This window comes from Salvelinus fontinalis, unplaced genomic scaffold (assembly GCF_029448725.1).
Source record: "Salvelinus fontinalis isolate EN_2023a unplaced genomic scaffold, ASM2944872v1 scaffold_1223, whole genome shotgun sequence".
NCBI classification, from domain to species: Eukaryota; Metazoa; Chordata; class Actinopteri; order Salmoniformes; family Salmonidae; genus Salvelinus; species Salvelinus fontinalis.
Window position 1 is genome coordinate 1 of NW_026601432.1, and position 51,894 is coordinate 51,894.

Sequence of the window (51,894 nt, forward strand, 5' to 3'; positions counted from 1 at the left end):
ATCTAAACCAGAATGCATCACCACATCAACATGACATCTAAACCAGAATGCAGCAAGGCCGGCTCGACAGTGAGGGGTCGCACCAGCAAGACCAGCTCGACAGTGAGGAGTCGCACCAGCAAGACCAGCTCGACAGTGAGGAGTCGCACCAGAAAGGCCAGCTCGACAGTGAGGAGTCGCACCAGCAAGGCCAGCTCGACAGTGAGGAGTCGCACCAGCAAGGCCAGCTCGACAGTGAGGAGTCGCACCAGCAAGGCCAGCTCGACAGTGAGGAGTCGCACCAGCAAGGCCAGCTCGACAGTGCGGGGAAAAGACACACGGAACAGTGTGTGCAGAAGGCAATATGATACGCAGGACACCAAGCACTGCAAGTGCAACAAATACACAACACTTTTCTAACAGCAACCTCAAACACCACAGCTCAGACACAACAGCAAATTAACATGGAATGACATCGCAGCAATGGCAGAAATAGCCTGCTGCGTCAGATGTTTCAGGGCATAAACTGTTGATACGCTACAGTACATTGAGTTTTCAGTGTGACTCTAGCCAGTCTGGTGTTATACTGTAGCTATATAGGACATATTACATGACCACATTAAGGTGAAAGGTGAGCAGGTAACTGGTACCCATAGAGTGCTCTGGTTCATCCAATATCCTATGCTTTTTAGGTGCAGGGAAATAACATCCAACAAGGCAAGCAGCTAGAATCATTCAAACATCCTTTAATATTGGGTTTATGTTTATAAATAAACAAAGCTTTGTACCAATTCTTCATAATTTGGAGCAGCGTACATTCCAACACGCGCAAACGGAAGTTCTACAAATGTTGAACAGCACGTTATGTGTTGGTTAACATCTCTTTATTGCAAAAGGATAGCAGGAAGGGGGTACATTCATTTAAGATTTTCATGATTTGTTCTTCGCTATAGTGGATAATGAACCTCTGTAAATGTACCAGCACTCTTTGACCTGTGAACTTGTGACCTCATTAGAGAAAGGTAGTGCACAGGGCTAAGGTAAGTGACAGCAGTGGCAGCCTTTGAAATGTTGTAGGACTGTTCCAGTGACTGATAGGGTAGGGCAGCGGAGGGACGAGGGGACCTAGAGTGCACACGAGGTCCTCAAACAAAGGCTGCTCTTCGATCCCTCGCGCAAACAGCTTGATCAACTGGCAGTGAACTCTGGCAAGGCAGAAGACAAAGAAAACATTGTCAGGGAAAAAAACTAAGGCAGGAATTCAATTCAAATGTTGAAGACAGCACAGTGCAGGAAATAAACTTTTAGAAGTGTGTTATATTTCCATGTAGAGGGGTGCGTACCCGACTTCAATGGCAGCGTGGGGGAGGATCTCGCCGTCACAGTTCCAGCTGCTATAGGCAGGGCTGCAGCTGCAGGCCGGGTGGTCCCGGCAGATCTGGCTGAAGAGCTGCTTGCCGTTCTCCCTCAGGTCCAGCTCCGAGTGGTTTTGGCAGTGGCGCGGCGTGAAGCGAAAGCGCCGCACACGGTGCACCTCTACAAAGGTCATGTCAAACTGAAGGGGGGAGGAACAGAAGTGAAAGTGAAATCCCTGGTACAGGAAAGTGGCGAGTTAAACATCTCATGCAATCACTGCTATGGACCCGGGTTGGAGTACCCACAGAAATCAAGAAACCATTGCAGTAGCCCCATCCAGTGTGGTTACCTGGTCGTCTTTGCTGGTGTGGCGTAGCAGGTGGCGAAGGAAGTTGAATCGGGAGCACTTGCGAACGAGGATGAGGTCGGTGGTGCCGTCAGCGACCTGGGCGGCGGGGGACAGGCCCTTGGGGCTACGGGGACAGGCACAGCTCATACTGGCTGCGTTGACGGCCAGGAACTTCCCTCTGACCACCCCCCACCCCACTTCATATTCTGGGATAGAGCAGAAACAGAGGTTGGGGCTTTGTGGTGAAAACATTGAGCAGGTTTCAGTAGAGACCCATAGCGTGTGGAGTTGAGGCCATATGTTAGTTCAGGCAGAGATACTGTACCTACCTCTGTCTGAGACATCTGGAGCCGTCTTGGATTCCTCTGGGGAATCCCCTGAATACAGCTGCCCGTTGCGCTGGCATATGAAGCACCTGGAAAGCAGGAATGGAGTTGGCTAGCCAAGTGAGCAATCTCCTTTGCACCATCTAGACAAACATGTAATACTAAACTACACAACAGGTTGTACGCGTACAGTATAACATACCCAGCTCTACACCTGGTCTTGTCTCGCGGTGTTCCCAGTGTGTCAGTTTCTGGTAGAAAAGACACAGCCCCTTCATAGTGGTGATGTGTCAGGAACGTCTTAAAACCTGCACAAAACGACATCATGCCATTTCACTGGCAACAGCAACAGACTCCCGCAACAGTATGGTTGTATTTCCTAAAACAGCTAAAGCTACTCCTCTGACCCACCTGAAAAGTCATATCTGGCTGGTCCCATCCAGCGTTTCCTCTCGCTGTCTGCCAGCACGTCGCCGTAGAAACCGTATCCAAGCAGGGAGACGGAATACCTCAAGAATGTGTTGTTGTGATGGACCGAGCACACGTCCATTGGCTGGGAGTCTCCTGTGAAGACACGCACCCCCCAAGTCTAGTATGAGTGATCCTCCACAGATACTGTGTGTGTGGGGTACAGTGTCTTAAAGAGGTGTGATGACACACTATGTCCTTTTACTATAAAAAACACACCTGCACACCCATCCACCCACACTGACCTCCAGCAGTTTCCTCTTATCTCAAAATCTTTGAATAAGTTGGTCACGGCTGTCACTTGTTGGTCAGCGGAGTATGCCATAGCGATAACATAGAAGTGACAAACACGAGACATTTCTTTTCACAATGAATCTCCAGGAATGACCTGGAACAGTGATAAAGAATGCTTATGCTACTAGTCTGTGCTGTATAAAAATGTCAGTTACACTATTTTTAAAGGCAATTTAATTGGAAGTGCTGTTAATATTTCAATATAGATAACTGCACCCACCCACTATGACATGTAAAGCTGAGGTCACAGGGTCATTGATGCCGACAGTGGCATAGCAGATGCAGTCCGTTGAACCTGGATACCACACAAAACAAGACAATGATACATTATGTTCCTGCCTACACAGACAAAAGCTAGACGTGTGTGTGTTTGTAATAATAATGATAATTTGGTGGGTGCTTAAAACTGTCCCCTCTCATACATGTACAAGTGTGTACTAACATGCATGCGTGTATTGGAAATGTTTTTTTTTTTTTTTTTGCATATCCCAACACCCTTGGAGAGTGGGATCACGGCCAGGGTGTGTGTGTGTGTGTGTGTAAGATGGAAAAATGGAACGCGGAAATCAACACAGACAGTGGAGTGTACATGAAATGGACCTCATGGTTGACATTAGTTTGTAAACATACGCAGTCATGTCATAAACTGGGCTATTGATGTGATCATTGCTGTGTAAACATAGTGGTATGTGTGTTTTTACTTTATTAGAATCCCAATAGCTGTTGCACATGCAGGAGCTACTCTTCCACATAAAACAAAATACATGACAGAGTACAGAATAGCTATAGACAAGAACATCGTTACATTAACCTGTTGGGGATGGGGGCGCTGTTTAGACTATTTATGCTAATTTGGTAATTTTTGAAACGGCTTCCCACAAAATCCTTGATCGTACAATATGCATATTATTATTATTATTGGATAGAAAACAGTCTAAAGTTTCTATAGGAGTTGAAATTTTGTCTCTAAGTGGAACAGAGCCCATTCTACAGCAATTTCCCTGACATGGATTCAGATTTCAGAAATGTTGGCCACTGTTCTGAAGTCAGTTAAAAGGGCACTGATTTTGCTATGACTATACGGACACTTCTTACGTCTTCCCCTGGATGCCTTTACGTGATGACGATTCCAATGGGGTCGATTGCGCGTTCACAGGCCCTACAAATGAAAAAACCCTGAGGCTAGTCATTCTTTTGGAGCTGCGTCATGCGCCTAGAGGACATCGGCGCGCACCTGTTCCAAGCGTTAGTTTAGCCTGTTATATTTCTCCGGTCATCTTTTCACTCGTTATAGGAGTTAAAAACATCATAAGGTAGTTAATTTAAAGCGTTTTATAGCAATTTATATCCGTTTAGTGCGATTTTGGGACATTTCTTTTTGAAACGATGTGAATAGTTGGGCACGCTTTTCAGTTCATCCCGAACGCAGTTGGCATTTCGACATGGCAAGAGGACAGCTTTCCACCAAAAGACGATTTCTCCCAAGAAAGGATCCTTTGCCCAAGATACTGATGGAAGAACAGCTCAAGGTAGGACATTTTTATTATGATAAATCGTGTTTCTGTCGAAACATTTTAGTGGCTTAGGACGCCATGTTTTATGACGTAGCTTCGCTAGGCGCAAACTGTATTGAAAAGTAAGGATAAATTAAAAAATGTTATTCCGCAATTGTATTAAGAATTAAATTGTCTATCAATCCCTGTCCACCCTATATTTTTTAGTCACGTTTATGAGTATTTATGTATAAGAGTAGATCACTGTCTAAGTGGCGCAAGGACATATTATGACCAGCTGAGTTACATTTCACATTGTCTAACCATGATTTTGGTGGCTAAATATAAACATTTTCGATCAAACTCTATATGGATTGTGTAATATGATGTTACAGGAGTGTCATCTGAAGAATTCTGAGAAGGTTAGTGAAAAAATTAATATATTTTGGCGATGTTGACATTATCGCTCACTTTGGCTAGAATCAATGCTGGGCTGCTATGTGGTATGTGCTATGCTAATATAACGATTTATTGTGTTTTCGCTGTAAGACACTTAGAAAATCTGAAATATTGTCTGTATTCACAGGATCTGTGTCTTTCGATTCGTGTATGCTGTGTATTTTTACGAAATGTTTGATGATTAGTAAGTAGGTAAACACGTTGCTCTAAGTAGTTTTTCTATTCCATTTGTGACGGTGGGTGCAATTGTAACCTATGCCATCTACCTGAAATATGCACTTTTTTCTAACAAAACCTATCCCATACCATAAATATGTTATCAGACTGTCATCTAATGAGTTTTTTTGTTGGTTAGGGGCTATAAATATCTTAGTTTAGCCGAATTGGTGATGGCTCCTGGTGTTGGTGGACAAATAAAAGATGGTGGATTATGCTAATGTATTTTTAGGTAATAGATGTACATCTTTACATATTGTGTCTTCCCTGTAAAACATTTTAAAAATCGGACATGTTGACTGGATTCACAAGATCTGTGTCTTTCATTAGCTGTATTGGACTTTAATGTGTGAAAGTTAAATATTTAAAAAATATATATTTTTTGAATTTCGCAGCACTGGTTTTTCAGTGGGGGGGGGGGGGGGTGCCGCTAGCGCCACGCTGATCCTAGACAGGTTAAATCAAAAATATTAATTATAAATAAGATTCTATATTGTCAAGACACCAAGAGAGGAGAATGCTTGCAGATGGCATGTATAGAATGTGTACGTGCATGTGCTTGTGAATGTCTGCGTGTGGTCTTGACTAACCTGCGGGTATAATGTCGATGTGGAGACTACAGGGTACCAGCTTCTCCTCCGGGCTGTTCTGGTCCACTCCGTTATCCCTGTGTGTTCGAGAGACCAGGCCGTGAACTATCTCGCTGAACATGCTGTCCCCGCCCACACACACTACTCTGCATAGAGGTCAAAGGTCATGTAACACAGAAGTCAGAACAACAAAACTGATCTTTTTGTTTGTCGTTTGAGATTAATATACTTGACCAGGGGTGTTTTTAGTTCAACTGTGATTGGTTGAATATGATTTAGTGACGGTTGAGCTGAAAACCAGACTACAAAGAGGTCTTTAACCCTTTCATACGTACCATCACACGGGTGTGATCGTTCTACAGTGGTCCCTGAAGCGTACGATCACACCCGTGTGATTAGAACACTCATTTAGAACGGCCAGTTTCGAATGACGCAACAATCAGCGTTTGAGCTGGCCACACTTTTTTTGAGAAACTATTTACACAAACACAGTCCTTACAAAGTTATGTCCAGAATGTGAGCAGTTTATTTTTTTGGATTCAATGTTCAGATATTCACAGATGTATATATAGCATAACACAATCATCCTAACCGGGAAAATGTAGGCTACAATAGTCCTAGCGCTAACTGAGGAAAGATTGACAAGCAGTCATATTTTCTAACTCTAGGCTGACATAAACTACAATGATGAATTAGCTAATAGCAATTACTATGTATAATTAATCACATCACGGGTGAGCTCACCATTGATCGAAATAATTAGGTAAAACACTTTATAGAAATCGAAAGTAATCCGATGATTAGTTTCAGCGTGCAGCCATGCATTTTTCCTCACAGAAACCGAAGATAATAAGAGAAGACGAGATGAGTTTGGCCTATTTATAGTATGCATGTTGAAGGGGTGTGTCATCTACCGTCGTTCACATCCCACCATTCATTTCCAGAAGTCCTCAAAGAATTTGTGAACTCTTACTCACCCCATTTTGTTATAACATCTTTGGTCAAACAGACGATTACGTGAAACCCAGAATGCATTGTATGTCAACAAACATGGCTACACAGCTGGAATTAGCTTAGCTCATCATAATCAGTACAACCTTCAAAAAAAGTATTTTACACACATAATATGTGCAAGAATCGGAATGCATGATTTGTCACCTAGAATTGAAAACATGTGAATAAAACCGTAAATACACAAATAATTGCCACACGAAACATTTTCTGATAGTGATTTATTGATACAAGTGGCGCGTGCCGGTAGTCAAACACGTACCCTCTCACTGAGCCATTCAGTGTTGTTGTTTATGTATGTAGCTAGTGAGCTAAGCTGTAGCATTAGCAATGTCTTTCAAAAGGAGACAACTCACAAATGTGAAAATTCTGGAGATTTTTTAAAATTCTGACAATGAGTCTAAAAGTCAGGATTCAGATTCTGACAGTGACAGTGATGAGCTGCCCTCCAACCTTGTAGCCATTGAGAACCCTGAATCTGAATTTCCCTTGTCCACTGACGAAGTACCAGTTCCCTTTGAAGATGCTGGTGGTGATGGAGGCAGACCGACAGTGGATGAAGTACAGGAGTTCTGTGGTAGCTGGAAGGCCACCAGTCATTTCATCCCTCCTGGCCCTGCCCAACTCACGCTGGCGCGACCGTTAAGGATATTTGGAACTCACGCATGAAAGGGTTAATTGAATTGAGAGAGACGGGGGATAAGGGGGAATAGACTCTGGGATTTTTGAAGATTATTAAAACTGGTTGCTCTTATACATTCTTATTGATGAACCAATGAATCAAACTGCTCTTGTTATTACCTTTGCGGGGGGAGGTTGTCTTATTCTGCTGGGCTGGAGGGGGCTGTGCAACCCCCTGTTGGCCCACAGAGAAGATGGAGTAATCTGAGAGAGAGATAGAAAGAAAATGATCCAAAACAAACATCAGCCATGTTTCCTAAAATAGACTTGAGTAAACATCAAACAGTTCTATTCCAATTGAGTACCAGAGCCTATAGTGTGCTTGTGTGCTCTGTCTGTCTGTACGTCTGTACAGTATATCACAAAAGTGAGTACACCCCTCACATTTTTGTATATATTTGAGTATATCTTTTCATGTGACAACACTGAAGAAATGACACGTTGCTACAATGTAAGGTAGTGAGTGTACAGCTTGTATAACAGTGTAAATTTGCTGTCCCCTCAATAACTCAACACACAGCCATTAATGTCTAAACCGCTGGCAACAAAAGTGAGAATACCCCTAAGTGAAAATGTCCAAATTGGGCCCAATTAGCCATTTCCCTCCCGGTGTCGTGTGACTCGCTAGTGTTACAAGGTCTCAGGTGTGAATGGGGAGCAGGTGTGTTAAATTTGGTATCATCGCGCTCACACTCCCTCCTACTGACTGGTCACTGGAAGTTCAACATGGCACCTCATGGCAAAGAACTCTGAGGATCTGAAAAAAGAATTGTTGCTCTAAATAACGATGGCCTGGGCTATAAGAAGATTGCCAAGACCCTGAAATTGAGCTGCAGCACGGTGGCCAAGACCATATAGCGGTTTAACTGGACAGGTTCCACTCAGAACAGGCCTCGCCATGGTCGACCAAAGACGTTGAGTGCATGTGCTCAGCGTCATATCCAGAGGTTGTCTTTGGGAAATCGACGTATGAGTGCTGCCAGCATTGCTGCAGAGGTTGAAGGGGTGGGGGGGTCAGCCTGTCAGTGCTCAGACCATACGCCGTCCACTGCATCAAATTGGTTTGCATGGCTGTCGTCCCAGAAGGAAGCCTCTTCTAAAGATGATGCACAAGAAAGCCCGCAAACAGTTTGCTGAAGACAAGCAGACTAAGGACATGGATTACTGGAACCATGTCCTGTGGTCTGATGAGACCAAGATAAACTTATTTGGTTCAGATGGTGTCAAGCGTTTATGGCGGCAACCAGGTGAGGAGTAGAAAGACAAGTGTGTCTTGCCTACAGTCAAGCATGGTGGTGGGAGTGTCATGGTCTGGGGCTGCATGAGTGCTGCCGGCACTGGGGAGCTACAGTTCATTGAGGGAACCATGAATGCCAACATGTACTGTGACATACTGAAGCAGAGCATGATCCCCTCCCTTCGGAGACTGGGCCGCAGGGCAGTATTCCAACATGATAACGACCCCAAACACACCTCCAAGAAAACCACTGCCTTGCTAAAGAAGCGGAGGGTAAAGGTGATGGACTGGCCAAGCATGTCTCCAGACCTAAACCCTATTGAGCATCTGTGGGACATCCTCAAACGGAAGGTGGAGGCGTGCAAGGTCTCTAACATCCACCAGCTCCGTGATGTCGTCATGGAGGAGTGGAAGAGGACTCCAGTGGCAACCTGTGAAGCTCTGGTGAACTCCATGCCCAAGAGGGTTAAGGCAGTGCTGGAAAATGATGGTGGCCACACAAAATATTGACACTTTGGGCCCAATTTGGACATTTTCACTTAGGGGTGTACTCACTTTTGTTGCCAGCGGTTTAGACATTAATGGCTGTGTGTTGAGTTATTGAGGGGACAGCAATTTTACACTGTTATACAAGCTGTACACTCACTACCTTACATTGTAGCAGTGTCATTTCTTCAGTGTTGTCACATGAAAAGATATGCTTTAATATTTACAAAAATGTGAGAGGTGTACTCACTTTTGTGATATACTGTATGTATGTCTTGCTCTGCCTCTCTATATCTCTCATCCTTTTTACCTATACCTCACTGTGCCATCAAATACTTTGTGAAAAGTCTGTCCCGCTCTATCCCCCTTCATGTTTTACCTTTCCACACCTCCAACGCTTTCATTTTTTGAAGCTTTTCATTCTTCATGTCTTCCAGTTCTCATACTTTCTTTCCTCTTCTCTTCCTCTCCTCCAACTTTTTAATTTTTCCAAACATTTCATTCTTCATGTCTTCTGCTTTCATCCATGCAATTCATCCAAGCTGTAACAACCAATTATGCAAACTTCTCTTTATACTATAGATTATGTGTAAATATTTTCTAAATGTTTATAGTATAGAACACTATGCTGTTAAATGTGTTATAAGACATTACTAATCAATTGAAACTCCTCAGTAATCAAGCGGAGGTTCGGTAATCCAGATTATACAGTTATCAGTTTAGATAAATTAACCCTTTGATGCGTGAGTTCCTAATATCTCTAACGGTCGCCCCAGTGTGAGTTTTTTTATGCACGTGATGCTAGAATGTTCTCTCCATTCCAGAATGTTATTGACACGTGAGGTAACGTTACTCATTTTATAACCTTTATGGTGTTATAGTCAATCGTGCTTATGTAGCTACATTATTCTATTAGCTCTGTAAAACAATGCTAGTTGCGTCAGATAACTATTAGCTTGTGTTGTATTTTGAAGCTACCCTGGCTCTCTCTTCTCCTGTAGCTCCAAGGCATAGCGATTGGTCTCCTCTACTATGTTTCCCACCAGCTCCTCTGTCAGAAACAACTTGAAGCACTCTGCCTCAGTTGGAAATGGCAAGGGGCGTTGCATTCCAGACTGGGACTCGTCAAAGCAAACAGCAGGGCCAGGAGGGATGAAATGACTGGTGGCCTTCCAGCTACCACAAAACTCCTGTACTTCATCCACTGTCGGTCTGCCTCCATCACCACCAGCATCTTCAAAGGGAACTGGTACTTCGTCAGTGGACAAGGGAAATTCAGATTCAGGGTTCTCAATGGCTACAAGGTTGGGGGGCAGCTCCTCACTGTCACTGTCAGAATCTGAATCCTGACTTTCAGACTCATTGTCAGAATTTTAAAAAATCTCCAGAATTTCCACATTTGTGAGTTGTCTCCTTTTGAAAGACATTGCTAATGCTACTGCTTAGCTCACTAGCTACATACATAAACAACAACACTGACTCAGAGTGAGAGGGTAAGTGGTTGACTGCCGGCACGCGCCACTTGTATCAATAAATCAATATCAGAACATGTTTTGTGTGGCAATTATTTGTGTATTTACGGTTTTATTCACATGTTTACAATTCTAGGTGACAAATCATGCATTCCAATTCTTGCACATATTATGTGTGTAAAATACTTTTTTTGAAGGGTGTACTGATTATGATGAGCTAAGCTAATTCCAGCTGTGTAGCCATGTTTGTTGACATACAATGCATTCTGGGTTTCACGTAATCGTCTGTTTGACCAAAGATGTTATAACAAAATGGGGCGAGTAAGAGTTCACACATTTTAGGAGGACTTCCGGAAATTAATGGTGGGATGTGAACGACGGTAGTTGACACACCCCTTCAACATACATACTATAAACAGAACAAACTTCTCGTCTTCTCTTATTATCTTCGGTTTCTGTGAGGAAAAATGCATGGCTGCCTGCTGAAACTAATCATCGGATTACTGTCGATGTCTATAGTGTTTTACCTAATTATTTCGATCAATGGTGAGCTCACCCATAATGTGATTAATTATACATAGTAATTGCTATTAGCTAATTCATCATGTAGTTTATGTCAGCCGAGAGTTAGAAAATATGACTGCTTGTGTTAGGTCAATCTTTCCTCAGTTAGCGCTAGGACAAATGTAGCCTACATTTTTCCGGTTAGGATGATTGTGTTGTGCTATATATACTTCTGTGAATATCTGAACATTGAATCCAAAAATAAACTGCTCACATTCTGTACATCACTTTGTAAGGACTGTATTTGTGTAAATAGTTTCTGAAAAAAGTGTGGCCAGCTCAAACGCTGATTGTCATCATTCGAAACTGGCCGTTCTAAACGAGCGTTCTAAACGAGTGTTCTAATCACACGGGTGTGATCGTACGCTTCAGGGACCACTGTAGAACGATCACACCCGTGTGACGGTACGTATGAAAGGGTTCAAATGGATTTATTGGCATGGGAAACATAAGCAAGTGAAATAGATAATAAACAAAAGTGAAATAAACAATCAAAAATTAACAGTAAACATTACGTTCACAAAAGTTTCAAAGGAATAGAGACATTTAACCTGTCTAGGAATGGGGTGCCCCCCCACCCCCACTGAAAAGGCAGAGCCGCGAAATTCAAATTTTTTTTTTTTTTTTTTTTTTTATATTTTACTTTCACACATTAACCTGTTATGGCTGCACGCTGAATATTGAAAAAACTGGAAAATGTGTGCACATTTTCAAACGGCCTCCTAAGAAACTTTTTATTTTCCAATATGCATATATTTACTACTGTTGGATAGATAACAGTCTGTAGTTTCTAAAAAGGTTTGAATTGTTTCTCTAAGTCGAACAGAAATATTTTTACAGCCATTTTCCCAGCCGAATTGGGTTTTCCAAAATGCGATGTGTCTCTTTAAGACCTTCTCTATAAAAGGCCATTTGACTTGGGACGATAGAGACACGTCACAGGCGTTCTTCAGACTGTAATGCGGAAGTGAGAATTGAAAGGAGTCGAATATCTCGTCCCTGGACTGAATAACACAACTTCTTGTGAGACCTGCGCAGTTAAAAAAAATATCCGGGCGCGAAGGATAATTTGGTCTTCGCTTCTGGAACAAGGTAGATAACGTTGAATATGATGCCTGACTACGATATTATTTGATATATGTCACAAAATCATCCTAAAGTATGTTTTTTCAATATACTTTAATTATATTATTGCAATTTATTCTGGACTTTAGATGTGAAACGACGGAAGAATTTTTTGAAGAAAAGCTTTCTAGCGCAGCAATGCTATCGTGCTAGCTAACCAAAGAGGGAAATAATTCGTTCTGGAACCCAACTAAAGACTCTACTGGACATTGGACCCCGTTACAACATTCTGATGGAGTACCAAGAAAGATAAGACCCAATTTGGGATGCTTTTTCATATATATGTCGAACTGTTGAATGCTAACTCTGCTAACTGTGCTAGGCTAGCGCTTGACTAGAATCAATGCTGCCTTATGCTAGCTTATGATGTTAGCTAATATAACGATATATTGTGTTTTCGCTGTAAAACACTTCAAAAATCGGAAATGTTGGCTTTATTCACACGATATCTGTCTTTCATTAGTTATCCACCATATGTTTTTCTGAAATGTTTTATGAGGTGTAATTAGTAGCCGACGTTGGTGTATGTATTTTCTCTGGCTACTCCCGGCTGGATTCAGACTCAAGCTATGTATTAGCATTTTTGGGTAGCATCAATGTAAAACTGATTTATAGCTAAAATATGCACTTTTTATGAACAAAACATAGATTTATTGTGTAACATGTTATATGACTGTCATCTGAGGTCGTTTTTTCTGGGCTCTTTAGGTTGGTTTTAGTTTATTTCGGTTGGTTGTGCATGCTACTTCAATCATAATTCATACTTCATAATCATAATTCATACGTGTCTGTCCACTTTTGTATTTGGTGGTGAGCTAACATAAATATATGTGGTGTTTTCTCTGTAAAACATTTAAAAAATCGGACATGTTGGCTGGATTGACAAGATGTTTATCTTTCAAATGCTGTATTGGACTTGTTAATGTGTAAAAGTTAAATATTTTTAAAAAATAGATTTTGAATTTCGCGCCCTGCAGGGGTGTCATTTTCGGTCCGAGGTCGGGCTTGCACGCCAAACAGGTTAAAGTCCAATACAGCTAATGAAAGACACAGATCTTGTGAATCCAGCCAACATGTCCGATTTTTAAAATGTTTTACAGGGAAGACACAATATGTAAAGATGTAAATCTATTAGCTAAACACATTAGCATAATCCACCATCTTTTCTTTGTCCACCAACACCAGTAGCTATCACCAATTCGGCTAAACTAAGATATTGATAGCCACTAACCAAGAAAAAAGCTCATCAGATGACAGTCTGATAACATATTTATGGTATAGGATAGGTTTTGTTAGAAAAATGTGCATATTTCAGGTAGATGTCATAGTTTACAATTGCACCCACCGTCACAAATGGACTAGAATAATTACAATGAGCAACGTGTTTACCAAACTACTAATCATCAAACATTTCGTAAAAATACACAGCATACACTAATCGAAAGACACAGATCCTGTGAATACAGACAATATTTCAGATTTTCTAAGTGTCTTACAGCGAAAACACAATAAATCGTTATATTAGCATACCACATATGCAAACGTTACCAGAGCATTGATTCTAGCCAAAGAGAGCGATAACGTAAACGTCGCCAAAATATATTAATTTTTTCACTAACCTTCTCAGAATTCTTCAGATGACACTCCTGTAACATCATATTACACAATCCATATACAGTTTGTTCGAAAATGTGCATATTTAGCCACCAAAATCATGGTTAGACAATGACAAAAGTTGCCCAGCTGGTCAGACAATGTCATGCGCCATATTAGACAGTGATCTAGCCGTATACATAAATACTCATAAACGTGACTAAAAAATATAGGGTGGACAGCGATTGATAGACAATTTAATTCTTAATACAATCGCTGATTTACATTTTTTAAATTATCCTTACTTTTCAATACAGTTTGCGCCAAGCGAAGCTACGTCAAACAAGATGGCGTCCTAAGCGATTAACATTTCTCGACAGAAACACGATTTATCATAATAAATTGTTCCTACCTTGAGCTGTTCTTCCATCAGAATCTTGGGCAAAGAATCCTTTCTTGGGTCTAATCGTCTTTTGGTCGAAAGCTGTCCTCTTGCCATGTCGAAATGCCCATTGCGTTCGGCATGAACTGGAACCGTGCCCAGAGATTCACAGTGTCTCAGAAATAAATGTCCCAAAATCGCACTAAACGGAAATAAATTGCTATAAAACGGTTCAAATTAACTACCTTATGATGTTTTTAACTCCTATAACGAGTAGAAACATGACCTGAGAAATATAACTGGCTTCACTAGTGCTTGGAAAAAGTGCAGGTCGGTGTCCACCGCGCGCATGACGCATCTGGAAAAGAGTTCCTACCTACACGTGTTTTTGTTTTATAGGGGCTGTGATTGCGCAATCGATACCATTCAAATCGTCATCACGTAAAGGCATCCAGGGGAAGACGTAAGCAGTGTCTGTATGCTCATAGCAATAACAGTGGCCTTTAAACTGACTCCAGATCAGGGGCCAAAATGTGTGAAATCTGACTCCATGTCAGGGAAATTGCTGTAGAATGAGTTCTGTTCCACTCAGACAAAATTCCAACGCCTATAGAAACCAGAGACTGTTTTCTATCCAATAATAATAATAATAATATGCATATTGTACGATCAAGAATTTAGTAGGAAGCCGTTTAAAAAATTACACGATTTGCATAAATAATGACAACAGCACCCCCTAGCCTCAACAGGTTAATGTTGTTCTGGAATTGATTTGCACTTTTCGCACACAAGTACATTAATCTCTAGGAGACAGAACGCGTCTCCTTCCTGAGTGGTATGACGGCTGCGTGGGCCCATGGTGTTTAGACTTGCATACTATTGTTTGTACAGATAAACGTGGGTACCTTCAGGCATTTTGAAATTGCTCCCAAGGATGAACCAGACTTGTGGAGATCTACAATTGTTTTTCTGAGGTCTTGGCTGATTTCTTTTCATTTTCCCATGATGTCAAGCAAAGAGGCACTGAGTTTGAAGGTAGGCCTTGAAATACATCCACAGGTACACCTCCAACTAACTCAAATTATGTCAATTAGCCTATCAGAAGCTTCTGAAGCATGACATAATTTTCTGGATTTTCCAAGCTGTTTAAAGGCACAGTCAACTTAATGTATGTAAACTTCTGATCCACTGTAATTGTGATACAGTGAATTATAAGTGAAATAAACAATTGTTGGTAAAATTACTTGTCATGCACAAAATAGATCCCCTAACTGACTTGCCAAAAGTATAGTTTGTTAACAAGAAATTTGTGGAGTGGTTGAAAAACGAGTGTTAATGACTCCAACCTAAGTGTATGTAAACTTCCGACTTCAACTGTATGTGGTGTTGAGGGACAATGGGGGTGTTTGTGCTGGAGAATGCAACTTCATTACACTTGTATTGAGAAAGCTTACTAGACAGAGTTGATCTGTGTCATGCAGTGTTGGGCTTCATTAGGCCTCCTCTGCCATGCTGTGGCTGCGTTTACACTGCACTTCCCACAGTTCTGCATTTGCACCACACATACCAAAGTCCGTAGGGGTGATTGATAGGGCCCCACAGCTCCTAGTGGAGAAATGCACAATTGTGTTCTACATCACCCACTTAGTATGATATGTTATATCCTTTTTGGGGTTTGTCAACAAAATGGGTCACAGGCCAGCATTTGGTGTCACTGAAGGTCCTTTCAGATAAAAAGGGAACACACTGGCTTGGGTGAGTATAGAGTTTCCATTATTGGAAATTGATGAAAAAAATGTATCACTAGCCACTTTAACCTGTCTAGGACACACGTTCCCGCTAATGGTCGGTTTACATTGGTGCCATGTTCAGAAATGCCTCCAAAATATCCGAAGTAATTACAGAGGGCCACGTCATAAAACAGAAATACTCATCATAAACTTTGACGAAAAAAGCATACCATGCAATTATCTGAGACGGCGCTCAGAAGTAACAATATTTCTCCGCCATGTTGGAGTCAACAGAAATACGAAATGACATCATAAATATTCCCTTACCTTTGATGATTTTTCATCAGAATGCAGTGCAAGGAATCCTAGTTCCGCAATAAATCGTTGTTTTGTTCGATAATGTCCATTACTAGTGTCCAATTAGCTACTTTTGCTAGCACGTTTAGTTCACATGTCCAAAAGCTGGCGCTGGTCCAGGCAAACTCGGACGAAAACTTCAACAAGTTATATTCCAGGTTGAATAAACTGGTCAAACTAAGTAGAGAATTAATCTTCAGGATGTTATTATCATATATATCCAATAACGTTCCAACCGGAGCATTCGTTTTTGTGTACAGAGTAATGGAACGCAAGGCGATATCAAGAGTAATGTGCGTAACCAGGAACTGACATTCTGCCAGACCACTGACTCGAATAGCTGCCACCCGGTCCCGCTTCATTCCACGTTCTACTGACTGTTGACATATAGTGGAAGGCGTAGGAAGTGCAAACAGATCCATATCTTACTGGGATGTGAAAAGGCGATGAGTTGAAAATCAACCAGCCCCAGAATTTCCACTTCCTGTTTGGAAGTTTGCCTGCCCTTTGAGTTTTGTTATACTCACAGACATAATTCAAACAGTTTTAGAAACTTCAGAGTGTTTTCTATCCAATAGTAATAATAATATGCATATATTAGCATCTGGGACAGAGTAGGAGGCAGTTCACTCTGGGCACGCTATTCATCCAAAAGGGAAAATGCTGCCCCCTATCCCTAAAAGGTTTTAAACAATGCCACTTAATATAATAATGTTTACATACCCTACATTACTCATCTCATATGTATATATACTGTACTCTATATCATCTACTGCATCTTATGTAATACATGTATCACTAGCCACTTTAAACTATGCCACTTTGTTTATGTTAGAGCCGATTTGGGCATATTTTGTATAAAAGACTGAACATACTGAGCTCCATGTACATTTGTGTAAATATATTAAATATTAATGTATATGATGAAATATTAGGTACGTACCTTTATGATTTATTTACCGGATTGAGATATATTCATTTGTTATTAGTGTAACTCAGTTTTTGGCCCCCCCCTCTTGCCCATTCATTGTACTGTGTTAATTGTGTTAGTATAAAGGCAGGAAGTTGGGCCTTCGGGGGGAGGAGTCCTTGCTAGATGCGGGAGCGGTATAGTTTTTTGACCATACAGACATACAGACATATAGACATACAGAAAGACAGACAATTCATATTATATTATGTATTTGCATTTCAAGTAATCTCTGCTTTAAGTTGATTGGAGAATACCTTTTGTTAGATAAGAATAAAAAAAATTGTTGCACTATATCCCTGGATCTCATTGAATGTTTGGCCGTTTGGAAACGTTAAGTGTGGACTGTATGCGTCCGAAACAACCCCGCTTCAGGCTTGGGCAGTGGCCATGGTAAAGAGGAAAGGAAGCCACTACATTCAAGTCAAGTGAAGGATTACTACCGGAAGGAAATCTCCGGTTCGGACACACGCTGGATTTTGTTCTATTTGTAATTGCATTCGGACCATAAGGACAGCTCGCTTGGAAGGATTTGAACTCCTAGATTTCGCCAGCCGTGAGTAACCACTGCGAATGAATGAGCTGCCCTGTTCAATGCGATCGTTTGATCATGCATATTATGGAAGCGCAAATGTGCTTATAATTGGAATGTTTGATAAACTTGGGAATGGAATTCAAAATACAGCGCTGTGAAAACAATTAAGAAGTTTAAGTTTGGGAAACACAGATCCTATGCACAATGTAGCCTAATCATATATCTAATATTTGGCCTAACGTGGAAATGCAATCCATCAACGCAACGAATGGAACTTAAGGATCTAAAGATACTGCGTGTTAAAACTTCATTAAAGGGACAAAACCTCAACGGGATGAAATGTTTAAAACGCATATAAAATGCCAAACTTGCACATGTGCAATTCAAAATGGGTCAATATGCTGAAATGGATGACTGTGTTTTTAAAGATTAAAGGAGGTCTAAAGGGGCATTACGTTTAACAATCAAACCAACAACCGTGTCATTGTAAATTGAGTGAACTAAAAATGAATGATGGAGGAGGAAATCCCAAATAAGACTCCACTGGAGAGGGCAGAGGAGCATCTAAATTCACTCTATGCAGCCCGGAGAGGCAAACTTGGAGCGTGTACACGCAAAATGAATGAAATAAAAGTCCTTCTTGTTGATGGAGGAAACATTGCAACTGTGAATGAGAGTCTTTAAGCATTTGATGCTGTGCTCAATGACTTTAAGAATGCTCATGAATCTGTGCTAGAGCTGGTCACAGAGGAGGAACAGGAACAGGAGAGCATTAACTATTATCAACCAAGAATGAGAACTTATGAACATTTCCTGAAAGAGGTGGAAATATGGAAAAAGGCTGAAGTTGAGCCACAAACGCTCATTGAACCACATGACAGCATTTCCAATGTGTCAAAAATATCAAGTAAAACTAAGTATTCTAAGACTGCTTCCTCAGTGTCCTCTGAACGCCTTAAAGCCGAGGCAGAACGAGCAGCTCTACTAGCTCGCCAAGCATCATTACAAGACAAGCATGCATTGGAACTGGAGAAAGCTCAACTGAATGTTAGGATGGAAAAAATGGCACTGGAAACAGACATAGCAGCATATAATGCCAAACTGAAGGTCCTGGAGAGTACTGAGTCAACTTCTCAATCCCATTCTGTGGCAGCCCATTTACTAAGCCAAGAAGATGGAATGAACTCTTATTTTGAGAAACAGGAACCAGAGGTCTATGTGGAACCTGAACCATCACCTGTTGAGTTTGCTGCATTAGGTGCAGTTCCAAAGACCCCACTACAAAGAGTTTTACAACAACCGACCACAAAGCCATCAAACCCTATTCCGAAAACAGTCGTAAACCACACTCTTCAGCAGCCAACAGCAAGGTCTAGCAATCGACACAGAATCAACACTGCGGGTATCAGCCATAATACCAGCCATGATAACCTCTCTACTGTCATGCAAAGGCAGAATGAAATTGCTGACCTCCTTGTACTACAGCACAAACAAGCCACACTCCCTGTTAGGGAGATACCTATGTTTGACGGTGATCCTCTAAACTTTAGGCCATTCATGCGTGCATTTGAGCATGGGAGAGAAGACAAGCAGTCACCAGGATAGGCTCTATTACCTGGAACAATACACCTCTGGTCAGCCCAAGGATCTGGTCCGTAGTTGTCTGCATATGGAAGCCAGAAGAGGCTATGCAGTAGCTAAGAGGTTGTTAAAGGAACACTTTGGCAATGAAATCAAAGTCACCACTGCATACATGGAAAAGGCTTGGAACTGGACAAACATCAAACCCGATGATGGAAAGGGACTGGGTGGTTATGCACTCTAAGAGGTTGCTGTAACGCTATGCAAGACCTACAGAACATGGAAGAGCTTAATCTTCCCTCCAACATAAAGCTGATCATGTCAAAACTTCCCTACAAACTAAGGGAAAAATGGAGGTCTATGGCATGTGATATTTTAGAGAGAAGTCACCTGAGGGCCCAGTTCAGTGACCTGGTGACATTCATGGAAAAACAGGCCAAAATACTGCAGGATCCGTTGTATGGAGATATTCAAGATCCCCTGTACAACAAAAGGTTTTTAAAACCCAAAACAGAAGCTGACTTTAAACAGCAGTTCAAGTCCAAGAGTAGGGGAAGCAGCTTTGCCACTACAGTAGCTAAAGGCAGTGCGACTGAAATTCTGCTACGCACAATGGGGCAGGAGAGTCCTACCAAGAGCTTTGAGATATCTGGATTAGAGATTGGCAATGTGGAAGGCGACACATTTCTTGCATTACCAAAGGTCTACACCCAACATAAGATCCCAGTGACAAGAGAGAACATTCCCACTCAGAAAGATCTCAAAAGGTGGCCATACCTGAAAGAGGTTCAGTTGAAGGAGATTGATGCCGACGTCGAACTTCTGATTGGCGTAAATGCTCCAAAGGCAATGGAACCCTGGCAAATCATAAATAGCCAAGGCAACGGACCGTATGCAGTGAAAACCCTCTTTGGATGGGTGATGAATGGTCCTCTCAACAGTTGTACCATGGCAGAAGAATCTGGGCGTCCTACGGTGATGGCCAATCGTATCTCAATGGCCGACCTGGGGGTTCTTCTTGTAAATCAGTACAACCATGACTTCCCTGAGAGAGTATGAAGAGAAAAGTGAGATGTCAGCTGAGGATCGTAGGTTTATGGAGATTGTATCAAGCTCCATAACCCTCAAAGACCATCACTACTACTTACCGTTGCCCTTTCGCAACAAAGATGTAGTCCTGCCAAACAACCGTGACATGGCAAAGCAGCGGGCTCTAAATATTATCAGGAAGTTCAAGAAGGACAAAGGTTATGCTGCAGAGTACAAAGGCTTCATGGAAGAGATGATAACAAAAGGTTACGCCGAGAAGGTACCACAAGAACAGCTCCTCAGAGAGAAAGGCAAGGTATGGTACATACCACACCATGGCGTTCACCATAAGCGCAAAGGAACGATACGAGTGGTGTTTGACTGTTCATCATCCTATAAAGGTACATCTCTTAACAGTGAACTCCTTCAAGGCCCTGACCTGGCAAACACGCTTATAGGAGTCTTGCTAAGATTTCGGCAAGAGCACATTGCCATGATGGCAGACATCGAAGGAATGTTCCATCAAGTACGTGTCCATGAAGATGACTTAGACTTCCTGCGATTCCTATGGTGGCCGGATGGTGATACTAACAAAAGATTGGAGGAGTACAGAATGACAGTACATCTTTTCGGTGCTATATCCTCTCCAAGTTGTGCAAACTTTGCACTGCGAAAGACTGCAGAAGACAACTGTGAGGGGTACGATGAAGAGGTGATTCAAACAGTCAAGTCCAACTTCTATGTTGATGACTGCCTCAAGTCAGTGGCCACAGAAGAACAAGCCATAGCTCTCACAAGAAACCTCAGGGATGTGTGCTCTCAAGGTGGGTTCAAATTGACCAAGTGGGTCAGCAACAGCCGCACTGTACTAGCTTCTATCCCTGATGAACACAAAGCCAAGCAGATAAAAGAACTGGACCTGGACAGAGAAAAGCTGCCTGTTGAAAGAGCACTTGGAATCCGATGGAACATTGAAAGGGATGTGTTACCTTCCAGGTCACTGTCAAGAACAGACCCCTTACAAGAAGAGGTATTCTCTCAACTGTCAGCTCTATTTATGATCCATTAGGTTTCCTCGCCCCATTCGTATTAAAGGCAAAGCAAATTCTTCAAGTGCTCTGCAAGCTAAAGTGTGGATGGGACGAAGTCATCCCTGAAGAACACTCTATTTCATGGAAGAGATGGCTCTCAGAGCTGGACCAGCTCTCCAGATTCCAGATAGACAGGTGTATGATGCCTGAGAACTTTGGTCAAATCAAGGCCGCACAGCTGCATCACTTCGGTGATGCAAGTGAACAAGGTTATGGCACGGCAAGCTACCTTAGGTTCACAAACGTTATGGAAAAGGTCCACATCGCATTCATACTGGGGAAATCAAGGGTGACTCCACTCAAGCAGATGACGATCCCCAGATTGGAACTTGCTGCAGCAACATTGGCAGTGCGAGTGGACAGGATGTTAACCTGTCTAGGATCAGCGTGGCGCTAGCGTGGCGCTAGCGGCACACCCCCCCCCCCCCCCCCCCCCCACTGAAAAACCAGTGCCGCGAAATTCAAAAAATATATTTTTTTAAAATATTTAACTTTCACACATTAAAGTCCAATACAGCTAATGAAAGACACAGATCTTGTGAATCCAGTCAACATGTCCGATTTTTAAAATGTTTTACAGGGAAGACACAATATGTAAAGATGTACATCTATTACCTAAAAATACATTAGCATAATCCACCATCTTTTATTTGTCCACCAACACCAGTAGCCATCACCAATTCTGCTAAACTAAGATATTTATAGCCCCTAACCAACAAAAAAACTCATTAGATGACAGTCTGATAACATATTTATGGTATGGGATAGGTTTTGTTAGAAAAAAGTGCATATTTCAGGTAGATGGCATAGGTTACAATTGCACCCACCGTCACAAATGGAATAGAAAAACTACTTAGAGCAACGTGTTTACCTACTTACTAATCATCAAACATTTCGTAAAAATACACAGCATACACGAATCGAAAGACACAGATCCTGTGAATACAGACAATATTTCAGATTTTCTAAGTGTCTTACAGCGAAAACACAATAAATCGTTATATTAGCATAGCACATACCACATAGCAGCCCAGCATTGATTCTAGCCAAAGTGAGCGATAAAAGTCAACATCGCCAAAAGATATTAATTTTTTCACTAACCTTCTCAGAATTCTTCAGATGACACTCCTGTAACATCATATTACACAATGCATATAGAGTTTGATCGAAAACGTTTATATTTAGCCACCAAAATCATGGTTAGACAATGTGAAATGTAACTCAGCTGGTCATAATATGTCCTTGCGCCACTTAGACAGTGATCTACTCTTATACATAAATACTCATAAACGTGACTAAAAAATATAGGGTGGACAGGGATTGATAGACAATTTAATTCTTAATACAATTGCGGAATAACATTTTTTTAATTATCCTTACTTTTCAATACAGTTTGCGCCAAGCGAAGCTACGTCAAAAAACATGGCGTCCTAAGCCACTAACATTTTGACAGAAACACGATTTATCATAATAAAAATGTCCTACCTTGAGCTGTTCTTCCATCAGTATCTTGGGCAAAGGATCCTTTCTTGGGAGAAATCGTCTTTTGGTGGAAAGCTGTCCTCTTGCCATGTCGAAATGCCAACTGCGTTCGGGATGAACTGAAAAGCGTGCCCAACTATTCACATCGTTTCAAAAAGAAATGTCCCAAAATCGCACTAAACGGATATAAATTGCTATAAAACGCTTTAAATTAACTACCTTATGATGTTTTTAACTCCTATAACGAGTGAAAAGATGACCGGAGAAATATAACAGGCTAAACTAACGCTTGGAACAGGTGCGCGCCGATGTCCTCTAGGCGCATGACGCAGCTCCAAAAGAATGACTAGCTTCAGGGTTTTTTCATTTGTAGGGCCTGTGAACGCGCAATCGACCCCATTGGAATCGTCATCACGTAAAGGCATCCAGGGGAAGACGTAAGAAGTGTCCGTATAGTCATAGCAAAATCAGTGCCCTTTAACTGACTTCAGAACAGTGGCCAACATTTCTGAAATCTGAATCCATGTCAGGGAAATTGCTGTAGAATGGGCTCTGTTCCACTTAGAGACAAAATTTCAACTCCTATAGAAACTATAGACTGTTTTCTATCCAATAATAATAATAATATGCATATTGTACGATCAAGGATTTTGTGGGAAGCCGTTTCAAAAATTACCAAATTAGCATAAATAGTCTAAACAGCGCCCCCATCCCCAACAGGTTAAGGTTGGAGCTCCAGATTGAACTTGAGGAGTCAACTTTCTGGACAGACAGCCAGTCGAAGCTAAAATACATCCGCAACGATACCAAGAGATTCCATACTTTTGTGGCTAATAGGGTTGCTATGATCCGTGACCTATCGAAAGCAAAACAGTGGAGGTATTTGAACTCCAAACACAACCCAGCCGATGATGCCTCAAGAGGATTACATGTTGAAACTTTCCTGAACTCAAAGAGATGGCGCAAAGGACCAGAATTCATGGAGAAAACAGAAACACAATGGCCGAAAGTCCCCGAGGAGCTTGGCTCCATCCCTCCAGATGATCCAGAGGTGAGAAAAGACGTCATCGTAAACAGTACATGTGTGGAAGAAAAGAGTCCGACCAGCAAACTGATTGAGTACTATTCAACATGGAACAGCTTGAAAGCAGTTGCCTGGATGCTGAAACTGAAGAGACTTCTACTACAGTTAAGTCAGAAAAGGAAAGTTCTCACCCAAACTGATCCAGTATCAGATCAGAGTCTGACAAACTCACTGAAGGAACAAATTGACAAGTTCAAACTGACGTTTGGAAAAGAAAGTCTGTAGATGACCTAGATGAAGCAGAAAAGGTCATCATTCGATTTGAGCAACGACAGCACTTTAACCTGTCTAGGATCAGCGTGGCGCTAGCGGCACACCCCCCCCCCCCCCCCCCCCACTGAAAAACCAGTGCCGCGAAATTCAAAAAAAATATATTTTTTAAAATATTTAACTTTCACACATTAAAGTCCAATACAGCTAATGAAAGACACAGATCTTGTGAATCCAGTCAACATTTCCGATTTTTAAAATGTTTTACAGGGAAGACACAATATGTAAAGATGTACATCTATTACCTAAAAACACATTAGCATAATCCACCATCTTTTATTTGTCCACCAACACCAGTAGCCATCACCAATTCGGCTAAACTAAGATATTTATAGCCCCTAACCAACAAAAAAACTCATCAGATGACAGTCTGATAACATATTTATGGTATGGGATAGGTTTTGTTAGAAAAAAGTGCATATTTCAGGTAGATATCATAGTTTACAATTGCACCCACCGTCACAAATGGAATAGAAAAACTACTTAGAGCAACGTGTTTACCTACTTACTAATCATCAAACATTTCGTAAAAATACACAGCATACACGAATCGAAAGACACAGATCCTGTGAATACAGACAATATTTCAGATTTTCTAAGTGTCTTACAGCGAAAACACAATAAATCGTTATATTAGCTTAGCACATAGCAATTAGCAGCCCAGCATTGATTCTAGCCAAAGTGAGCGATAAAAGTCAACATCGCCAAAAGATATTAATTTTTTCACTAACCTTCTCAGAATTCTTCAGATGACACTCCTGTAACATCATATTACACAATGCATATAGAGTTTGATCGAAAACGTTTATATTTAGCCACCAAAATCATGGTTAGACAATGTGAAATGTAACTCAGCTGGTCATAATATGTCCTTGCGCCACTTAGACAGTGATCTACTCTTATACATAAATACTCATAAACGTGACTAAAAAATATAGGGTGGACAGGGATTGATAGACAATTTAATTCTTAATACAATTGCGGAATAACATTTTTTTAATTATCCTTACTTTTCAATACAGTTTGCGCCAAGCGAAGCTACGTCAAAAAACATGGCGTCCTAAGCCACTAACATTTTGACAGAAACACGATTTATCATAATAAAAATGTCCTACCTTGAGCTGTTCTTCCATCAGTATCTTGGGCAAAGGATCCTTTCTTGGGAGAAATCGTCTTTTGGTGGAAAGCTGTCCTCTTGCCATGTCGAAATGCCAACTGCGTTCGGGATGAACTGAAAAGCGTGCCCAACTATTCACATCGTTTCAAAAAGAAATGTCCCAAAATCGCACTAAACGGATATAAATTGCTATAAAACGCTTTAAATTAACTACCTTATGATGTTTTTAACTCCTATAACGAGTGAAAAGATGACCGGAGAAATATAACAGGCTAAACTAACGCTTGGAACAGGTGCGCGCCGATGTCCTCTAGGCGCATGACGCAGCTCCAAAAGAATGACTAGCTTCAGGGTTTTTTCATTTGTAGGGCCTGTGAACGCGCAATCGACCCCATTGGAATCGTCATCACGTAAAGGCATCCAGGGGAAGACGTAAGAAGTGTCCGTATAGTCATAGCAAAATCAGTGCCCTTTAACTGACTTCAGAACAGTGGCCAACATTTCTGAAATCTGAATCCATGTCAGGGAAATTGCTGTAGAATGGGCTCTGTTCCACTTAGAGACAAAATTTCAACTCCTATAGAAACTATAGACTGTTTTCTATCCAATAATAATAATAATATGCATATTGTACGATCAAGGATTTTGTGGGAAGCCGTTTCAAAAATTACCAAATTAGCATAAATAGTCTAAACAGCGCCCCCATCCCCAACAGGTTAAGGTTGGAGCTCCAGATTGAACTTGAGGAGTCAACTTTCTGGACAGACAGCCAGTCGAAGCTAAAATACATCCGCAACGATACCAAGAGATTCCATACTTTTGTGGCTAATAGGGTTGCTATGATCCGTGACCTATCGAAAGCAAAACAGTGGAGGTATTTGAACTCCAAACACAACCCAGCCGATGATGCCTCAAGAGGATTACATGTTGAAACTTTCCTGAACTCAAAGAGATGGCGCAAAGGACCAGAATTCATGGAGAAAACAGAAACACAATGGCCGAAAGTCCCCGAGGAGCTTGGCTCCATCCCTCCAGATGATCCAGAGGTGAGAAAAGACGTCATCGTAAACAGTACATGTGTGGAAGAAAAGAGTCCGACCAGCAAACTGATTGAGTACTATTCAACATGGAACAGCTTGAAAGCAGTTGCCTGGATGCTGAAACTGAAGAGACTTCTACTACAGTTAAGTCAGAAAAGGAAAGTTCTCACCCAAACTGATCCAGTATCAGATCAGAGTCTGACAAACTCACTGAAGGAACAAATTGACAAGTTCAAACTGACGTTTGGAAAAGAAAGTCTGTAGATGACCTAGATGAAGCAGAAAAGGTCATCATTCGATTTGAGCAACGACAGCACTTTAACCTGTCTAGGATCAGCGTGGCGCTAGCGGCACACCCCCCCCCCCCCCCCCACTGAAAAACCAGTGCCGCGAAATTCAAAAAAAATATATTTTTTAAAATATTTAACTTTCACACATTAAAGTCCAATACAGCTAATGAAAGACACAGATCTTGTGAATCCAGTCAACATTTCCGATTTTTAAAATGTTTTACAGGGAAGACACAATATGTAAAGATGTACATCTATTACCTAAAAACACATTAGCATAATCCACCATCTTTTATTTGTCCACCAACACCAGTAGCCATCACCAATTCGGCTAAACTAAGATATTTATAGCCCCTAACCAACAAAAAAACTCATCAGATGACAGTCTGATAACATATTTATGGTATGGGATAGGTTTTGTTAGAAAAAAGTGCATATTTCAGGTAGATATCATAGTTTACAATTGCACCCACCGTCACAAATGGAATAGAAAAACTACTTAGAGCAACGTGTTTACCTACTTACTAATCATCAAACATTTCGTAAAAATACACAGCATACACGAATCGAAAGACACAGATCCTGTGAATACAGACAATATTTCAGATTTTCTAAGTGTCTTACAGCGAAAACACAATAAATCGTTATATTAGCTTAGCACATAGCAATTAGCAGCCCAGCATTGATTCTAGCCAAAGTGAGCGATAAAAGTCAACATCGCCAAAAGATATTAATTTTTTCACTAACCTTCTCAGAATTCTTCAGATGACACTCCTGTAACATCATATTACACAATGCATATAGAGTTTGATCGAAAACGTTTATATTTAGCCACCAAAATCATGGTTAGACAATGTGAAATGTAACTCAGCTGGTCATAATATGTCCTTGCGCCACTTAGACAGTGATCTACTCTTATACATAAATACTCATAAACGTGACTAAAAAATATAGGGTGGACAGGGATTGATAGACAATTTAATTCTTAATACAATTGCGGAATAACATTTTTTTAATTATCCTTACTTTTCAATACAGTTTGCGCCAAGCGAAGCTACGTCAAAAAACATGGCGTCCTAAGCCACTAACATTTTGACAGAAACACGATTTATCATAATAAAAATGTCCTACCTTGAGCTGTTCTTCCATCAGTATCTTGGGCAAAGGATCCTTTCTTGGGAGAAATCGTCTTTTGGTGGAAAGCTGTCCTCTTGCCATGTCGAAATGCCAACTGCGTTCGGGATGAACTGAAAAGCGTGCCCAACTATTCACATCGTTTCAAAAAGAAATGTCCCAAAATCGCACTAAACGGATATAAATTGCTATAAAACGCTTTAAATTAACTACCTTATGATGTTTTTAACTCCTATAACGAGTGAAAAGATGACCGGAGAAATATAACAGGCTAAACTAACGCTTGGAACAGGTGCGCGCCGATGTCCTCTAGGCGCATGACGCAGCTCCAAAAGAATGACTAGCTTCAGGGTTTTTTCATTTGTAGGGCCTGTGAACGCGCAATCGACCCCATTGGAATCGTCATCACGTAAAGGCATCCAGGGGAAGACGTAAGAAGTGTCCGTATAGTCATAGCAAAATCAGTGCCCTTTAACTGACTTCAGAACAGTGGCCAACATTTCTGAAATCTGAATCCATGTCAGGGAAATTGCTGTAGAATGGGCTCTGTTCCACTTAGAGACAAAATTTCAACTCCTATAGAAACTATAGACTGTTTTCTATCCAATAATAATAATAATAATATGCATATTGTACGATCAAGGATTTCGTGGGAAGCCGTTTCAAAAATTAGCCAAATTAGCATAAATAGTCTAAACAGCGCCCCCATCCCCAACAGGTTAAACAAGAAATTGCACTAGTTGTAAAAGGAAAACAATGTGCCAAGAGAAGCGGCTCAATCTGTAAGCTTGATCCAATAGTTGACAATGGCATTCTGAGAGTAGGAGGAAGGTTAAGCAAAGCTGCTATGCCTACGGAACTAAAGAATCCTATGATCCTGCCCAAAGACTCCTACATCTCCAGACTGATCTTACTCCACATCCATGAGCAGGTTGGCCACTCTGGGAGAGGTCACATGCTTTCTAGACTTCGCCAGCGATATTGGATACCCTGTGCCAACTCCTTAGCAAGGAAGATCCTTAAGAGCTGTGTCTTCTGCAGGCGGATGCAAGCTAGAGCTGGGGAACAGAAGATGGCTGACCTTCCACAAGATCGGGTAGCACCTGATTTGCCGCCTTTCACCCACGTGGGCATAGATTACTTTGGCCCCATAGAGGTGAAGCGAGGCCGCGTTCATGTGAAGCGGTATGGTGTGATCTTTACTTGCCTTGTGAGTCGAGCTGTCCATCTAGAAGTTGCTAGTTATCTGGATACTGATTCCTGCATCAATGCCCTGCGCAGGTTCATCTGTCGAAGGGGCCCAGTAACAAGTATCAGAACAGACAATGGCACCAACTTTGTTGGAACACACAGAGAGCTAGGAGAAGCTCTGAAAGAGCTGGATCACAACAAGATTCAAAATAAATTACTGAAGGAAGGAGTGACATGGTCATTCAACCCTCCCTCTGGAGCCCACCATGGGGGGGTATGGGAGAGGTTGATCCGACTGGTGAAAAAGATCCTCTATTCAGTCCTTAAAGAGCAAGTAATGGATGATGAGGCTTTGCAGACAGCCTTGTGTGAAGTTGAGGCGATTATGAACGACAGACCAATCACTACTGTAACAAATGACCCTAACGATCTAGAACCCCTGACTCCGAACCATCTGCTTCATCTGAAAGCAAAGCCAGTCCTGCCACCAGGACTATTCCAGAGAAGTGACCTATACTCACCAAGGAGATGGAAGCAAGTACAATATATCACTGACCTCTTCTGGAAGAGATGGATCAGGGAGTATCTTCCACTTATGCAGGAGCGGAACAAGTGTAACAAAACTAAGAGAAACTTCAGTTCTGGTGACCTTGTGGTCATCGTCGATGACACCGCCCCAAGGAACTCTTGGCTAATGGGGCGTGTGGTGAAGGCTTTGCCAGGGGCCAAAGGTCTTGTCCGGAGCGTCATGGTTAAGACTAAGACCAATATCTTACAGAGACCTATCAATAAACTCTGTCTGCTCCTTGAGGCGACGAAGTGAGACACACACACACACACACAGTGCTCCATCTTTGAATCACGTGCACCTCTGATTCGTTGATGTCGTACTCTTACATTCTTTGATGTCATACATTTTTTGGACTCTTGACATTTTTTGGAAGTTGAACACCTTTACACTTCAACTCAGACTGAGATCTATGGACTATTTTCCTATATGGCACCTTGTATATTTGTATATAGCTATGAACTGTAATGGTGCTCTGGTATAGAATGTTTTTGTATTGGCTCTACGTTTGAATATTAAGTAATTGTTGTGCATTCAGTGCCGTCAACAATTAGGGGCCGGTATGTTAGAGCCGATTTGGGCATATTTTGTATAAAAGACTGAACATACTGAGCTCCATGTACATTTGTGTAAATATATTAAATATTAATGTATATGATGAAATATTAGGTACGTACCTTTATGATTTATTTACCGGATTGAGATATATTCATTTGTTATTAGTGTAACTCAGTTTTTGGCCCCCCCTCTTGCCCATTCATTGTACTGTGTTAATTGTGTTAGTATAAAGGCAGGAAGTTGGGCCTTCGGGGGGAGGAGTCCTTGCTAGATGCGGGAGCGGTATAGTTTTTTGACCATATAGACATACAGACATACAGACATATAGACATATAGACATACAGAAAGACAGACAGGTCATATTATATTATGTATTTGCATTTCAAGTAATCTCTGCTTTAAGTTGATTGGAGAATACCTTTTGTTAGATAAGAATAAACATTTTTTGTTGCACTATATCCCTGGATCTCATTGAATGTTTGGCCGTTTGGAAACGTTAAGTGTGGACTGTATGCGTCCGAAACAACCCCGCTTCAGGCTTGGGCAGTGGCTATGGTAAAGAGGAAAGGAAGCCACTACAGTTTACATACCCTACATTAGTCATCTCATATGTATATACTGTATTCGATACCATCTACTGCATCTTGCCTATGCCGTTCTGTACCATCACTCATTCATGTATCTTATGTACATATTCTTTATCCCTTTACACTTGTGTGTATAAGGTAGTAGTTGTGGAATTGTTAGGTTAGATTACTTGTTGGTTATTACTGCATTGTCGGAACTAGAAGCACAAGCATTTCGCTACACTCGCATTAACATCTGCTAACCATTTGTATGTGACAAATAAAATTTGATTTGATTTTGAGTTGTGAGCTTTGGAGACATGCTGCTACTGTAGCTTTCATCGACTTGGTAAAGCCCTGAATCGAGGTCATTCCTCCCACTAAGTTAATAGACTTGCTTTTTCAAATATATTTTACACTAATAAATTGCTTTCATTTGTGGCCCAAAATACGTTTATGTTTGTGGTGATTTAAACTGATACATCTTTTCCAATAGTAAAGTCTTACTGATTCCCCCATTTTTATGTAAGCTTCAAATAGTAGCCTAGCAGTAAAAGAGGTGAGCCAGCAACTGGAGGGTTACCAGTTCGAATCCCGGGTCAGACGCAAAGAAGTGAGCTAGTAACCAGAGGGTTGCTGGTGTGAAATCCTAGATACCATATCCTGCCGTTGTGCTCTTGAGCAAGGCACTTAATCCCCCACAACAGCAGCGCCCAGTGTGGCAGCCTCCTGCACCTCTCCTAAACCTGTGTATGTACACTGAGTATACCAACAATTAAGAACACCTTTCTAATATTGAGTTGCAACCCCCTTTTACCCTCAGAACAGCCTCAATTTGCTGGGGGAGGACTCTACAAGGTGTTGAAAGTGTTCCACAGGGATGCTGACCAATGTTGACTCCAATGCTTCCCATAGTAGTGTCAAGTTGGCTGGATGTCCTTTGAGTGGTGGACCATCCTTGATACACACAGGTAACTGTTGAATGTGAAAAACACAGCAGGATTGTAGTTCTTGACACAAATCGGTGCACCTGCTTGGCACCTACTACCATACCCCGTTCAAAGGCACTTCAATCTTTGGTCTTGCCCATTCACCCTCTGAATGGCACACATACACAATCCATGTCTCAGTTGTCTCAAGGCCTAACAATCCTTCTTTAACCTGTCTCCTCCCCTTCATTTAGACTGATTGAAATGACATCAATAACGGATCATAGCTTTCACCTGGTCAGTCTATGTCATGGAAATAGCAGGTGTTCTTAATGTTTTGTATACTCAGTGCTTGTATTTCGGAGGGCTTGGGTTAAAAGCGGAAGTCAAATTTCAGTTGGACCTTGTGTGTAATTGCTCAATAAAGTGGAGCCGTCTTGGATTCCTCTGGGAAATTCCCTGAATACAGCTGCCCGATGTGCTGGCATATGAAGCACCTGGAAAGCAGGAATGAGTTGGCTAGCCAAGTGAGCAATCTCCTTTGCACCATCTAGACAAACATGTAATACTAAACTACACAACAGGTTGTACGTGTACAGTATTACATACCCAGCTCTACACCTGGTCTTGTCTCGCGGTGTTCCGGGTATGTCAGTTGCTGGTAGAAAAGACACAGCCCCTTCATAGTGGTGATGTGTCAGGAACGTCTTAAAACCTGCACAAAACGACATCATGCCATATCACTAGCAACAGCAACAGACTACCGTAACAGTCCCAATGGTTGTATTTCCTAAAACAGCTAAAGCTACTCCTCTGACCCACCTGAAAAGTCATATCTGGCTGGTCCCGTCCAGCGTTTCCTCTTGCTGTCTGCCAGCACGTCACCAGAGAAACCGTATCCAAGCAGGGAGATGGAATACCTCAAGAATGTGTTGTGATGGACCGAGCACACGTCCATTGGCTGGAAGTCTCCTGTGAAGACAGGAGTCTAGTATGAGTGATCCTCCACAGATACTGTGTGTGTGGGGTACAGTGTCTTAAAGAGGTGTGATGACACACTATGTGCTTTTACTATAAAAAAAAGCACACCCATCCACCCACACTGACCTCCAGCAGTTTCCTCTTATCTCAAAAGCTTTGAATAAGTAGGTCACGGCTGTCACTTGTTGGTCAGCTGAGTGTGCCATAGCGATAACATAGAAGTGACAAACACGAGACATTTCTATTCACAATGAATCTCCAGGAAAGACCTGGAACAGAATGCTTATGCTACTAGTCTGTGCTGTATAAAAATGTCAGTTACACTATTTTTAAAGGCATTTTAATTGCCTGCACCCACCCACTATGACATGTAAAGCTGAGGTCACAGGGTCATTGATGCCGGCAGTGGCATAGCAGATGCAGTCCGTTGAACCTGGATACCACACAAAACAAGACAATGATACATTATGTTCCTGCCTACACAGACAAAAGCTAGCAGTGTGTGTGTTTGTAATAATAATAATTTGGTGGGTGCTTATAATTGTCCCCTCTCATACATGTACACGTGTGTACTAATATGCATGTATTGGAAATGTTTATTGCATATCCCAACACCCTTGGAGACTGGGATCACGGCCAGGGTGTGTGTGTGTGTGTGTGTGTGTGTGTGTGTGTGTGTAACATGGAAAAATGGAATGCGGAAATCAACAGATAGTGTAGTGTACATGAAATGGACCTCATGGTTGACATTAGTTTGTAAACTTACGCAGTCAGGTCATAAACTGAGCTATTGATGTGATCATTGCTATGTAAACATAGTGGTGCGTTTTTTTAAACTTTATTAGGATCCCATTAGCTGTTGCACATGCAGGAGCTACACTTCCACATAAAACAAATTATACGACAGAGTACAGAATAGCTATAGACAAGAACATTGTTACATTAAATCCAAAATATTAAATCTAAATAAGAGGATCACGTGACCCCTGAACGAGATGGCCGCATGAACTAGGAGCTCCGCACAAGTAGTTTCCAATTCTTAATCTTACCCCCACTTCAAGTTTAAACTCATTTAGCTTTAGTCAAAAAGTCATGGCGGCTACAAAAGGCGACACTACAGGTGACATTTTTACCCGGACTCGAGCATTAGCGACGGAAAAAGCCTCCAAGAAGCAGCTAGCTTCAGAAAAAGCTAGCGCAAGAGGACCCTTAAATCTATTGACATGGAACTGCCATGGTCTAGGTCATGCAATAAAACGGAAAAAGATACTATGTGCTCTAAAAAAGGAAAAAGCAGACATTGCGCTATTGCAAGAGACACACCTCTGTGATGCTGAACATGCCAAACTCCGCAGAGCTTGGGTGGGACATGTGTATTTCTCATTCTTTCAAATCCAACAGTAGAGGTACGCCTTTGTCCAACTCTGCTTTGACCTCTGCAAAAACATCGAGGTCACAGAGCTGGAAATTCAACACCTCCATGCTATCAAACGAAGCATTCCATACATTGGTAACTACATGGATAGACAACTACACACAAGACAACAAAGAATCTCCTGTTTCTCCGGCGACAATGTGGGACGCTGCTAAAGCCACACTAAGAGGTCATCTAATTGCATATGCTTCCTCTAAGAAAAAAGCAATGGAAGCACACAGGCTAGATCTGGAGGGGGAGCTGGAACGCTGTGAAAAAGTTCATAAACAATCCCCAGACAGCACCTCCTGGAGTCAACATAAAGCAGCCAAAGCCAAACTGAATTTGGACTATACTCGGGAGATTTAAAAAAAAAAATAATAATAATAATAATAATCTTTACTAAACAGAAATACCATGAGTAAAACAATAGGCCATGTAGATTACATGCTTATCAATTAAAAAAAGAGCAGTCAGAGCGTACAATTATGGCTATCCAAACAGCAGAGGACGAGGTCACATATGACCCAAAAAATATCAATTTAACTTTTCATGATTTTTACTGCAAACTATATACCTCTGAGAGAAAACACACGGAGGCAGAACTCCACTCCTTCCTAGAGGGAATCTCGCTACCTAAACTATCAGAGACTGACCAAGAAGATCTCAACTCCCCCTTCACTCCTGAGGAGGTCCAGGAGGCAATCACCTCCATGCCACCTAACAGGTCCCCAGTCCCAGATGGATTCTCCAGAGAGTTCTACAAAGCTTTTTAGCCCCAGCTTAGCCCTATTTTCATGCCAATGCTGGAGGATTTTTGCAAAAACGGAGTTCTCCCAGAATCAATGCACACAGCTCGCATTACAGTGTTGCTCAAAAAAGACAAGGACACCATATCCTGCTCCTCCTTCCGGCCCATAAGCTTGTTGGATTCCAAATTGCTCGCCAAAAGACTAAACACTCTTCTTCACAAAATAATAAAAGTGGACCAAACTGGATTTACTAGAGACAGATACTCTTCTGACAACATTCGCCGTCTTTTTGATATTATTGATCAAGTAAACGCACAGAAGACCCCTGTCCTGCTGGCTTCACTGGATGCTGAGAAGGCGTTCGACAGGATGGAGTGGCGCTTTCTGTTCTCAGTCTTAGAAAAGTTCAATATGGGCCCAAACTTTATTAAATGGATCAAATCACTATACTCTCATCCAAATGCCATGGTGACTACTAACGGACCAAACTCTGACAGATTCCATTTGGGATGGGGCACAAGACAGGGTGCTCGCTGTCCCCCCTGCTCTACTTGTTGGGGGCGGAGCCTCTGGCAGAGTTGATAAGGAGCAATCCAAGTATTATAGGTGTTCCTGCAGGCGGCCTGCAGCACAAGATTTCGCTTTACGCGGATGATGTCTTGCTCTACATATCCAACCCTGAGAAATCCCTTCCTCCCATTTTAGACACAATTGCTCAGTAAGGCACGTTTCCAGGTTCTAAGATTAATTTTAACAAATCCACTGTCTGCCCTCTCAATATTACACTCACCAGTTCTATGAAGACACTATGTCCATTCCAATGGAAGACACAGGGGTTTCAATACCGTGGGATATTCATAACACCAGATCTGAATAGGCTTTTCAAGGAGAATTATCTTCCACTCCTGGATCGAATCAAGAACGATCTCCAAACCTGGATCTCCCTCCCAATTAGCTTACTAGGAAGAATTAATGTCATCCGTATGAACATCCTCCCTAGACTGAACTATTTATTTCAGATGCTACCATGCTACCTCCCAGCTTCCTTTTTCAAAACAATTAACCAAAGCATCACCAAAATTTATATGGGGCAATAAAAAACCTAGGATCAAGCTCTCCACTCAATCGAAAGCTGAATCTAAGGGCGGTCTTGCCCTTCCCTCCCTTCAATTGTACTACTGTTCTGCCCAAATCCGCAACATGCTAACATGGATCACAACAGACAAGAGTCAACGTGGATCCAGATAGAGCCCAATCCTGTGGTTCATTGCCACTAAGCTCAACTATATTCATTAATAACTTTAGTGAAGTGGGCAACATAGCCAAAACCTTTGTGATTTACAGCACCCTACTAGCGTGGAGGGACTGTAAGAAATACCTGGGCATTTCCTCCCAAAAATGTTCTCACTCGCCTATAGTAGGCAACCCAGACTTGCCAAAAGCCCTGAGGGATGCCAACTTTAATCTTTGGCATACTCTAGGAATCAGGACCTTTTCAGACCTATTTCATCAGAAGACCACTACACTGAAATCCTTTCAAGAGCTCTGCAGTGAATTCAATGTGCCAAGATCCCTTTTTTTTGATATCTTCAAACTAGACATGTCATTTCCTCATTTACTTCCAAGAGGGGGTTTAGAACTCAGTTGAATGAAGTTGAAACCCTTCTTGCCACAGCACAATCCATTAAAGGCAAAATATCTTATATCTATACACTCCTTTCTGAGAAAGGAGGCTCCTCCTTTGAAAATAATCTGGGAAAAGGACCCTGGTCTGACTATCAGTGATGAGTTATGGGCGGAGGTTTGCGACAGGGTATACTGCTCCTCTACTAATGTAAAAATGAAAGAATCTAATTACACATTTTTGTACAAATTTTATTACACTCCCTTGAGACTCCATAGAATGAAAACAGACATTTCTCCTAACTGTAAAAGATGTACCTCTGAAAGTGGAACCTATATGCATGTATTTTGGAGCTGTAGAAAGATTGCCAGATTTTGGCAATCTATACATACTGCTGCACAGAAAATACTAGATGTACAGTTTGATATGACCCCGTGTATCTATCTTCTTAATGCCCAGCAGGACTTTGTTCTTGATCCTGACAGAGAAAAGTTGCTTATGACCATTACATACTTTGCTAAGAAATGTATTCTTCTATTGTGGGCCTCTAGTACCTCTCCTACATTTAAAATGTGGATTGACCAGATTGTTGACTTTCTCCCTCGTGAAAAGCTCACTTTTGACCTACACAAGAGACAGCCCAAGTTTGATAGACTCTGGTCTCCACTACTCAACTATATTTCAAATTGGACAGAGCGAATGGGGTGATCAGGGAGATGAGCAGATGCGTGTTGTGTAAGGTGCTGTAAAATCTAAAAGCTGAGATGACGCCAATAATTAGTTAAGGCTGGAAATAGCTAATAAAGAACCTTGATAGTGCTGCTGCAAGTTCTATATTTTACATTTTGTAATAATTATTCTTTGTGTATATATATATAACAATTTTTTATTATTTTTTTTTTTTAAGTCTGTCACATCTGTGAATGTGGAATGTGTTTGGTTGGTTGATTGAAAAACAAACTTTAAATTGAAAAATATATATATATATATATATAAATAACATTCTATATTGTCAAGACACCAAGAGAGGAGAATGCTTGCAGATGGCATGTATAGAATGTGTACGTGCTTGTGAATGTCTGCGTGTGGTCTTGACTAACCTGCGGATATAATGCCGATGCGGACACTACAGGGTACCAGCTTCTCCTCCGGGCTGTTCTGGTCCACTCCGTTATCCCTCTGTGTTCGAGAGACCAGGCCCTGAACTATCTCGCTGAACATGCCGTCCCCGCCTACACACACACCACTCTGCATAGAGGTCAAAGGTCATGTAACACAGAGGTCAGAACAACAAAACTGATCTTTTTGTTTGTCGTTTGAGATTAATATACTTGACCAGGGGTGTTTTTAGTTCAACTGTGATTGGTTGAATATGATTTAGTGACGGTTGAGCTGAAAACCAGACTACAAAGAGGTCTTTAAAACAGACCTTTGATTACTATAGCGACAATGACATTGAGAACATCTCCATCCTCGACTCACCCATCATATTTCTTTAACTCCGCCTCTGTCTTCAGGTGGTCCCTGGCATGATTGGCATGCTCTGTAACTATGACAACAAATGACCAGGAAAGAGTTAGACGTCTTAGCATGCTTCACGTTTGTCTTTCAAGTGCTTCCTGTAGTTGGGATACACTTGAAATGTCAACTTGAACAGGTTAACAATTGATTCATTTATATCGCATTATGTTTTCCTAATTTGTTGCATAAATTGATATTTTGGACTTAAGGCGTAATCATTCACTCGCTTGGAGCAATATATCGACTAAGCATTTTCCATAAAGAAGTCTGAGATTGCAGAAGTCCTAAAGTAGACATTTTCTCTTCTCTAATTGTTAGACATTGAAACAATTTGAAGCTAAAGGAATAGTTTGATTTTATGTGCAAACATTTTCACACCCACCTTAGATGTTTTATATATCTTTTTTTACAATTGTTCAAATACTGTATCAATATTTTGATATCAACCCAAGCAGCTGTATAGTAAAATGCAATTCGTCAAAATATATGACTTTGACAAATGTTCAGTCTTTCGCTAGTCTGAGAAGTAAACGGGATGTAAAGGAATCCAGTATTCAACGACCATCATCCTTTCCAATGAGGAACTAGGATGATAGATGGCGGCCGTAAATGATGTCATATTCCTGTGCGGCCTGAGAGAGCTTGTGCCCATTTGCCTAGAGTGAACAATTTGACTTGGCCCATAAAGACTCATCTATTATTAAATCATGTTTAATGTCTTTGGCAGGCACTCACCAATCACGTCCGTGGAGATGGAGGCACAGGCGAAGAGAGGCGAGACTTTCTGCTCATAAATGCACTTGCTGCTTGCCCCCATAAGGGTTGATGTACACCAGCAAATGCTTGGGTCTGCTAGCTGCAAAAAGTCAAGTGAAAGCAATAGTACTGAACAATTAGTGCTCTTTGAGGTCGGTTTGGTTTCGGTTAGATTATTGAAAAAATAATCACGGTTTTCGCTAATGTATTTAATGCTTTAAAAATGAAATAACTGCCAAAACATTGAACATATTCCATCGTCTCTGTCAGGTCCACATTGGTAGACATCAATAGAAAAATAGGAAATGACTATGAAATCAAATATCAGTTGTGTATATTAATTCCTTATTTTTCATTTCTTAAAGTAATCTCATCTCTACTCAGGTAGTAGCAGTCAGCGAGCCAAAACTAACGTTCTCTGTGCTCCCCATACTGTACTGTCTAGTCATTCTATTTAGGTAGCCTATGTTGCAGACCTGTCTGACAAAATCATTTAACTAGTTCTTCAAAGTAGATAAGGCATACTTTCAAAATGTCTCTGTCCCTCCAAGCATTAATTTTTTTTTCATCCGGGATGAAATAGCAGTCAGATGTCTTTTTGTCCTGTATTGTCCTGTCCCGTATATATATATATATATATATATATATATATATATATATATATATATATACACACACCTATCTTTTATATATGTATTTTTTTTCCAAAAACTCAACTTCAAAACGCTTTCCTGCAACCCGCCTTACTAATTACAAAAAAAGTATTATTTACCTCAAATCTGAAAATCCACAATAGAAGCTAGCCAGATTACTGGCTAACGTTAGTATTTCAGCTAACCACGGTTTGTGGTCATCAGCTATTCCTTTAGTTCTATCGCCACTTTAATATATCGCCACTTTTGTACAACGCGACTCAGACCAGAACATACTGAACCTATTTGTATCCATATCCCTGGGTTTCAACTGCAAGCTCTGGACATTTACACCTGGATCTCGCAGCTAGCTAGCTGCAAACCGTGTGTCTATTGGCTTACGTTGATCCCGGAGCTAACATCAATTATTCTGGAGCTAGCCAGCTGAAGAGTTCCATCAACCACTCCAGGGCTACAATCACCTATCGGGACACGTTTTACTACCAATGCGGAGCCCCACAGGGCCTTCACGACTGACTACCGACGTTATCTGCCCGAGGGAGTTAACCAACTGCCACCTCCGTCGCGACCTGAATAAGTCTATCGGACAATTTTTCTTGGGTCACTATATAACTATATCGATTTTGCCAATTGGATTGATCCCCTCTACCACACAGAACCCCACTAATCTACCGACGGAAACGCACGAGGCGGCAAAAAACAGACCTCCATCCTTTGCTAGTGTAGCGTGGTTCATTCTGCGTTGTGTACTTTTAATTGGGACGCTGCCACAACTGACGGTCTGCTAGTTGAAATCTTTTTATTTGCCCTGCACACGAAGAGACAACACACATTATGTTAACCCTTGGCGCAGTCACAGCTCTCAGGCACCTTGCTAGCCGAAGGTCAGGCAAAAGAGCGCCAAAAGGAAATAACAGGTGCTGCGTGTACACATTTGATGCACAACAGCACACCATACAATACAAGTAAAATTACACAGAACATAATTCGGACAAAATTAAAGACATACCTGCACACGAAGAGACAACACACATTATGTTAACCCTTGGCGCAGTTACAGCTCTCAGGCACCTGCGCGATCACATGGACACTCACTCAAACACGTCCCAAGTACTCACAAATTACAATAGATAACAAGTTTCACAAAGCTCGCTAACTAGGGTAACATAAATCTTTATATTATCCACATTGTAACAAACTTATGGTTGCAAAACAGTACATTGTGTAACATTATGACGGTTTTATATTAAACAATTTCGGAGCCAAAGACAACATACCTTGCTAGCCGAAGGTCAGGCAAAAGAGAACACTAAAGTGGTGGGGAAATACAGATAACCCGCGATGGGCCAAACCAAAATATACAAAACTTTTACAATCACATGTATGTACAATATTGATATGAAAAAGTGTTTGTACACCAAATAAAAACATTAGCTATGCAGCTGTAATTAAATTAAATAAAAAACTGAATTATTATTATTATTATCAAATTATTAACATCCCCTCTTGACCTGGCCTATTTGAATTGGTCCTTGTGTGCAACTTGGTGCATAATCTAGGGGTACAACATCACACTGCTACACTAGCTTGCTACCGATAGCCAGCTACCCGGCCAGCAGTCTGAATCGCCGTGACCCCAACCAACCTCTACTCACTGGACCCTTATGATCACTCGATTAAGCATGCCCCTCCTTAATGTCAATATGCCTTGTCCTTTGTTCTGTTTAGTGTTTATTGGCTTATATAAAATAAATGCAAATTAATTACTTAAATCATACAATGTGATTTTCTGGATTTTTGTTTTAGATTCCGTCTCTCACAGTTGAAGTGTACCTATGTTAAAAACTACAGACCTCTACATGCTTTGTAAGTAGGAAAACCTGCAAAATCATCAGTGTATCAAATACTTGTTCTCCCCACTGTACATACACACACAGATTTTCCAACAATTGTTGACAGACCGATTATTTCATTTATAACTCCCTGTATCACAATTCCAGAAGGTCAGAAGTTTACATACACTAAGTTGACTGCATTTAAACAGCTTGAAAAAAATCCCGAAAATTGTGTCATGGCTTTAAAAGTTTCTGATAGGCTAATTGACATGATTTGTGTCAATCAGAAACTTTTAAAGCCATGACACAATTCTGTAGTGTCTGTAGTTGTACACAGTGAAGCATTGAGGATGAGTAATTGCGTTCTTAGAGTGATGTCATAATGGATCATGCGGTCATAAGAAGATAGAATCCTCTTGCTATTAGGCTAGAATCTTAGGTGGGAGAACATTCCTAGAGAAGGTTAGTTGGAGACGGTCATCATATTAGTAAGTCATGTTTATACATTTTTTAGTACATTTTTAGTAAGTCATGTTTATACATTTTTCCAAAAGTTATGGTGAATCTACTATAATGGAGAGGACGGTTTTAGGCAAATATGATAGAAATCCTTAGCCTACTGCGAGTATCTAACTCCTGTCTTATGTTTAAATTAATATTTTCTTGGTTAAAGATTGGTTTGCATTAACAGCATAGTGTACTGTACTATAAACATTTTGAAAAGATTTACACAAAATCTATAGTATAAAGAGAAGTTTGCATAATTGGTTGGTCACAGCTTTTTAAGTTTGGATACAGGGCAGTCTTATGGTGAGATGCAAAATAATGTATTAGAGACACTAGAAATGTAGGCATTGATGAAAGACACCGCATAGGTTAAATGCTTTAATAGTAGTTTGAATGAATGCATGTCAATTGTGTTTAGGGAAACTGGGAGGTTATGTTTTTTGGAAATACTGTCACTATAATCACAGGATACATAGCCGCAGGAAGTAGGGGTGCTGCAGCACCCCCTGATACATTGTAATAAATAAATACATGTTTAATTTTTTATTATTACAAATGTATTTTTACACCAAATTAGTGCACTAGGCCTTTGAGTGGAGAAAAATACTCAACAGCAGAGCGGAGAAAAATATTCCTCAGCACCCGCCCACACATCTTCCCTCATCCCTGATAGTGTGCTATGGTTCTTACTGCTAAGAGGTTAGAGGTACAGAGGGCTATATACCCTTTTCACACTACTGAGCCAATTCAGCCAAACGTTACATTGCTATTGTGTGATGTCACAGTGTGAAACACAATGTCAATTTCATAGAATTAGGAATTAGAATACTAGAATGGAAATGAGCCTTCTTATGATTGTCCAAAAGTCAGCCATGTTGGTCAGGGAGTTGGTTAACCATGGTTTCCCAGTGCTGTGATAGGATATTGTGTAAAACAATTGGTATAAAAACTATTTCCAATTAATTATATGACAACATTTTAGGTTGACTATAATTTCATTACATCACATGCCTTACTTTTATTTTCCTGCATAAGTAAAAGCAGGAAATGCATCACCTATGCCGCTACAGCCATTCATTCCAATTAGACTGGTTTTTGGATTTCTCCCTGACCAAGATGGCTGCCATTTTCACCCCATTATGGAACTTTGATAGTTTATGACGTAGCCCCTCTAGTAATTTAATAGGATGTCTATGGTCAAAATATGGTTGAGAGGTGATATTCTAGAGATGGTTAGAGCAGGAATAGAAATATAATTGCTAGAAAGGACATCCCTATTCAATTCAATGTCGTGCTGATGGGTGCACCCTTAGCAAAGCAGGAAGTGTCCTCCATTAACCAAGAAGTACAGGATTGTATTGTGCTCATTATTTAATGTCAACTGACATTACACACATTTCAATGAGAAGTCCTTGCCATGGCGTTTCAAATAACAATGGCAATTGTGTATAACAATGCCAAGCTAGCCATTTTGAGTGTAACCGTGAGAGGGTGCAGTCAAATTGCCGGGGTCTGAGGGGATATTTCCATTCTACACATTCTATTTATATGAGAGTAGTTTGCAGAAGGGTTTTAGAAGTTTGCGCAAAGACACAGAAGTAAAATAAACTTCCAATTGACAATCTGCAGGGGAAATTGTCAGTAATTTGAACAACAATACAATTTCTGTTTTGGCAATTGGGTAAAAAGGAAAGATGGAACTGTTAAAAGTGATGTGCTTGATGCCTTTTGATGCCGATGACGTCTTTAGATTGTTTAAGGATTTGTTTTCCTTTAGCAGCATTCTGCAGGATGCTAACATTTACAAACTCTCTTTTAGAGCTCATTCGTTATGGAAGTGCAGAGTATTGGTCAGAGCGACTGGCATTTTGAGGTGGGCCTGCTAAGGAAAGAGGTGGGCAAGCTAACGCAATGGGACTGTATGGAGGAGACGTGACAGATAGAGACAGAAGATGGAGATGAGAGACAACAGCAGGATTACCAGTATCTGGAGATGAATAGACAGAATGTGTTGGAGGTGGAGAGGGACAGACTCGAGAGGATGAAGAGGGAGGAGAAGAAGGAGCTTGCAAAAATAAATCAGATGAAGGATGAAGAGTTGCTGTTAATGGAAATTAGAATGAGGGAAAGGACAAGAGAGATGGAGGAGGTTCAGGGAGAAATCTGAGAGGCAGAAGGTAGAGAAACAGATGGAGCTCCAGAAGAAGAGACAGGAGGAGAGAGATGAGTGGGAGATATCTAAAAAGAAGAGCATGGAGGAATGGAAAGAGTTTTACAGGAAGGAAGGAAGACTACCGAAAGAATACCCCTAAGTGAAAATGTCCAAATTGGGCCCAAAGTGTCAATATTTTGTGTGGCCACCATCCTTTTCCAGCACTGCCTTAACCCTCTTGGGCATGGAGTTCACCAGAGCTTCACAGGTTGCCACTGGAGTCCTCTTCCACTCCTCCATGACGACATCACGGAGCTGGTGGATGTTAGAGACCTTGCACGCCTCCACCTTCCGTTTGAGGATGTCCCACAGATGCTCAATAGGGTTTAGGTCTGGAGACATGCTTGGCCAGTCCATCACCTTTACCCTCAGCTTCTTTAGCAAGGCAGTGGTTTTCTTGGAGGTGTGTTTGGGGTCGTTATCATGTTGGAATACTGCCCTGCGGCAGTCTCCGAAGGGAGGGGATCATGCTCTGCTTCAGTATGTCACAGTACATGTTGGCATTCATGGTTCCCTCAATGAACTGTAGCTCCCCAGTGCCGGCAGCACTCATGCAGCCCCAGACCCTGACACTCCCACCACCATGCTTGACTGTAGGCAAGACACACTTGTCTTTCTACTCCTCACCTGGTTGCCGCCACACACGCTTGACACCATCTGAACCAAATAAGTTTATATTGGTCTCATCAGACCACAGGACATGGTTCCAGTAATCCATGTCCTTAGTCTGCTTGTCTTCAGCAAACTGTTTGCGGGCTTTCTTGTGCATCATCTTTAGAAGAGGCTTCCTTCTGGGACGACAGCCATGCAGACCAATTTGATGCAGTGGACGGCGTATGGTCTGAGCACTGACAGGCTGACCCCCCACCCCTTCAACCTCTGCAGCAATGCTGGCAGCACTCATACGTCTATTTCCCAAAGACAACCTCTGGATATGACGCTGAGCACATGCACTCAACTTCTTTGGTCGACCATGGCGAGGCCTGTTCTGAGTGGAACCTGTCCAGTTAAACCGCTATATGGTCTTGGCCACTGTGCTGCAGCTCAATTTCAGGGTCTTGGCAATCTTCTTATAGCCCAGGCCATCTTTATGTAGAGCAACAATTCTTTTTTTCAGATCCTCAGAGAGTTCTTTGCCATGAGGTGCCATGTTGAACTTCCAGTGACCAGTCAGTATGAGGGAGTGTGAGCGATGATACCAAATTTAACACACCTGCTCCCCATTCACACCTGAGACCTTGTAACACTAACGAGTCACATGACACCGGGGAGGGAAATGGCTAATTGGGCCCAATTTGGACATTTTCACTTAGGGGTGTACTCACTTTTGTCGCCAGCGGTTTAGACATTAATGGCTGTGTGTTGAGTTATTGAGGGGACAGCAAATGTACACTGTTATACAAGCTGTACACTCACTACCTTACATTGTAGCAAAGTGTCATTTCTTCAGTGTTGTCACACGAAAAGATATACTCAAATATATACAAAAATGTGAGGGGTGTACTCACTTTTGTGATATACTGTACAGACGTACAGACAGACAGAGCACACAAGCACACTATAGGCTCTGGTACTCAATTGGAATAGAACTGTTTGATGTTTACTCAAGTCTATTTTTGGAAACATGGCTGATGTTTGTTTTGGATCATTTTCTTTCTATCTCTCTCTCAGATTACTCCATCTTCTCTGTGGGCCAACAGGGGGTTGCACAGCCCCCTCCAGCCCAGCAGAATAAGACAACCTCCCCTCGCAAAGGTAATAACAAGAGCAGTTTGATTCATTGGCTCATCAATAAGAATGTATAAGAGCAACCAGTTTTAATAATCTTCAAAAATCCCAGAGTCTATTCCCCCTTATCCCCCGTCTCTCTCAATTCAATTAAAATGGATTTATTGACATGGGAAACATAAGCAAGTGAAATAGATCATAAACAAAAGTGAAATAAACAATCAAAAATTAACAGTAAACATTACGTTCACAAAAGTTTCAAAGGAATAGAGACATTTAAAATGTCATATTATGGCTATGTACAGTGTTATAAGTACAAAATGGAAAATAAATAAACATAAATATGGGTTGTATTTACAATGGTGTTTGTTTTTCACTGGTTGCCCTTTTGTTGTGGTAACAGGCCACATATATTGCTGCTGTGATGGCACGCTGTGGTATTTCACCAAAATAGATATGGGAGTTTATCAAAATTTGATTTGTTTTCGAATTCTTTGTGGGTCTGCGTAATATGAGGGAAATATGTGTCTCTAATATGGTCATACATTTTTCAGGAGGTTAGGAAGTGCAGCTCAGTTTCCACCTCATTTTGTGGGCAGTGTGCACATAGCTTGTCTTCTCTTGAGAGCCAGGTCTGCCTACGACGGTCTTTCTCAATAGCAAGGCTATGCTCACTTAGTCTGTACATAGCCAATGCTAATCTCTCTCTCTCTCTCTCTCTCTCTCTCTCTCTCTCTCTCAGATGTCTCTATATTTGCAGCTGGGAAAAATCGTTTGGCTAAAGCCTTGAAACCCCTTGTGTGCAAAAAAAAAATGAAGGCAGAATGCATTCTTCAAGCAATATAAAATAATAAAATCATTTTAGCATCAAGGGTTTGTGTGTGTACATTGTTTTTAAGGGTCAGGTCAAGACCAATTCTGTGTTCTGTGTTTTGCTAGAGAGAAACAGTATGGTTATTAGCCCAGATTCCTAACCTCTAGGGTTTGCAAAGTCTTAAAAAAACAATCACCAGCCTTAGATGCTCCACAACTTTTTTTGTCACATTAGACTTGAAAGATATGCTAACAGAATTGAGCGTGCCAGAGAAAATGGTCTCTAATGTACCCACAGTTTTGTACTCAAAGCATTTGTTCTCTCTTTAGATTGTCACAGGTGGTTGTGGCCATAGAGCTCGCCCGTTTGTAGTCCTAAAAACTGGAAATGAAACCTTGTGGTACAAATAGGGGTCTACCTGTGCCTGAGCACCTTAGTATAAATATCATCTGTCCTGCCCCAGCAGCATATCATTTGATTAACACTTGATAACGCTTGATTTACATCATCATCAATTCTCGGTCTGGTTGGACTACACGCAGCAGAGAGAGGAGCGGATGCATCTCCGGCCCTCTGACCCATGTCCACTCCTTCAGTCGGGAGTTGCACATGTGTCAGGGCAGCAGCAACACAGGTAGTCTACACTCTAGCAAACCATCCTATACTAACATATCTCATAGTGAGAGAACCACATATCAGAGTCATCCTTTCATCTCATAGTGAGAGAACCACATCAGACTCATCCTTTCATATCATAGTGAGAACCACACCAGACTCATCCTTCATCTCATAGTGAGAGAACTACATCAGACTCATCCTTCATCTCATAGTGAGAGGACTACATCAGACTCATCCTTTCATCTCATAGTGAGAGGACTACATCAGACTCATCCTTTCATCTCATAGTGAGAGGACTACATCAGACTCATCCTTTCATCTCATAGTGAGAGAACCACACCAGACTCATCCTTTCATCTCATAGTGAGAGAACCACATCAGATTCATCCATTCATCAAGCATTTCTCAGCCTTGACGTACAGGTCATGCTCCAACAGTCACCCAAGTACCTTGCGCACCAGAGACACATGCGCGGCGCGTGTAGCGGAATAGACAGGAATGTCATCGATATAATCCACCACACCCGCCCGTGCAGTTCCCTGAGAATCTCGTCTACAAAAGATTGGAAGACTGCTGGAGCATTCTTCAAGCCGTACGGCATGACGAGGTACTCATAATGGCCGGATGTGGTACTAAACGCTGTCTTCCACTCATCTCCCTCCCAGATACGCACCACGTTATACACGCTCCTGAGATCCAGTTTTGTGAAAAAGCATGTCCCGTGAATTGACTCAATCGCCGTGGCAATGAGAGGTAGCGGGTAACTGTACCCCACCGTGATGGAATTTAAACCTCTATAGTCAATGCACGGACGCAAACCTCCCTCCTTCTTCACAGAAAAGAAACTGGAGAAGGCAGGTGATGTGGAGGGCCGAATGTACACCTGCCTCAGAGGTTCAGAGACATATGTCTCCATAGCCACCGTCTCATCCTGTGACAGGGGATACACGTGACTCCTGGAAAGTGCAGAGTCTACCAGGAGATTTATTGCACAATCCCCTCGTCGATGAGGTGGTAATTGGGTCGCCGCCTTTTTTTATTTTTTTTATTTTTATTTTACCGTTATTTTACCAGGTAAGTTGACTGAGAACACGTTCTCATTTGCAGCAACGACCTGGGGAATAGTTACAGGGGAGAGGAGGGGGATGAATGAGCCAATTGTAAACTGGGGATTATTAGGTGACCATGATGGTTTGAGGGCCAGATTGGGAATTTTAGCCAGGACACCGGGGTTAACACCCCTACTCTTACGACAAGTGCCATGGGATCTTTAATGACCTCAGAGAGTCAGGACACCCGTTTAACGTCCCATCCGAAAGACGGCACCCTACACAGGGCAGTGTCCCCAATCACTGCCCTGGGGCATTGGGATATTTTTTTTAGACCAGAGGAAAGAGGGCCTCCTACTGGCCCTCCAACACCACTTCCAGCAGCATCTGGTCTCCCATCCAGGGACTGACCAGGACCAACACTGCTTAGCTTCAGAAGCAAGCCAGCAGTGGTATGCAGGATGGTATGCTGCTGCTGCTTACAGAAGGCGATAGCCAAATTGGCATATTCTGAGGGAATGCGCACGGTGGAGATTTGCTCTGGACTTCCCACCGTCGTTGCACCGATGGGAAACCCCTACACACCTGCCTGAGCACTCCTCTGACTACCCCTTTGGAGCCCTCTGTTGCAAGGAAATCTTGGGGTTGTAACGGGCCAACCAGGGGATCCCCAGCACCACCGGAAACGCAGGAGAATGAACGAGGAAGAGACTCATTCTCTCCTCCTGACCCTCCTGCGTTACCATGCCCAGTGGAGCCGTGGCCTCCCTGACTAGCCCTGACCCTAATGGTCGGCTATCTAAGGCGTGCACTGGGAAGGGTTTATCAATCTGAACAAAGGGGATCCCTAAACTATGTGCAAAACTGCGGACATTAAAATTCCCTGCTGCGCCTGAATCTTCTAGCGCCTTATGCCGGGAATGAGGGGAAAATTCAGGAAAAGAAATTAACACATACATGTGACCAACGGGGGGCTCTGGGTGAGCCTGGTGCCGACTCACCTGGGGTGTCCGAGCAGTGCTCGGCCTGACATCTCGACTCCCCGAAAGACCCCTCCAGCACCGGTCAGCAGTGTTCCCTCTACGACCATAGCTGGTACAGGAAAGGGCTCCTCCTCCGGTCACCCTCGCTGCAGCACCTCCTAGCTCCATGGGCATTGGAGTGGAGGGGCTGGGGGATGAAACTGACAGGACCCGATCCGGACGTCCGTGGGTCGCCAGCAAGTTGTCCAAACGAATGAACATGTCTATCAGCTGGTCCAAGCAGAGGGTGGTGTCTCTACAGGCTAGCTCCCTACGGACGTCCTCGCGCAAACTGCACCTGTAGTGATCGATCAGGGCCATGTTGTTCCATCCCGCGCCAGCGGTCAAGGTCTGGAACTCTAGGGCAAAGTCCTGTGCTCTCCTCTTCTCCTGCCTTAGATGGAACAGCCTTTCACCCGTCGCTCGGCCCTCAGGTGGGTGGTCGAACACGGCCCGAAAGCGGCGGGTGAACTCTGGGTAGTTGTCCCTCGCTGAGTCTGGATTGTTCCATACCACGTTGGCCCACTCCAGGGCTTTGCCTGAGAGGCAGGAGACAAGGGCGTTCACGCTCTCACCTCCCGAAGGAGCCGGGTGAACGGTTGCCAGGTATAACTCCATCTGGAGTAAGAACCCCTGCCACCCGGCCGCCGTCCCATCGTACTCCCTCGGGAGTGAGAGTCGAATACCACTGGGACCAGACAATGAAGGAGAGGGTTGTGGTACTGGTTGGAGTGTGGCTGGTGGAGGTGTAGGAGAGAGGTGGCCTTCCTATCTTTCCATCGTCACCATCACCTGATCCATTGCGGTACCCAGCCGTTGTAACACTGCCATGTGGTGTTGAATGCGCTCCTCCATAGATGTTGGGAGTTCAGCTCCTGCTGACTCCATCGATCTGGTGCGGGATTCTGTGACCATGTTGCGTTAGGAGGTAGGAGTCAGGAGCAGGAGAGCAGAGATGTCTGAGATGCGTACTTTTAATAGGCAAGTCCACCAAATACAGGTATGGCACAATCCAAAAGTCAAACGCCCTCGACAAAGAGACACCCGTTACTCACACGGAGGAACAAACAAAGCTCCTAAATAACACACTCTTATTCAATGCGTGAAACAAAAAATAGGTCACAACCTCACCGAGCTACATCACAAAATAAAACAATCCCGCACAAACCTAGGCAGGCAACAGGGTAAATATCTACACACAGAAATGAAGGCAAATGAAACCAGGTGTGAAATAACCAAAGACAAAACAAACTCAAAAGGAAAAAAGGATCGGTGATGGCTAGTAGGCCGGCGACGCCGAACGCCGAGCGCCGGCCGAACAGGGAGAGGAACTAACTACGGTGGAAGTCGTGACAGCTGCGCCACTCGGGAGCCCCTTGTTGTTGGCATTTCCTGCTTAAGTTTGCCCACTTTGCCAATGAAATAATAATTTAAATGATTGGCAACATCAAATGGTTTTGTGATGAATAAGCCATCTGATTCAATGAAAGATGGAGTTGAATTTGTCTTTCTGCCCATAATTTAATTTAAAGTACTCTAAAGTTTTTTCCCTACATTATTTATATTATTGAACTTAGCTTCATAATACGGTTTCTGATTCTTTTTGTTGAGTTTAGTCTCATAATTTCTACATTTGCAGGAAGTCAGCCAATCAGATGTGCAGCCAGACTTATTAGCCACTCCTTTTGCCCCATCTCTTTCAACCATACAGTTTTTAAATTCCTCATCAATCCATGGAGCCTTAACAGTTCTAAAAGTCAGTTTCTTAACAGGTGCGTGTTTATCAATAATTGGAAGAAGCAATGTCATAAATTCATCAAGTGCAGCATCTGTATGCCCCTTACTGTTCACATCAAACCAACACATATTTTGAACATTATCCACATAAGAATCACAGCAAAAGATTTTGTATGATCTCTTATACACTATTTTAGGCCCAGAATGTGGAACGTTCTCTTTCCTGGATATAGCCACTATATTGTGATCACTGCATCTAAACGTGTATGGATACCGCTATAGAACAAATATAGAACAAAGAGTGCTGTGTACAGTTGAAGTCGGAAGTTTACATACACCTTAGCCAAATACATTTAAACTCCGTTTTCACAATTCCTGACATTTAATCTGAGTAAAAATTCCCTGTTTTGGCCCATTCCTCCTGACAGAGCTGGTGTAACTGACTGAAGTTTGTTGGGCTCCTTGCTCACACATGCTTTTTCAGTTCTGCCCACAAATTTTCTAGGGGATTGAGGTCAGGGCTTTGTGATGGCCACTCCAATATCTTGACGTTGTTGTTCTTAAGCCATTTTGCCACAACTTTGGAAGTATGCTTGGGGTCATTGTCCATTTGGAAGACCCTTTTGCAACCAAACTTTATCTTCCTGACTGATGTCTTGAGATGTTGCTTCAGTATATCCACATAATATTCCTTTCCTCATGATGCCATCTATTTTGTGAGGTCAACCAGTCCCTCCTGCACCCCCACAACATAATGCTGCCACCCCCGTGCCTCACGGTTGGGATGGTGTTCTTCGGCTTGCAAGCTTCCCCCTTTTTTCTCCAAACATAACGATGGTAGGTATGGCCAAACAGTTATATTTTTGTTTCATCAGACCAGAGAAGATGTCTCCAAAAAGTACGATCTTTGTCCCATGTGCAGTTGCAAACTGTATCTAGCGTTTTTATGGCGGTTTTGGAGCAGTGGCTTCTTCCTTGCTGAGCGACCTTTCAGGTTATGTTGATATAGGACTCGTTTTACTGTGGATATAGATACTTTTGGACCTGTTTCCTCCAGCATATTCACAA

The 51,894-nt window shown here is 42.0% G+C and overlaps 1 protein-coding gene across 5 annotated transcripts; it reads right to left on the reverse strand.

Annotated features, from left to right (window-relative positions):
- Nucleotides 1-705: 705 nt before the first annotated feature.
- Nucleotides 706-40,383, reverse strand: LOC129848848 (ceramide kinase-like). Of its 5 annotated transcripts, XM_055915937.1 has the most exons (15): nt 40,314-40,383; nt 38,631-38,751; nt 37,857-37,923; nt 37,475-37,622; nt 32,943-33,017; nt 32,426-32,575; nt 32,213-32,318; nt 5,531-5,607; nt 2,993-3,067; nt 2,422-2,574; nt 2,213-2,318; nt 2,014-2,099; nt 1,685-1,890; nt 1,323-1,534; nt 706-1,184 (listed from the first exon to the last, which is right to left on the reverse strand). In XM_055915937.1, the coding sequence occupies exons 4-15, from the start codon at nt 37,593-37,595 to the stop codon at nt 992-994; spliced, it is 1,560 nt and encodes a 519-aa protein (XP_055771912.1). In that variant the 5' UTR covers nt 37,596-37,622; nt 37,857-37,923; nt 38,631-38,751; nt 40,314-40,383; the 3' UTR covers nt 706-991. The 5 variants fall into 5 exon arrangements, with proteins under 5 accessions (XP_055771912.1, XP_055771915.1, XP_055771916.1 ...); XM_055915940.1 differs by lacking the exon at nt 32,943-33,017; XM_055915941.1 differs by lacking the exon at nt 1,323-1,534 and having other exon boundaries at nt 1,685-1,808.
- Between the last annotated feature and the right edge of the window lie 11,511 nt (nt 40,384-51,894).

Bases quoted from the DNA above. Each gene is read 5' to 3' on its own strand.
- LOC129848848 (XM_055915937.1), bottom strand. From the start codon at position 37,595: ATGTTCAGCGAGATAGTTCAGGGCCTGGTCTCTCGAACACAGAGGGAT. The intron at 32,576-32,942 runs GTGGGTGCAGGC...CTGTCTTCACAG, and splicing joins AGCTTTACATGTCATAGTGG to GAGACTTCCAGCCAATGGAC. The intron at 1,535-1,684 runs GTAACCACACTG...TCCCCCCTTCAG, and splicing joins ACACCAGCAAAGACGACCAG to TTTGACATGACCTTTGTAGA.